General features: G+C 40.6%; 1 protein-coding gene across 4 annotated transcripts; it reads left to right on the top strand.

Moving 5' to 3' along the window:
• The first annotated feature begins 28,171 nt into the window (after nt 1-28,171).
• QRFPR (pyroglutamylated RFamide peptide receptor) lies at nt 28,172-69,437 on the top strand. Of its 4 annotated transcripts, XM_069012070.1 has the most exons (10): nt 28,172-28,232; nt 41,402-41,510; nt 41,604-41,757; nt 54,167-54,288; nt 63,093-63,251; nt 63,842-63,903; nt 64,671-64,906; nt 65,245-65,342; nt 66,289-68,706; nt 69,409-69,437. In XM_069012070.1, exons 3-9 carry the CDS (start codon nt 41,750-41,752, stop codon nt 66,690-66,692), a joined length of 1,089 nt encoding a protein of 362 aa, XP_068868171.1. In that variant the 5' UTR covers nt 28,172-28,232; nt 41,402-41,510; nt 41,604-41,749; the 3' UTR covers nt 66,693-68,706; nt 69,409-69,437. The 4 variants fall into 4 exon arrangements, with proteins under 4 accessions (XP_068868171.1, XP_068868170.1, XP_068868168.1 ...); XM_069012069.1 differs by lacking the exons at nt 28,172-28,232; nt 41,402-41,510; nt 41,604-41,757 and having other exon boundaries at nt 53,782-54,288; nt 66,289-66,743; nt 66,964-68,706; XM_069012067.1 differs by lacking the exons at nt 28,172-28,232; nt 41,402-41,510; nt 41,604-41,757 and having other exon boundaries at nt 53,782-54,288.
• The last annotated feature ends 2,174 nt before the right edge of the window (nt 69,438-71,611 follow it).

Genomic DNA, 71,611 nt, shown 5'->3' with positions numbered 1-71,611 from the left:
CGTGTGCTCTGGTTGCCTCCAGCTGTGTGACTGCTCAGTGTGTGTCAATGTTTATATTTATTTTGAAACACTTAGAAATATGATTAGGTCTGAGCCCTCTATCAAATCTGTCATGTTGGCTCAGTTGTTTCCAAAGTTATTGCAGGTTTGGGAGAAGGTGGCAAGGAACAATGGTCGAACAAAGAGCATGGAATTGCATGGCTTATGCCTCGTTTCCACCAGGCTGGCAATAACAAATTGATTTGGGGTATAAATCTACAAAGATTTGTAGGCACACAAGCTGATAATAAATACCTGGTCTTTGATCTGGCATTAAATTTACATTGAAAGGGAGCTTTGGAGGTCATACAGTCTAACCCAAGACTAGCTTTAAAGTTAGGTCTGGTTGTTCAGGGGCTTGTCCAGCTGAGTTTTGAATATCTCCAGGAATATCCTCCAGCTTTGCTGGGCAGTCTGTCCCAGTGCTTAGTTGCTGTTGCTGTAAATATTTGTTTTCTTACTGCTGGTCAGAGTTTTCCTTGCTGCAGCTTGTGCCAATTAGTATTAATCTCTTTTACTCCCAAATCAATGACTGCATTACAAGCATGCAGAGATAGCTGAGGAGCAGGAGAGCAAACTCTTAACTTTGGATTCTTTATTATGCTTTTACAAATGAAAAGATATTTCATTTGGCTGGGAGCAAATGTCATGGAAAAATGGGCTTGTTTCTGGTGACAAGAGAAACAATCCAAGTGTTTTGCTTAGAAAATGCGTAAGCAGATAAGTTTGATTAAGGAAAAAGAAATCCATGCAGCACAAGGAGGGAGTGGAGCTGTAAAACTGGGATAAAGTCCATGAGATATCATCCTGTGCTCGTACTTGCACACTTTGTTTCCCTTGCCCTCATCTTTGGCCCTTTGGGTTGGGTTATGACACAGAGATTTTATATGATTTACATTGAAAGGCACTTTAAATGATACCTTTGTGTTATCTTTAAGGCTTTTTTAACTCTAAGATATCTGAAAGGGAATGGATTCTAGCAAAAGTTTAGAATAGTCAGATTAGGTAATTCTGTATCTTGAAACAGGGAAAACAAAGCATTACAGAAAAGGGAATCTATCCCACTTCTCTTACGTCCTTGCTGCTGATGTGAGGATTTTGTATATGGGTTTGCAACTTTTTATGGGATAAATTACCCCTGGACTTCCTGTCTGTCTCAAGATGTCTTGGCTGTGTTATGGATGCCGTATAAAGGACTGAGTAATACTGTGGTGATAGCAGAGTAAGAGAAAGTGGGGAGAAGTATGGTGGTCGCAATTTCGTGTGCATTCTGAAAAGCTCTCAATGTAAGAAGGGAAAAAGCTGCTTTTTTCCCCTCCACATCAGTGGAGAGATCAGTGTCTGAGATCTTCAAAAGGATCTGGCTGCGTATTTTTCTTTTGTGTGAACAGAGATGTCAAATTGAAAAATGTCAATAAGTTGTTTCTGTTGCCTCATATTGACTGAGTAGTTACAAGCCAAGTGTCAGTGAGCATTATTAATTGAGAGAGACGACTTCCTGCTTGGTGTGTATCCAAAGCAAACTGCAAATAATGGTGAACATTTGATTTTATTTTATTTCCCCTCCCTTGAATTCTGTTAAATAACTTGTCATAGATTTGTGCAGATTCCTATAATGAAACTGAACACAAATGATGCAAGCTCTCAGTGATCTCAGTGCAGGCTGCTAATTTGGAGGGTGTAAAGAGAAGTAACCAACATATGGCTCTAAATTACAGACCCTGTACCCTAAAAATAAATTGCAAAATACCTTTTGACCATCTGGACTTTTTTTTTCCAGTTCCAGTATATTTCTTGAGCTGTCCTTTTAAACCTGACTGTATCAAGCAAATTCCTAGGATATCTGCCAAGGAGTTACTGGTTTTCCTTTCTGTAGGTGCCCCCCTAACTCCGTGTCATGCCCTGCTCAGTTCTCTTTTTGTTGCCATGCTGCTGACAGTTCCTATCCAGGTTGTAATGGATAATCCAAAATTAAATTCCAGGCAAATAAATCAGTTTCTTTTGGACTGTATGTAAAGGCAGCTGTTTTGGTGTTTCAGGGAGACACTGTAGGGAATTAATTTTGGAATTTGCTGGTTGGCATAGAACACGCTTAAAAGGATGAGAACAGAAGTGTCTTGGGGAATCTGCAGGAGTTAATGCCATTGATCTGAAAGGATGTCACACAATCCCAGTATTTCACAGAGCATTGACCAGCCTGCCCAATTATCTGTTTGCCTGCATCTGCTGTGAAAAGTGCAGATTTCCTTCTTGCTTCTCTCCCTTGCCACAGGCTTTGTGTAGAAACTGTTTCAGCTCTGCTCAAAGACGACATTGACTGAAGTCCTGTGCTCTGACTGGATGTGTTTCTCTAGTTCTTAGTCAGCAAAACCCTAAATGCATGGGGTTTTGTTTTCCCTGGAATTTAGGGTCTGGTGCATGATTTTAAAGAAAGCTGATCTGAAAAATGGTTATTTAAGTGAAGCAATTTTTTGGGGAGCACATTCTGTTAGGCTTGCTGGCTTACTGGAAATGTTATCCCAGCTGGTGTGAGACCAGTGTGGAGTCAACAGCCTCTTGCTAATTTAGATGCTTTCTGTATCCTAGTCTTGCTTTCTAATATGGAGAGACTCTTGAATCTCTGGCAGGTGTCTGTTTGTATATGGCTCAAAATAAGACTGCAATAAATTATTTAGTGGCCACATTATAAAGGAAATGTATTTCCTGAGCCTTGAGAAAGCTGTGATCAAACATTATGAGGCAACAGGTTTGTCAGCACTACAGAAGAGAAGGAGAGTTGGCTCTACACTTTAAAATTGCCCCTTGGAGTTTGCATCAGAACACTCCCGAGCTCCTTCTGTAATTCAGTAAATGACTTACACAGCTCAGTTACCTCCAGTGGTATTCAGAGTAAATCCGTCTCTAAAGAAGAGCAAAGGAAAGCAGGCAGACATCTATCGGTGGGGACTGCTGGTTTATGAAGGGATAAACACTGCCAGCATGCTGTGCTCTGTGATGTGGGCTTCAGGAGACTGAGCTTCCCTACATGGAAATACCTGGGGTCTGGCAAAACACCTTTTGCTCCAAGTCTGCCCTTGGGGACACTGGATGTAATGATATCACAGTGTTAGCCTGCATGGGCTCTGTTTAATCTTGCAGGGATTGAGGGACCTGAGGAAATCAATTGTGGTAGAGAAATGGGGTATTTGAAGGTATTAGGAACAAGCAAAAGTTTGAACAAAAACAGTCAAACTGAAGGAATTATTTGCACCAGAAATTGTTTTGTGCTGAAGAGGTCTAGAACCAGCAGTTCTCAGCTAGTGTGTGCCTTAGAGAAAGCCTTGTATAAAGTCCTTCAGACCAGGAGTGAAGAAAAAAATGTAATTATACATATTTTGGGTGATCATATCCTGGCTGAGGTCTCTTGGAGATTCATGGTCTAATGAGGAAAAAGTCACAAGGTCGCTTAGGAGATTTCTTGTTTGAGAGCACTCCAAGCATAAAACTCAGCAAAATAAGATGAACTCAGGCTCATGAGATATCAACCTAATGGAAAACCTGGAGTATTTTGTGAGTTTATTACTCTTTACAGGCACTGGCAGTGAAGCATGGAATTAGAGGCCAAACTTCAGTCTCATGGATATAACTCTTTATGCCTTCAAGAAACAGCTACAAGGTGGAAAAAATGAGGCATCAACTTCATTGCTTAAACATCTTTCCAGGATTTTTCAAACTATTGTCTCCAAAACATCTGTCACAGTAACATTCAAAATCTTCATGATTGTGTGAATCACTCATCCCCTGGGTGTCATTTAAGCTGCAGACATTTTGCATAGTAAACAAAGATTTTTTTTTTTCCTTGCCCTGTGGCTCTAACTATCCGCTGTGCTGTATAAAGGAGCAAAATTCCTTTGGTGTAAAGCAATGTTGCCATTTTATACTGGCTTGATTAAAAACCCCAAAACCTTCAAACCCTAAACAAACAAAAAATAACCCCCAAACTCAGTTCCTGTCTATTTTAGAGCAGAGATTTCTGAATGCAAATGTGTCACTAAAGCCACATCCAGTCACATCCTATTAAAGTGTGCCTACAAAGCAGGAGACAAGCACGTCACAGATTTTCATGCACAGAGGCAATCAGAATATGGATGCAGATCCCTTTTCAGGTTTATGATGTTCATCACTCTCTTTTGTGCAGGTTTAAAGTATCTTGTCATTATTCTGGCCTTGGAAACCTGTTGCCATGCCATCCTTAACAGCTGTCAGCACTGGAATTACTTTGGCCAAAGTGGTGTTTATTAGTTTGTCGTGATGTACAAATCCTTTAATCTGCTCCTTTGCCATTCCTCAGCCAGCCTGCTCAGGGATCAGGGCTGCTGGTGGCTGGGGATTAGGTGACCCTTGGCACCCTGGTTGGTGTAACACAGCAGCATTTGAGATGTAATGTGGGAGCTTTAGAAAAGCTCTGCACGGATAAAACATGAGAGCTGGCTGGGCTGCAAGATGTTATCCTGTGTAACTTTCTGAAGTGGGGTTTTGATTTTCATTCATGCTCTTGAGCTCTGGGCTGCCATCTGTGTGGAGAACAACAGGAAAAATGCAGCAAGTACTTTCTCCAGCCTTTGGAGAGTGAAGTGCAGCACAGTGAGGATGTGGGTGGAAAGGCTCTGTGGCGAGAGCTGAGAGAGGTCGCTGCTGCTGAAGTGGAAGTGCAGCCCTTGAGTTCCAGGTTGCTGCAGAACAAACAGCTTTTCTCCCTGGCTGTGTTCTGCCATACTGGAATAACTCTTGGAGCTGGCTCTCGTGCTGGGTGTGGCACACCAGGGTATGCTCTAGGGCTGCATTTCTGCATGTGGGGTGAGACGTGAGCCTTCGAGACAGACTTAGAGGATCTTTTCCGTGAGGGCAAACTGAGAAGGGATTTTATAGATTTAAAAGTCAGAGAGAATCACTGGCATATTTTTTTTCTTCTTAAAAGAGTTCAATGATAGACAGAGGAGAGGAGGAATTGTAATGCTGTCTTCCGTATGTAAAACCACAGTGGTGGTTCTGCATTTGTTCTGAGAATGGCTTCCTGGCAAACCTCACTGAGGCCCTTCAGACCCTTGATTCTGCATGTGCCTTTCTGTTTCCCAGGTTCCACTTGTGCTGCTGGCTGGATTTCAGTCTCTTTCCCAGCCTGTATTGTTCTGCTCTTGAAAACTTCTTCCTCTGGTACTTGCAGAAATGCTGCAAAAACCGATCTGAGTAATCCCTTCCTTTTGGAGGGGAGTTCCTTCCACAGCTTTAGCCAGAACCTGGGCAAAGCATGACTTATTTTGCTGCTTAGTGATGGTGTTTAAAAGAAACGTCGTTCTGTGACTTACACCAAACAAATTGATTGCAATTAAATGACTGATCGATCCATGCATAGCAACCCGTGTGTCCCAAGAACAATAAATTGTGTAACACATAGAAGAAAGGTAGAAGTATAAAGAACCTTATTTTCCCTACTGTTATCATGCTGCAGGAGGTTGGTGCTTTTTCTCTTGTTTTTGTATGTCCAAAGTAATTTCATCATCTTTAGCAATTACTTCAGGCTCCCAGCTGTTGTAGGGGTTGGAGGGAGAATTAAGTGTTCTCCTTAGCTGTTCTGCTCTTCCAAAAAGGGATTGCTGGTTTTTCAGAGTGGATAAATACAGGATCCTCAGGACCTCCAAGGTTTTCTGAATTCAGGTGGGGGGATTTTGTTTAGTGAAGGGAATTAATGAAGTATTTGTTGATCAGTGAGTGGCTTGCTGCCATGCCACAGGGTCACAGTGTGCTCTTGGTTTTGAGGAACAATTTGGGGAGCAGGTAAGGAATCTTCTAGTAGCCATTCACATGTGCTGAAGTTGCAGAGGGATGTACAATAGTCAGCATTTCCTTATATGTTGGGGCTCTCTCATTTAATGTGTTAGAGAAACATGAGCAACTTTGAAATGAAAGACCTTGTCTTAGCCAGAAGGACTTTTTTAATGATGAGGAAGAATCATGTCTATTTGGTTGACTCGTTGAAATATAGAAAGTTTTACTTCTAATATTGAAAATATGAAACTTTTGGCCATTTAATTTACTGCTTACTGATAAGAAGTGTGTATATGCTTCTGGCTATGGGGGGACTGCCAGTTTGCAAAGCTAATTTATGTGTAAGAAGATCACTTCCAGATAGGAGTGATAGTTCAGGGCCAGAGATCTCGCTGCGTGGTCAGAAAACTTTACAGATAACTTGGAAAAGTGCAAACTAGCACATGAAAAGAAAAAAAGTAATCCAAGTGAGGAGATGATAGATCTGAGGCAGAAACTTGGAAAATAAAGTAATGCAAAGACAAACTAAAAGATAGGTGGGTAGATGGCAGCTGCAGTGTGGTGTAACAGCAACAGGAGCCATTCTGGCTGGTCTGGGAGCCTGGTTAGAAAGCAGGGAGCAAACCCTTATTCTAGTAATACATCTTTGCAATTTAGAAGACTGGATTGTAGATATTATCTAGACAAGGATTTTTGGCAAACAGATGGAGTCTTAATACAAACTGGAAGATAATGAAAGAACTGATGTGTTACAAACATTAAGCAGCAAATAGATGAAGAATAGATTTATTTGGCTACAGCCAAAAAAATGGGGTGAAATCAAGCCAGGTACAACATTTAGGATGAAATTTTCTCATGGTGAGAACTTAATGGCTTTGTAAATGGATTCCTGGGAAGCACTGAACCCTCCCTGTGGGGACTGTTTTAGAACATGTAGGGATGAAAAGCTGGTAAAGGTGTAATAAAACCAATCTTTGTTAAGAGAAAGGGATGCTATAGCTCTGTGATGAGGACTTTTCCCTGCTTAGGACAGTGAAGTAGCTTTCCAGTAGCCTAAATGAGGAACGCTTTATTGGTTCAGTCTTATTCCTTCATTGCTCCATGACTTCATTTTTAGAGAAGTCTGGAGCAGAAAGGCCACATGCAGTGATTGCTCTGAGGCTGCCAGAGTGCCTGAGAAACAGCCCCAGGAGGTGCCAAGGCCATCCTACAGGGAGTGCTGGACACCATAGTGGGGGAAGATTCTTTATGCAGCTCTAACCAGGACCATCATTAAAATTTGAACCTTGGATATCTGTTACTGGATTTCATTGCAAAATTGAGATTGTGCTCATTGGACTGGCTCATGAAAGCCCTGATGCTGAAAGCCTGTTTTTAACACACAGTGAATGGGTCTGTTGGGAAAGACTGCCACTTGCAAGCTCTGCTGGTAGTGATGATGAGTGGCTGTTCTACCCATTAAATTGATCAAGTGCTGAGTTATGTGTAATTTCAAAAGCTGACTTGAACCTCAACAATGTTGCTCTGGAGTGAACTGACAGCCCTTCCAAACAAGTATTTTATTATCAGCATATTGAAGGATTATTTAGTGATATGACATTTACAACTCTCTAATGGTAGTCTTAGGGCAGTGACCTCATTATAGCATTCAGGATATCTTCCTTTATGGGCCATATTTATGGGAAGCTCATTGATGGCATATTAAGAATGCACCAAAAATTAACCTTTTTCAGTTCATCTGTTCTAGAATTTTCCTTCTACTTGAATTTCCAGTACTTTCCTCTCAAACACTATTTCACAGAAGTTATATTTTCCTTTGTTGGAACTGTAAGCACAAAGCCTGTACCTGGTGCAGGAATATAAACAGCCCCACTGTTTCAGTTCTGGAAGTTGGAATGCTTCCCCAGTGCTGCAGTAATGTGATTTGAGTAGTCATTAGAATGTTATGTACTTGTCCTTTTCCTTTCTAGCCCCTCTTGGGAAGATCCCAGCAATCTGTGAACCAACCTCCCTTTGTATCTTACAGCAGTTTGTTGATTATGTTATACTTGTTTTGTTTTGCAGAAAACTGTTTATATAATTTCACGTGGCCTGGGATATTCTATCCTTGAGGGGGAACACTTGGACTTGAATTATTTGCTGGATGAATCTCAAGGTGTGTTTTTAATTCAAGTCCTGTGTTTAATTTAATACTGAGTGTACTAGCTTGAAAAAATAAAAGGAAAACTTGGGTTTCGTTTTCAAAGAGCTGTTCTAGGCATACATTTGGTGTTCCTGCCCCCCAAAGCCCATTCCTCTCCCTTGTTTCTTCTGGTTTTTCTTTTATATCACCTTTGATACATTTAAATCATAGAATCACAGAATGGCCTGGAAGGGACCTTATAGATCACTCAGTTCCAACCCCCTGCCATGGGCAGGGACACCTTCCACTAGACCAGGTCGCTCAGAGCCCTGTCCAACCTGGCCTTCAACACTGCCAGGGATGGGGCATCCACAACATCTCTGGGCAACCTGTGCCAGGCCCTCACCAACCTCACAGGGAACAAGTTCTTCCCAATATCTAATCTAAACCTACTCTCTGTCAGTTTGAAGCCATTCCCCCTTGTCCTGTCACTACAGGCCCTTGTAAAAAGTCCCCCTCCATCTTCTTGTAGGCTCCCTTCAGGTACTGGAAGGCCACCATTAGGTCACCCCAAAGCCTTCTTATCTCCAAGAACAATCCCAATTCTCTTTCCCTATCCTGATAGGAGAGCTGTTCTATCCCTCTAATCATCTTGCTGACTGGCTCCAACAGGTCAAAGCCCTTCCTGTGCTGGGGACCCTAGAGTTGGATGCAGTACTGCAGGTGAGTCTCACCAGAGCAGATTAGAAGGATTTGGTTGCAGCAAAGGAAAGAGCTCATTAGTTTGTAATAGTTAAGCTTGGTTTGTGATTTGTATGAGCCACAGAAGGAAGGGGTAGATCTGACTGGAGAAAAATTGTGCCTTGGGCATCTCATTCTGCTGAAGGCAGTGTAGACGGTGAAGCCCTGTGGCGTAGAGCCCACACCAGGCAGTGATTTCTGCTTATCAGGCTCACATAGAACAGCTCCCTTGGCTTTGACTTGCATTTGGTTTCAATGTGCATTTCCCAGAGCAATTGTCCTCTTTGCCACCGCTGGCTGTAAATACTGGGAGAGGAAGAGCAGAGGAGGAACGCAGGTGGTCACGGACTGCTGGCTCTCACTGGCTTGGGGTTGTTGTAACAGCACTCGCTGTGATTTGGCACATGGACCTAATCTGAAGTGGGCTGCAATCTTATAGTAATTGCCTAAAATGAATTAAAAGGTACAAGCCCAAGATAATTAAAATGTTCCTCTGGAAACCATAGAAACCCCTTCTTTAGGATTGCTGTAATATTCTGATAATGGATTAACCAGGGTTGTTTGTGTGAAGAGTTTTCCCAGCCCCCAAAGGATGCCCCGGGAGCCTTGTTTGCAAATGAGGCGATGAGGTGCTTTCTGCATATATTTCCTTCCAGGCTGGAGGCTGACCTGGAGCTCTGCCACACAGCTTTGCCTTTAGAGAGAATCTCTTGCTGAGGGTGAGTTTGGGTGAGTCCCAGCACTTTTTCTGTCCCCTTCAGGCAGGTGATAGAGTGTTCTGAAAGCGAGATGAACTGTGTTTCCCTCAGTCAGTGCCAGTGTTACAGTGAGACTGGCAACAGACCTGGCCTTAAATGTTATGGACAGCTGCTAAAGCCAAACCTGGGATGGGAAAGGGAAGTGGGACACCTGCTGCATTCAGTTCAGACTTCAGGGGAATCTCCTGTGTACAGAAAGCCTGAATATGGAATGCAAAACATCTCTGTGACACCCAGTCATCTCTGCAGGTGCTCATCTGCTGATGTGCCCAATACAACATGGGGAGGAGAGGGGCTTCCTGATGAGCCTTTCCCAAATGATTCGGTCTGCCCCACAGGATTTTATTAGTCACAGTGAGTTAGAAAATGGTTACATCCTTCCAAAAAGCCAAAGGATCCTGGTGTTGTGTATTAGGCTGTGTACAAAACCCAAATGTCACAGGGCTTCTTCTGGCTTGGGATGTTGTCATGGGGCATTAACAATTCTGCTTGTAGGGGAAGCAAGACATGGTACTTGCTGAGAATAGGGAGAGAATTTAAGGAAAACGTAAACACCAGTTTTTGGAGTTAGAATTGTGAGCTCTGGAAGAAGTGGGGGGGAGTTTTAGGAGTGTGGGTAGTTGAAATATTTACGTAAGTAATGCATCATTTATGTGAAAAATAACAAATTGGATGTTTTCTTTCAGTAGCTAAAATCCCTCAAAGACGTATCAGGTTGTGTTCACTGCTGCCTGCTGAGTTAGGATGACAGCGTAAGTGGCAGAGGATATTTGGGGTTTGCGGGGAAAACACAAAGTATTTCAGAGCAGCCTGGTTTTACAGCAAGACAGGGACAGATCTGCTTTCCCTGCGAGTGAGAGGTGGGTCCCTCTCCTGAGCTTTCAAACAAGAGGCAGGGGAGGAAAGCAAGCCTACATATATTGTCTGACTAAAGAAAGGCAGCTAGTGAGCATTCATGGAGGGGAGGCATGGGGTTAGATTTACCTTGTTTCCAAAACAGCTGTTAAGGTTTTGTTTTCTTCTTCTACATAAACTTGTGGGTTGCTGGATTAATCCCAAGGCTTTTTGCTCTGCTCAGTGCCCTAATAAACATATAAATTAGCTCATTTCCTAAATGTTCCTTCATTAGCAATGAGCTCAGTTAAATAAAAAGTATCACACACATGTTCACTTAAAGCCTCTGTTATTCACACTAGGACTGCTCAAGTTCCAGGGTGGGAATTGCTCACCATCTGCTGTGGTGGCGATTGATACACAGTGGGATCTGCTCCAGACTCCGCAGTTTATGAATTTTCTTAGCTTTTTTGAATCATTGAAGACTTGGATGTGCCACATCTCTTAAGGGAACAAGAGTTAAGCTTTCCAGGTGGCAGAAGCAGGGTTGGTGAGGGCACACCCCGAGTGCCCTGCTGAGAGCTGGGGAACCATGAAGCCCAAATGCTGCACAGCTCAGAGCTGAAATTACCAAAAAACACAGGTCTCATGTTTTGTACCTTGCCAATCACTTACTCAGTGCCCAGTTAGTCATCCCTCTGTACTTCATGTACTGATTTACACTTGTGCAGTGTGGCTGTAAGATATTTCAGTTCTTTATGGTTTGTAGTCATACACTTACAGATAATTACACAGGGTACAGAGAAGTAGAGAACTGGGACAAAATGTGTGCTGATGTAAACAACTTGCCAATTAAATTTTAAGCAGGAAAATTTATTCATCAAAGTAACTATGGACAATTAGAGACCAAAAGTGGCGATCTGCCGAACTACAAGGCAAAGGAGCAACGCTGGGTCTTACGCACAGGTCAGGCACGGCCAGAGGCACGCCACAAAATCGCGGAGATACACTTGATACCCCGGAGCTGAGTACAGCTCCTCCCTTGACTCCACCCTCTTAGGCTATTCTGGTTGGCTCATCTGTATCCAGGGTTCTTTCGCTTGGCCCGTAATGGTCCAATGGGGTTTTCCCGCTGTCTCCCCTTATGCTACCTGTGATTGACACCCATACTCCTCCCTGTTAGCTAAATCCAGAAACTGCCGTGATCAGCCCTTAGTACGTAAGTCCCATCCCTAAATAGCAACGACCATCATTCAACATCAACTTACGTTATAGTAAACTCGATAACCTTCCAGCCTAATCAAAACCCTCATTAACATATAAATGAATCCATTAGCTTCATAATTCTGTTAACAAACTCATTAGACAAAAGCCAACTCTCTGTTCACGTTGATAACAAGTACTGTGTTGGTGCTGCGAGGTTAGGTAGATAAACCACAAATAAAAGTTTTTATTGAAGGTGAGTGCAAGAACAAGACGTTTTAACTCTGTGATTGAGACTTTGATGCTTGTACTACTCTTTCCTCTGAATTTAATTGCCATACTTCTGTCTCATCTTCAGTTGGTTTTGTCCTGCACTTGTAGTGAAATATGGAAAAATAAATCGGTGGAACAGATTGTATGCTAACTCTTTCTGTTGTAAAATATTTTGTGGGATCTGTCACTCTTCAAAGTAGTTTAATATAACCTGGTTCCATCTAAATTAAAATAGCCCTTTTCTGTTTTGTTCCTCTTCTATGTAATCTTAAATAATTTTCATTGACTTTGTACCCATTTCTATACAGCAATTTTCCTCACTAGTAAAATGAAATCCACTTACAGTTCTGAATTGAAATAATAGTTCAGTACTTCTGAAAAAAGGTTGAGGCATTTCTTTTGAGATGGGGTTTTTGTTTGTTTGTTTGGCTGTTGTTGACATTTTCATTCAGAACAAAAAAAAATCACTATTAGAATTTCCCATATGGCAGGAGATCCATCTTTTTGAACAGCTCAAGTATTTATTTAGCCTTTCAATTAAGACTCTTGGAATACTGTAGTTACCAATTGTAAAGCTTAGTGTTGCTAGCGTATCTTTTTAAAGGGGATAATATGGATCTTCTCGATTACATTTTAATTGAAATTAATTTGGAAACTTCTACATGAAGGGCATGGAAAAATACCCTTCCCAAGGCTGCCATTTGCTCATAGCCAAATACAGGTTAGCAGGTGCTCTGGCAAGGAACAGCAGTGAAAGCCATTATTGGGTGAATAATGCTGAGGGATGGCAAAGTTCCCTTCTGGCAGAACAGGGCCTCCTCTTCCATTGTCACTTTTTCTCTGTATGCACAAGTCTTTATTTCTTGCTCTTTCAAATCTTGATTATTTTATTTATAGAGGTTTTTTTTCCCCCCCTCATTGTTCTATTCTGAATAGAATATCTTATTCCAAGTAGAACATTTTATTTGGAAAAGCTGTAGCCAAACAGACGGGCTGGAGAATCTGACCTACTAATTCTCCATCATTTCGCATTGTGCAATTGTTTATATTTTCAAAAAGAGGCAGCAGAATGATGCCCAATACATATGTAGTGGGCTGTATAATTTTTGCATAAATAGGTGACGTGCAAGGAATATAAAAATCCATCTTATGTTTACCACCTAAATGCTTTCAGGTATGTGGTTCTTTTTCTTTATAGCATGTTTAACCTTTGTCTTCAGTGCTATGGAAGTATTACAGCAGAATTTAACAGGGGTGGGCTGGAATGCCTTTTATAACCAGAGCTCCAATACTGATTATTAATTAATTAACAATTATCTAATAATTAATTATTAATAATCAATTAAAAGTTACTTATTAGTATTTAACTGGATATTTAATGACTGAGGTCAATATGACCATTTTCAGAACTAGTTTTTCTGGTAATCTATAAGATTTCTAGAATCTGTCCCTTCTGTATGTGTGATCTGTTAGTCTGTGTTCCTGGTACCTCTGCCTGCTCTTCCTAACTGCACCTCAGGAGCAGCTGCTTGGAAATGCTGCTGGTCCCACTCATGAATTGGCATGGCAGTTTTTCATTTGCTAATTACACTTTTTCAGTCCCCAGCTCTCTCTTTCTCCTCTCTGGCATAGTTCTGTCACTAATACGTTCAGGAACCTGATTTTAATATCTTTATTTCCCAGTTATGCCCTGTGGGCGGCTGGTTTAGTCTCAATTTACATTTTGTGTAATTAACTCTGAGCTGTAAGGGCACTGAGCAATTCACTCATGTGGCAGATGCCACTTTTCAGAAGATGTGCACTTGGCTGGCACAGAGCTCATGTTTTGTTTATCTGGGGGTTCAGCAGCCCCAGTCCCAGTGCTGCCAAAAGTGGGAGTTAGTGTGTGAGGGATGAAGGCTGGAGATTTGGAAGCATTGGAGCCTGAGGAGGGAGGCTGCTGCTGGTAGGGAAGAGGGGTCAGTGGCTGGTGCCTGACCAGAGAGGAGTCAGGCAGCAGACAAGGCACAGGGGTACAGTTTGGTGCTACAGGAGCTACAGGATGTGGGAGCTAACAGGATCACAGCTGTGTGTTTAAAGACTTGCTGGCTCTGAGGAGGCCGGATTCTGGAAAGCAAAATGACCACAGTATAAGTGGGCTGCAGGGTTATGGCTAAACCTAGAGATAAATGTGGGAGTGTTGTCAGAGGCTGTGAAACAGGGACTATTTGGTTCCCAAGATTTTATTCCATATCATTATTTGTCTCCTGGTGGTTCAAATAAAAATGATACCTCTCCTTAAAAATCATTTTTGTTAGCGTAGGCTGGTCTTTCCAGCAGAAGCAGTGAAATAACAGAAAAACCTCGTTGCTCAGTGCAGCCGGGTAACTTGTGGGCGAGTCATCCCTCATGTCACAACAAAGAGGAACTGGTCATTATTTTCTGTGGGCTTGCATTCACAGGGCTTTGAGGGTGTGTAGATGGAGGAGAGAGCAACACCAGAACTTCTGAGCTGTTCCTTCCTGCCCAGTTCAGTACAATGCCTTGCTTCCTTGAGGTGGCCCAGTGCACCCCCACCAGACATGAGCCACAAGCCTCCCTCCAATGTAAGGCACGGGCTTGTGATCTCAGTAATGGCATTCTCCATGTCCATCTGACTAAGTGGGTCCTGTGAGGGCTGCAGAGGAGGGAATTGGCTCTTCTGGCTTAATCCAGTGCCTCTGACATGGGTGCATAAAGATTTTCAATGTGCAGATTAATGCCAGCCTACTGCTCTTTCTAAGCTTTGGGATCAAGTGGCAGGAATATATGAAAAGAGAGAAATGAATTTGCAGGCTTCAGAGAGACAAGTGCTATTGTTTGTATGTTGTTTGCAATTGTTTGGGCTAAAATCAGTTCCTAAGGACTCAACACAAACTTTGCCTACTTTGCTGTGAGCATTCAAAAAGTTTTTGTCTAGCTTCCAGTAAGAACGTTCATGTGTAATTCCGATTAGAAATTGTTCTAGGGTGCTGCTATTAATTTAGTAACCTGTGGTAACTGTGAGCATCTCCCAGCTACTGTTTACTGGCAAGCCTTGTATTTATTAGCTAATGGCAACTGTGAAAATAACAGGCTTTGTCATTTCACTTCTGAGTTTGTAAGGAATAAGAGATTCATCTTTCCAAAGAACTAAGGAGTGGATGCTGAAACATGCTTTATATATGTAATTTCATCTGATCTCTCAGGATGAAGCGATGCATCTGTTAAATTAGCTCTAGTCAGGTCTGGTCACCTGGTTCTTGCTTTCTAAAATTTAATGTTGAATGATGGAAGCATTATATAAGGAGTGAATGCAAACAAGGTTTTCAGAATCACGAAAAGCCAGTGTTGCTTCAGAGAGAGAGAGTGAAGAGCAAGGCAAAATGACAGCGTGAAGACATAAAGTGAGATGAACTACAAATTGCAATGCAATCAAATCTTGTTCTCCTGACACTCCTGACAAGAAGATAAAACAAAATCTCAATTTCAAGTTATGCAAGAGATTCAGAAGTAATAGCTCAGATGCAGCACATTTCAAGGAATTGATTTCCAGCCGAACTGTCTGTTACTATAAAACATCGGCAGATACAGGACAGATTTCTGCTATTTTTCATGGCTTTTGTATAGTTTTGTTTTTTTTTTTAATAGTAAACCACAGGCACTTTTATGAGATCACAGTGTTGTGTTGTGCAGAGTTTGAAGTCAATATCCAGCAATTGATCTTGTCAAAGCTCAAAAAAGCCTTGAATTCTGTAGGAGTTCTGATATTCCAGGACCCTGTTTAAAGAAGAGACTAGAAATAAACTAGCCTTATGACAGGAGTATGGTGTTACTGCCTCTGTGTGAGACAACAAGTGTGCTTAAGTAGTTGCCATGGATATGCTCTGGCTCAGCTTGTGGCTGGGGAAAGGGTTGGATGTAAACAGGGGCTGGCATTCCCTCAGAGGAGTGTAAGTACGTAAAAACTGCAGGTTTTGTCTGCACTTTAAAACTGAAAGTAGCTTCCAGTACTCTTCAAGTAAAGTTAGCCTCGTCTTACTTCAACTTTCTGTTGAAAAATTCATTACATATGGAAATATATATCTTCAAGCAAAGAGAATTAAACTAGAAATATAGCATTAAGAGTTGCTTTTTGTCCAGGAAGGCTAATAAATACGTCCATTGTCTTCTCCTGTGCATAGCTGATAGAAATTCCACACATTTGAATGCCACCAATGAGATTTTCTTGTGCTGTAACACTGGGAATTTGCTATCCTGCTCCCAGACTTTCACTGTGGGAGCAGTGGAACTGGCTGCTGTCAGGGCTGGCATCTGCAATTCCAGTCAAGGGAGCTAAAATTGTCTCTCATTATGATAGTATGGCTTTGTAGTTTCCTGCCTGACACTTAAAAAGCTAATTATTGCTAAAACACAGCACAGCAGAAGAGGCAGAGGAACTCATGAAACATGAATTGAGACTGAGTGTCACATAGATATCAATGGGAATAAATTGCTTGTTGTTCTGATACAGCTAATTGGTATTTCTGTGAGGTATTTCTTCACTCATTGAAATATTGAAAGTGAAATATTATTATTAAGATGGTTTTGTCTTTTTTTGCCAAATCACTCATTGCTTTGTAGCCTGCTACAGAAATGCAGCTCTCCCACACCTGGAGTTTGCACTATGGAAGCACCTATTGTGTACTTTTTAAATTTGTATTTTATCTAAACAGGAGGGAAAACCATTTTTTCCTTGGTTTATGTCTATATTCAAGATAATGGGATTAAAAAGGGTGTCCTGGATGATCAAGTCCTAGTCCTTGCTGTCATAGCCACCACATCCTACAATCCTCTTTGTAAATGTATTTATTCCATCTTAGAAGTGGCTTACTGTCTCTATATCCTTTTCTCCTGACTGTCCCAGAATACTATTGCTCTACTGATCCTCCTAATTTTCAGTTTAAAATCAGCTACTGTATTCCCATTTCTTGGGAACTGTCTTTCATCTTGAGGAGCACTTACTCCTCACAGGGTTTCATGTATTTGTGGGAAGTAGTCACGTCCTGCCTTCCACTCCCTAATTTACCAGGCTGACTGCACAAGGGCAGTCTTTAACTCTCCTTTTGGTGAGGTGGCTGCTCTGCTTTCCACCCCTGTTCACCATTTTAGCTTGGATTCATTTTTTTCAGTATGGATGACCCGGACTGCAGAGTGCCAGCTCTAAAAGAACACTGAAAATCAAATTGCCTTTCATTTCTAAGAGTTTTGGAATGCACTGTCTTCCAGCATTTGCTAATCTTGCCAGAGATTTGTAAGATGCTGAAGAAAAATAGGTATGTCATGGAAAATAGGTGCATGGCTTGTTGCTGAGATGGGAGATAGTATTTCCTTTATGCATTAAGGGGGGAACAGAAAATGCTGTCCCTGGTAAATGTGAAATATATCTGTATTATCAGTAAGCTTTTAAATTACAATTTTAGCCATTGAAGCAGATAACAGTTTTTCTTAAGCTGAAATTGAATGCATGGTTTTATCTCTTGCTCACCAGATAGAGCTGAGTACCTGATTCCCTGGAATTCCTGTTTTCAGAAATATTATCTGGCTTCTCAGCCACATTCTTTGCAGAAAGGGTGGTGTTGCAGGAGCGCCAGTCTGGTTGCATCACAATACTCAAGGGGCAACTGGAGCTCACTCATCAGCTAAATCATGTCAAAGAAATACTTCTTCCCTCTCTTCACAAACTTCAGTTTCTTGGGTTTCTGAGATTCAAGATAAGCTTATCTTATTTCTACAGCAGTGTTTTCTTCTACACTTACAAATTAAAAAAAAAAAAATCATTTAGCCCTGCTAGGCCTTGAAAAAAAAGGTTTGTTTTTTAAAGAGAAGTGTCTCTGGTTTCTTGACAGTACACAGCTCTTCTCGGAGCCCAAAGTAGGCCCCGATTACAGTAAGAAATTATTTGTGAATAAGCAAATATTGAAGCTGTCTCTGAAAGTAATCCCAACAGTAAAAAAACCCTCCACCAAACCCCGAATGTGGCTCTCTTGGCAAGGAGAACCAAGAAAATTGCCCCCAAGCCCCCTTAATAGGATGAATGCATAACTAGAAAAATGGTAACTAGGACGTTTCTCTAAGCAGATCGTTTAGGTGAAGTTCATAAAGAAAGTTTTCAGTAACTTCGTGCATTTTACTCAGACTTCCTACCTGGCTTACTGGAAAAGCATTACTGAGATTAACCTGGGGTTGATCTCCTAATTCTCTCAGAGGGGCTGTGACTGAGCAAACTCTCGCTCCTCAGGCTCCGTTAATTTCATATTCCCGTGTGGTTTTTCTGTATGGCAACATCAGGATGAGTCACAAGAAGTACAAAAGATAAACCTGAATTGAACCCAGTCAGAGAGACAAATTCAGCTCCTTTTATAGCAATAGATTAGAATCTCTCTGTGATATAAAGAATTAAGATAGTTTAAATACAGTACTAGCACTTTTTGGCTAGTAATTAATTTCTGTAATTCCCTAACATTTCAAACATATGATTGTTCAGCATATGAAGGAAAAATAGATGAAAATGTGGTAAGTGGTGATTATCTGCACTTCGTTTTCTCTGTGAAAAAATGTCTGAAATGGTTGTTAAAAAGGACAAAGCTGTATCAGCTGCCAATCACATGCTAGTAAAGGACTATAACAATTGTTCTGACAATGATATTCAGAAATAAGACATACATTTTGTGGTGGATTATGTTAGGGGGGTTTGGGGTTGCTTTTTCTTGGTATATTACATTTTTTTAAAAAACTGAACCTCGAGGAATGAATTCTCAAAATCCTCATGTAGTTCTTTGCTCCCTTAGTGGTTATGGGCCAATTTTCCATGACTGTAACGAGGGCTGAAATAACCTAGAATAATGGAATGGAGTGTGCCATTTATTCCTTGAAAACTGCTTTTGGTGGCTGCATTTCTGTGAGCAGCCAGTCATTCTGTTTGCAGGGTTCATTTTGATGTTGCCCCACACAGTTACATACAGCATCAGTAGTTGCACTTTTTCTTACAAACTTACAGAATCTGATCATCCTTATGCCAATTTTGGATAAATTTCAGTGAAATTAATTCTAGTTTATACATTGCTCTGTAATCTATTTGATGCTATTCTCAAATGGCATTGAAGAATTTAAAGCACTTTAAATCTGAGCTGGGTAATCTCTGCGTCATGACTGATTTATTTTTCATTATTTTTATCACCATCAGGTCAGCTACAGAACATACATTAACGTCATAAACTTTTAAAAAATGGTTTTCTGCCTTATTCATGAAAGTTTGTTATGAATAATTGATGCATTTTCGGATGTTCTTAGAATGATTTCTACAAGCAGTAATATAGATTGTATGTCCCTGAGAACAGAGGAGTCTAAAAGTAGTCATCAGTAAGATTGTCTGCTGCGTAAAGCTCTATTCTGGGTCAGATTTTGAAATATAGATAAGGAACCATCTTTCAGAAGTTACTTTTAATTTGTTTTTTGTTTGAACTTCAGACTCTCAAGAGCCCTGCTTCTGGCAACTTGTAAGTTTTCAAAAAGATTGTTTTCAGAATATTTCTCAACAGAATAAATTTCATTAAATTTTTAAAATAAAGCTGCTGATGCAGTGTTAGCTCATGGGGGCCTCAGCTCTACCAGCAGACTGCATTTGACAGTGGGGGCTGTGGAACAGCAGCTGTAGATTGTTCCCATTGGTAAAACCCAAGCACCAAGGGAACACTTAGTCGCTCTTAGTTACTCTTTAAAACCTTTCTTGCTTTCCTTTTTGCTAGAAAATGTAATAAGAATTGCTGTCATTGAAAGGTTTCTACATGTCTTGCACAAAGATCAAGGCCAGTTTATCTGCTTCATTCTTACTCTATAATGAATTTTAATTAACTTGAGTTGCAGTATGTAAAATACAGGTAAGATGAAAAATGTTTTCTAATTCACTTTCTATGCTTTACATTGGATTTGTTTTCTTCAGTTATTGGATGAATGGAAAATGACTTATATCTGTAAAATTTAATCACATGTTGCATATTAAAGTAGGAAAAAAACTGCTCAGAGAAACACAAAAATTGAGTGGATAAATATTGACAAATCACTGAAAAACAATTGTTCATTTAATTGCATGCAAAAATTCACTTTAAATTTAGTAGATAGCCAGTCTACCACTGTTCTGCTATAGTGTTTTCAATTACAAGAACTTGTCATTCACAACATTTTACAATTAAAACTTGCATAACATCCCAAAATCACAGAATTTGCTTCCTTTACTGAGGAATATAATACAAAGCTGCATGGCCATTAACCTGTGAGGTTCTGTGCATACTACCCCTTACGACATGGAATTTGGGAGACTAATGTGCTTTTAAGCAGAGAGACCATTTTGGGAGCCTATTTTTATTAATACAGTGAAATGCTATTGTGAGCACATGAAGGGAAAAGTCTACTAAGTCCATGGAGAATTTTGTTCCTGGAATTTCAGAGTGTGTGCAATAAAATGTGCATCTCTAACAAGAAAAATATCTGGGGAAATAAAATCAATGACTGAAAAGAGTGCTGAGGCTTTCAAGTACAGGAAAGTACTACATGCTACAAGGCTGTTAAGTTTTCTTTCAGATTAATTTGATAATAAATTAGGTCTTGGTTTGCTATGGTCAGAAGAAGATAAATCAATGATGGCTGAAGCAAGTTACAGGGTAAGATTTGCCATGATACAAATACGTGTATCTCCCTTTCCTGGGGTTAGTTTAGTTGGTACAGTCTTAATGTTTCCTGTTGTGCCATGTGGGCCTGCTATTTCCCACTGATTCCTTAATTTCTACCCTGGAGATTGTACCTGCCCCGCCCAGCACCGACAGCAGGCACAGACTGTTTCCTGTACGTCCCAGTGTCATGTGCAGCATCTCAGTGCTGGTGTGAAACAGCTTTAATTACTCTGACAACTGAACATGCTGAAACTCAGGGCACTGTTGGATATCACACTTTGCCTGCCCTGCACATCACTTTCTGGAGCTGATATGGCTCAGGGCAACAGCAGAACTAAAGCTGATAAGCTTTGGCATCTGTCCTGAAGGGATGTGCAGTTAAGGCAACGATTTTGTAGAGGATGCTGAGGTAGTAAATACCTGGTGCAGTTCACATTCCTCCAGAGGTCCACACTCTGCACCAGCAAGAGACAAATTGGATCCCAAGAAATTTCTTCCTCTTATACTTTAGCTAAAGAAAAATAGCTTTTTATATGGCTACTGACAGCGTTAGCAGCTTTGGTGAATGGGGTGGAGAGGGGTAGGAGCAGCAAGTAAAGCCCCAGGGTAAATGTGGGCTCCTGGCTTAGTTTGACCCGCAAATTGGCATTTGTCTTTATAGATAACAAGTCAGATAACCAGAAGGACTGTGGGCAGGTAGCATAACTAGGAGAAGCAGGATTATGGAGGAAGTGACTACAGGAATGACAGAAGGTATTCCAAGTGGAGACAGGTAAGACTTTTATGGCTTGGAGTTATCACCCAATATGGAATCTAGGTTGGCAGAATAAATGGCTGAAAAAAACAGTGCACATAAGAAATCGTGAAATTCAATTAGCAATGAGCAACGTCAGTGGGGTTTGTGAAGGTTTCAAACGTCTGTGGTCTGAAAAGTCAGACTGGAACATTGAGGGAAACAAATTTTCAGACAAACGTAATAACTAGGTTTTTTTCCTTCGGAAATACTGTAATCAGCCTTTCTCATTCCATACAGTTTTCTGGTTGTGGGAGAAAGAAGTAACTCCAGAAAAACAGTGTGCTGAGTGTGAAAGGAGTGAAGCTCCATTTTACCACTTAAAAGGTAAGGTATCGTGAGCTGATAACACTGTTGAGTGATTACACTGAGGACTGTCATTACATGGAGGGAGAAAAAGGGAAAGGAGGAAGAATAATGCAAAATAAGATGCTTCAGAGGAAACATTTCAGATGATGGATACCTAGGTTATTCTTCAAGCATCAACTGTCTTCTGTTATGATCAGTGTTAGATGAATCAACCCTGAAACAAATTAAAACTGCCCCTATCCCAAGTTCAAGTGTGTGCATAAGAATTTTGAAATTATAATTAAAATAGATGGTCTTCCTTTCATAATGAGCCAGAAAACCAGACAAAAATTTGGGTAGCTACTGTAGCAGCTTGCTGGCACCTCAGCAGGTGCTGAAGCCCCTTCACATGAGCAGGTAGTGTGGCTCTGCCAGCACAGAGCTCAATGCAGGTTAATCTGTTTGGCTGTATTATTGCTGCAGTCAATCTGCTTCTGGTTACCAGGCTGAAGCCAGCTCAGGGACCTTTCTACCCTAACACAGACTGCAATATTGCTGTTGCTTTCCAAGAACTCTTTATGAACCTGTTCTAGTTAGTAGAACTGTGACGTTGGCCTGGGATCTGTTTCCTAAGATACAGCATCAGCCAAATTCTGCACTTTGTTTTTTTGTAAGTCGTGTGAAAGTTCACAAGGAAGGAAAAAAATCAAGTATTTTTATTCTTTAGCTTCACTTTTACTGTCTCTTGGAAAAGTGTCTCTTGTAATTAAACCAGAGCATCTAAAGTGAAGGTGGTTGGATCGAGTTGTTTGGGAATCAAACTGCATTTTTGGTGTGAGATGTGGCATGTCACTTCAAAACTTCATTCTAATGATAAGTGGGTCAACTGGTCCAAAAAAGACAGAGTAGGGTGTTTGACTGTGAGGAGCAAAGATTTGCACTGAGCTTTGCTAAAGAATTGTCCATATTCAAACTGGCCAGCTGATGGGTTCTGTCAGGTCATAGAGGAAGCTGTAAGCACCCCTTTGCAAGAACATCACTTCTGGGACTCTGCTTGCTAACCCATGACAGTTTCTTTCAAAATGTCAGAGACTCAGAACAGTACAAAGGAACCCTGGGTATGGAGAAGGTGTTGAGACAACAGGAGGAATGTGTTTAATGGTGGCACATGGCTGAGAACAGGGTCAGTCTGGCTACTGCTTCCAGCTGACCAGCATGTGCTTGGGTTTTGTCACTGTTTCCTTAATTAAGGGGGCCTCTACAGCTCTGGTCACAGCCCCAGGAAAGCAACTGCCAGTTTGCTCGTGACTTGCCAAATCTGCTGTCCCTCCAGATGGAGAAAAACCAAAATCTGTATGATTAATAAATGCAGGTTATGCAAATGAGAGATGGTTGAATGAAACTGTAAGTGATCAGTGTTCTGTGCTCAGTGTGCCCAAAGGAGCAAGAGAAATCCACTTAGATGTAGTACAGCCTGGAAAATATAAAAAGCAGTTATAAAGCTGAGCTTGGACTTCTGGGGGTTCCTGACTTGTCACCCATCAAAAACTTGGCTTCTGTATTGACTCAAAGACTTTTACATTTGCTTGCCCTGGAGTTGTACAGTCTTGTTTCTGATCATGACATATGGTTTAGGGGGTTAAACATGGGGCAGAAAAAGTTATTAGGAGAGAAGTAACAGCAGGCAAATGTGCTGACAGTTATGAAAAAATGGGCCCTGATTTAGATCCTTTAGTTGTTATTAGCAGTCTGTCAATGACTGCACAGCTCAAATGAAAGTAAGCCAGGATTACAGAACTGGTTTTACAAACAATTTGCTTTTTTTTTTTACTTGTTTTGGCCACATCCCGAGGAAGTTTTCCTGTTGCAGTGGCTGTGAAAGTTGATTTTGGAGGGCAGAGAAACAAATATACTTTGTTGTGTAGCCTTGTTAAATGAATGACAGGTGTTCAGTAGCCAAAACAAATCAGAGGCAACCTATTTGTGTATTTTAATGGTTTGAAAATGTCTATTTGAAACAGCTTCTGAATAGTTGGAGATTCTTATCTTGATATAAAGGAAAGGCATTTGAATAACAGTTAGCATTATTTGTAAGATTATATTTAGTTTGGGAAAAGGTGACAAATAAAAGGTGAGATTTTACTAAATGTTCTCTTCAAACAGAAACTGCTTGGGACTGACTGATCCCTGTGAGTCAGCCTCTATAACATTTACTGACACTGACTCAATTGTACAGACCAGCAGCCAAATCATATTTAGAGGAAAAAAATATCCAAGGCATGATGGTTGAATTTAGTTGCTTTTCTTCACCTGTGTGCACTCAAATCTAGGGACAAAAAGTCTTTTGAACTGAAGAAGTTTTTAGTCTGCAGTCTATGAGACGAAAGGAAGGAAACCCAGCAGTACATAGTGAGCTGGAGGTTGTAATTCCTTCCCTTCATCATTACTGGGTTTTTCTGTGTATACAGGTAATTTTTTAGTCAGGTAGTATCCTTCCTGATTACACCATGCCCTGGTCAGCACAACTTTGTGCTTCACAGTCCCTCCAGCTGTTTTGGGCACTTTCAGGGACTTTTCTCCTTGTCCTTGTGTCTCACATGTCTGGCACTACACTACTTTGCAAGTTTGAGTGGGATCTAGGCAAATAAGAGCCTCTGACCTCCAATTATTTTTCTGTCTGCATACATTTGCATACATCTATGTCTGTGTCTCTCTGTTCCTTTAAATGACCATATTTCTTCCCTTTGAGAAAAAAGAAATTGGTGCTATGTTTAATTGTTTAATGTTAGCTCCCTTATTGTGTTTTAAGCTGACTGTTACAAACCTCATCATGGGCTGACAGCCCCTTTGGTAGCCTTTGCAAAGTTCACTTTGATGGAGTGTGTTGAGAGCTTTGTTTAACACAGTGTATAACCTGCATTAGGGTACAATTCTCAGAGCATCTAGCAGACTTAAGACTCTAAGTCTGACTCACCTTTATTTGGGCTTCACAGTTCCTCAGACATCTTGCAGTGAGATCAGAACTTTGGTACTTAGCTTTCAGATGTTTTCTCTCTTTAACCTTATAGGTTGTTACAGTACACATTTGGCATCTGTGGTAGAAATGTGATTTTTCCCACTGTGATTTTCCCATGCACCCCACCTTTTCCTCTCCCAATAAAATGTCTTAACCATACAGTCTTGCTTTGGTTTTCCTCCTGAGAAACTTGTGGAATGGGCTCCCTTCTTGCACAGCTGACAGCTGGACTCGTACTTCATTTGGCCCTAGGGTTGCCTGAGGTGTTTCTGCAGCAGCAGCTCGTTGGCCTGATTTGCGATTCCCTGTTTGGCCACAAAGGGCTGGCAGCAGGCTTCTGTCTGGTTGGTTGATTTGTGTGTTACAGCTGACTTTTTGTTCCCAGTCAGATGGGAAATTGTGCTGCCTGTCCACTGCTGGACAGTGCTGCCAAATGGGGCTTTAGACAGCTGCTGCTCCTCACCACGGAAGCAGACGGGTGATAGATAAAACTGTGGACGTATCTGATCTGATTTTGAGGTTTCTGAAGGACCTTTATCATTGCCTTGGTGATATCAATGCCCTAAATGCGCCTAGAAGTGGTGCTCTGAGACCCCACCTTCTGTGGGTGGGTTTCCCACGTGGTGTGGGCCTCACACAGCCGGATCAGCCCTTTTGCCCAGTGCCACTGGCAGGAGAGCAGCTAGGCTGTAACATCCAGGAAATGCTCTCCTCTGCCTCAGGCTCCTGAGAGAAGCCTGCTATTCCTTCATTTATTTTGCAGGATTCTCAAGGGTGGATACAACTCAGTCTCTGTGAGTACTGCGAGTGCTTAAATTATTCTGGGCCATGCCTGTACCTGCTTCTGGCTGTGCACAGAGATTATGAGAGTTAACTGCCACTTAAAAATCACTTCGAGAAGCAAAAGCTTTCTCTACTTTGTCACTGTTAGTTTCAATTAATTTCTGAACATCTGTGAGATAACCTTGAGAGAGGATTAGAGGAATATAAAGATTCTTGACTAACTGTTCTTAGGTGAAATAAAAACTAAATTTTCTCTGAGAAGCATCTTCGTGAGTTGCTTTTCTTACTCTTAAACAACGGCCTTTATTGTCAGTGAGAAGCTAGTTTCTCAAACTATCTTTATATTTCAACAATTATTATTGTAACTGCATTGTATCAGTGATGCCCTTTTTGAGGTAGGGTGTTATACAATAAGGCAGGGGCTCAGTAAATGGAATAGAAAAGAGCACAAAAGTTGAAATTATAAAACATTAGAGAAATGCTCATAATTCAATGTTGGCTTCGTTTTAGAGGAGCTAAAATCTCAGTGCTGTTGAGTAATAATGTACAAAACAAAGCCTTAATTTACATTCCAAATTTGCTATCTGATTATGCATGAGGGAGTGGATTTGAATCCATATGTTCCTTGGTATCGCACATCCGACTTTTATTAATGATTAGGACAAGGAACTGGAAATGGTATTATTCAAATCCTCCGAGCACACTAGTTGCCACAAGTGTATGGGAGAATAAAAAGCTCAGGATTTGTTTGAAATGATCTTTTCAAACAAGGTGGAGTTTGAAAAGAATAAAAATTCATCAACAGTACGAATTCCAAGCACAGTGCTTAGGAATGGCATGGGGAGAGCTGGCTGTGGAGAGTTTGTACAGAAATGGATTACAGTTTCCAGGGAACACTGTAAAAAGAAAAATGCTATTGGGGCATGTGCTTGAGATTCTTAGCCTGGGTGGGAGATGAGTGAGTTGTTCTGCTTAATTAGGGCTTGTCCTAGAGGATCAGGTACCAAATCCTAGAGCATTTGGGTACCAAAATCCAAGCTGTGCACCAGTTGAGGACTATGTAGAGAGAGGAAAAGAGAGTTGTTGAAAGTGTGAAAACATGACCTGTGACAAAGATTAATCAAATTGATGTTCTTCAGCTTGAAGAAGAGAGGATTTAGAGGATCCATCCTTTGCACATGATTACAGACTGTTGCAGTGTGGAAGAGAATGGCTTGTTCTGCCTGGCTACTCTTGGTAAAGCAAGAATGAACAGGCTTAAAATGAAGGAAATTAGAGGGTGCTTTCTTGGACTTTTAACAGGTAAATACTCAGACATGTTAGCAAGGATTGGAAAGACTGAAATCTGTCAGGCTCTGAAACCGTTAAGAATAGGGTGCAGAAATACATGTCAAGAATACTATGTACAGCTAGTCATGCCCCAGGGCACAGAAGAGGACTCCTTCCCAAGCTCACGGTTTGGCCATGAGCTCTGGGGATCTTCTTAACTGCCTGTGCAACTTCCATGTGTTAGGCAATGGTGGTGAAGAGGAGCGTGAGGAGACTGGGTGATGCTGCATGTACGTGGCAGAATTTATCAGCTCTTGATAGCAAATGATCTTCCTGTAGTCACACATACGCATTCTTTCCCCCAGCCCCCCCCCAAAAAATCTGCTGCTTTCTCCACCTCCTAGCATTTGGCAGTTTGATCTCCTTACAAATGAAGAATCTACAATTGCTGAGTTGCTTGTGATGCAACCATGCATCTCAAATGGCCTTTCTCATTCATCTCATAAATCGAAATGAAATGAAGTCAGTGAGTTATTAAAAACTTATTTGAGAAGTAAAATCTAACCAGGCTGTGGTGGAGTTTGCATCCTGCTGCTCTGTGCTGGTGTGTGCTTGCAAGTCTGCTTCAGGCATGAAGGCTGTGTGTTCCCAGAGAGCTGAAGCTCTCTTAAATCAAGTGTAATGGCTACTGCTGGTTTTCAATTTTTATGACTTCCGAAAATGCTGGCTATTTCCTCTGTACCTACCTAACTATTTGGCAAGCTGCATTTACTCTTTTGTTAGGTGAGTACCTTTTGAAAGGTTCTTTCTGGCAGTAAGATAAACTTAACATGACAATTTCCTGGAATAAATGAATCTGTTACGCTGTGCTTTCAATTTAATTGATAAAGTGTCTGCTTCTTCAGGCTTTTGGTATTAGAGATTTTCTTTTGTTACCTTTTTATATGAACTGAACAATATTTCTAATTTTTCAGTAAAAACTCTGACCTCTTTAAAGTCTCTGTAAGAACTGTCAATCAGATTTTATATTGAGAATTTATAGGTGGCTATAAAATGCATAAAAATCATTGTTGGATGAGCTGTTCACTGAGATACTCAAATGAGTTGCTAATGTTTTGCTCTTTTGATCTACTTTATGTGGTAAAGAAGAAAATATTTTTCATATTTTGATAGCTACCTGCATTCTAAATTCATAAAAGTACAAAGAAACAGGATTTTAAAAGCAGAGCCACAGGAATATGGGTTTCAGAGCTCAGTGGGAGGGATATGGGAAATTCAGGCTGCCTTTCACTCTGCAGTTGGCCCAAAGGTAAGGAGTATTTCTGCATTGCTTATGTGGAGTACACTACATCACACTGGCTTGTTTTTTAATCCTAAATTGGTTTGGCCCAGGAGTCCTCCATAATTAAATATAAATGGTTTGGAGTAGGTGAGCAGGTCAGCTATCCAGGGACAGGAATAAGCTGATGACTAAAAGATTCACTTTGTCTTTCTTCTGCAGGTCAGTGGTAAAGTTGCTCAAAGTTCTTGATGCCAAAACCACCCTCAGTTGCCCTGAAGTAAAACCTTAATCTTTAAATATCTGATGAAATCACGTCAGAAGGTGAGTTGAATCTCCTCATGTGAGGACACCTTCCATGTTCACTCTCATGCTTTTGAGTTACCTTGTCTAGTTGTGTTTCCTTAGACTTGTGTGAAGTTCATTCATTCTCCTGGCAATGCCATGGCTCTAAGCACTACATGAGATGTCCTTCTTCCCCAGTGCTCTGTAGAATGCTTTCAGGTTTTCTTTCATGGTTCCTCACAGAGACTGACTAACATCCCCCTTTTTGGTACTCAAGAGAAGCTCATTTAAAATCTGTTTCTTAAAAAGGTGAGGCTTTTACAAAGGAAATGGTTCAGGAAGAGTGTGAGACTCTAGCTTGAGAACCAAGCTAGCTGCCTTTATAAATGAGTCTCTCACTCCAGGCACAACTTGAATTTTCTACTCACTTTTAGAGTGAAATTTTGTTTAAATTTCTTCTGAAGTTCTATAACGTGCAGAAAATTGCTTTCTCTGTCTACCAATCTGCTGTTATCAGAGCTGGACAAAGTGGATAGAGTGAAGTGTCATGAAAGACTATTCTTCCAGATACTCTTAGATCAGAAGTGAAAGGCTCCGAAATCATGAATGTGAAGCTGTCAAGAAGCCTCTACTCAAACATTACAAACTGAGGCAATTGAGTAATTTCAAATAAGCACCTGGGCTTGTCAGCAGTCATTTTTCTGGGTGCATTGTTTTTTTTTTTTGAGATGGGACATTGAACTGATTTCCAGTTTCCCCCAGAAGATTTAGAACAAGTTTGATTATACCTTCTTTAAACATTCAAAAAACCCAAATGACCATTACCTCCTGCCCCGGCTAGAATCACAAATTTGTTGACTTTGCACATTTTTCTGGGAAAAAATTGTGATCTTCTCAGTGGGTTTGTACTGCCAGTTATGCTTTCATAATAATTACTGTATTTTCTCCAAGTATTTTCCATTTGATGTTGAAACTCAATATTATGCACACAAATCTGAGGAAGAAAGTAAGATGATTTTCTATGCTGAAACACAGTTTTCTCTCTAGTTGAACTATAGTTTTAGCCCACCACATTTTTCTAGCCACAGTAATGAAACAGAAATACCTATGGTTCAATAACAGTACAAATGTGACTGACACTACTGAAAGAATTATGATAAACGTAGCAATTTTCTAACGGTATTAGAATATCCTACTTGATAATTAATCAACAAGAGCTAAAATAAGGCATTTCTGTAGCTTTAATCATCATGGAAAACATACTGTCTCTTATAACTGCTATTCTAATCTGTACTCTTATTCCTTACTCATTGTTTTGTTGATTCATTATTAAAAAAAAACCAGCTAAATCAATTGCAGCCATCCCTAAAAATAGACAGCTTAAGCGCCAGTGGTATTTACAGGACGTTCTCAGTATCTTGTTTCTCTATTTTTCTCTTTCTAAAATGGATATTTCAATTTTTTTTTTACATTCTGAGTGTATTGAGAATCCAAACAAAGTCATGACATGGTACAGTTAAAGTTCCTCCCCCGCCCCTCCCTGATTTTTGATTTTAAATATTGTTCTAGAACAAAAATACCTAAAGGATTTGGGTTGGTACTTATTTCAGGAGAAACTCATTTCATGAAAGAAGGAATTGACACCTTATTTTCTTGATAATAAATTCATCTACAGACTGAAGTATATGTCTCTCCTGGCTGTTCACTGGTTAAAAAATGAAATTGCCACCTTTGTGAATTATTGGTCAAGTTTATTTTATTTAAGGGAAAGACTAAAGAACTGTTTCATGATGGAAAAAAGCCTGTAAACCTTAGATTTTGGTTGAATGAATGTGATTTAATCAGTCAAAAACCTGTGGAAGATGGCTGATCACTGGCCAAATTGTTTGAAATTTGCTTTTCTTCCTTGTTAGACTGAAAAAGTGGCAAAACCTCTTATGGGCATTTCTTTTCATTACCTTGTAGAAGGCAGCAACAGGAGGCTCTTTGGAGGGTTATTCCTGTTCCTCTGGCAAAGCAATCAGGAATGGGGCTAGAAGGGGAGTATCACTGTCTGATTGAAAGTATGTAAAAGACAGCCAGGACTCCGAAGAAGCTAAAATTTAAGCAAAAAACCTCATTAAAGTCCGCAAAAGAAACTGTTACATATTTTTATTCTTCTCCTGTCTTCTGCATTCGTATTTCCCTGAAATAGCAAAAGCTTGAAAATTAAAAAACTCTCTGAGCATAACTTTCTGATCAGGTAATATAAATTACTGTGAAAGCTAGAGAAGCACAGCTGTTAATAAATGAGCTAATCATTCCTTTAAGACCCCTCTAACCTATACAGAGATTTAATATCAAATCTTGAAGCGCGGGATGAAGAACAGTGAGTGTTAACACCTTCTAGAGTATATTTTTATTGGTCACAGCTGTGCTCTTTGCATCACAATTTTGGAGTCAAGCTCTGAAGACTCCAGCACTACTTCTTATTTGTTTGTTTCAAGACTACAAGACTTTTATGCTAGTGGTGTTACGTAGAAACACTACACTATTTTTAAAAGGGCAATTTCTGTTGTATTTGTGTATTTATGTACTTTTAGCAAAAAAGGTGTGCCTCATAGAGTAGCAAACACATTTTAAATTGCTTTTTAAGCATTTTGGCTTATTTTCAATTCCTTCTCAGGCTTTTTGAATGGAATTATTTATTATTCTTGACAGTTACATCTGTGGGACTATATAGATGTTACTGAGAACACGGCTTGAGGAAAATGAGCAAAGCTGTCCCATTGAGATAAAGCTTCACAAATCAACTGGGTTTTTGTTGTCAGCAATGCTAGAGAGGGAAAGCCCCACTTGAGCACTCTTGCTTGGCAACTCTGAAAACTGTTACCTGGAAATGGTGTGAAGATGATTGCTGATTTGCACAGTGCTACTGCCTGAAGAATTAAATAACAAGGGACTGGAGGGGAGAGGGGGCTGAAAGCTGTGCCTTTTCTCCTTGAGAGCATTCATGTCACAAATTGTTATGAACAGGTCCCTGCTAGAGAGTTTTTTATTTAGATTTAATATTAAGCAAAACACCTGTGCATAAGCCCCAAGAGCCACTTTAGCAATAATTAGATTTGCAATTGCTGCCCAGCAGTGCAAAGACAAATGTACCAATAAATAAATTCTGCCAGCCAGAGCCAGTGAAAACACTGATCTAGCCCAGCAGATGAAAAGAGAAGAATTTCACCCAAGCCTTTAATTTCCAAAGTTGCCCAGGAACAGGAGTTGAGCCTGTCTGGTTGACTCTGGCCAGAGGCTGGTGTGATGTGCGTGGTGTTGTCTTTGCTGAAGCCAAGCAACTCATGGGCATTGTGTGTTGTTATGGTTCTCATCCATCAGCCTGTGGAAAGGGATGCTGCTCTTGAGGCCTGGGAACTGGTTATGTTTTACAAACAGGATGTTCTTTTAAAAAGAGTAGAGGTTGAGTTTCTTTATGTAGATTCCAAAGGCAGAGAAGTTTCAGAAATTGTAGGTGTGTGAATATTTAATGTTTTATTGCTATAAAGAAAAATAAAGATGATCAGCAGAAAAGAAACATCATTTGTGTTCCTCAAAGTAACGATATGAGGAAATTCATCCTAGCAAAAACCAGAAGAAAGCGCTTTCAAGTTAAATGTAATGTAAATTTGAATAATTGCTTTTCTGTTAGTTTCCCTGAGAATTCAGTGGAATTCCTAGTTTATGTGCAAGCAGGATATGCATGGGTTTACATGAACTGGAGTATGGATGGAGGTCTGTTTTAAAGTATGGAAAGCTTAAAAATGTATAAACCTTTTTTAGAATGCAAGACATCTCTGAGATGTCTTCTTAGAAGTAGAGACCTTGTACTATGGATGTAAATTGAGGGAGCAGAGGGTGTGTGTTACACACTGCATGTGTTCATGGCTGAAGGTGAACCCGAGGTAACTGAATTACCTCAGCCCCCAGTAAAGGAAAAGAAGATAATCTGGGTGACCTTGTAGCTGCTGAAGTCTGGGAGTGAGTGTGCACTAAGCCTGTGCTCATTTAGAAGCAAGAGCATGGAAGGAAATGTAAAGAAGAGGTTGCCAGGAATCGTGTAAGCAGCCCCCTGTATAGGGCACACCTGCGCCTGCCCAGGAAAAGGCAGGTTCTGAGCGTGACAAGGAAAATAGAAAATGGTACCTTGAGGGACTTGTGCGTGCTTGTGATGCTCCTAAGGAACTCTGCAGAACAGTCATAAAGTAGTGCTGGTTTAATTAGTAAATATTAAATGCTATGGTAGTATGATTTCAATGGGAATTGGAACATAACCTGCACTTTTTAAACAACATGTCACCTGACAATGCAATAAATATGTGTTGAGCTCCATGGCTGCTATTTTAACATGTGCATATGTAAAGCTGCCCTCTTGTTTTGAGAACAGTAGCACTGGTTTCAATAGTGTCTGTGCTCCTGTTTTACTTGCAAATTCCAGTGGTTTCTGAGAAAATTGGAAACAACAAACTGCTAAAAAACGCAGATGCAAGCTAAAACTGGAATTCATTATTTGAGTCAAGCTCTTATGTTCAGCAATTTCAAATTGTGATTACATGAGGTAATTGGAGTTGCTTCCCTTGCTTTCCATTTAGTCACTGTGGGTCTGTATTAAGACAAATTCTTGTGGTGGCTCTCCTGTCATGGCCAGGAACAATTCATTCCTCAGCCGTGAGTGGTACAGAATCCATTTTCCTGCCTTCCTCTGACACACTGGGGCTGAATTTAGCTGGAGGTGAGGCACAAGACTCCAGGGGGACAGACCTTTGAGGTGGCACAAAGGGTTCTTTTTCTGACATTTTTGCCTCCATGTATATGCTTTGAGCATCTTCTTTGAGATGAGCTGGAAGTGAATTTTCCCCACAGGGATCTGTCAGATTTTCACCTTTCTCTGAAGCCTGGGAAGTGGGTCTCCTGCTGGAACTGTCAGGGCTTATGTCACTCAATCACTTCTCCGCTACTATTGCCACCTCAGGAGTAATTGTCTTGTCCCTGTCTGGGAAACAGGAGCCTCCTGATAGCCGCAGCACTTCAGATTAAATTCTCTGGGCTTTGTGTCGGTGAGTCCGAGGGAAACTAGAGGGGAGTTGATTTTTTTCCCTTAGATTTTGTGAGAGGATACGACTAGAAAAGTGGGACAGGAAAAAAAATGAAAAGAACACCGCCTTTTTCCAAAGGCAGTTTATGCCCTTATCTTTCTCCAGGGTCTCTTCTCCATAGCCTGGAGCCCACCTATGGAGCCTCCAGCCCCCTGTGGCCTCTGCAGAGGGTGCTGTTGCTGCTGCACTGCCTGGGAGCCGTCCCTCCCACGGTGTGGTGGTTGAGCGCTCAAAGCCAATTGCCTTGGATAATCCCTGTGAAGGGCTCAATCCACACCTCGGCTGGAGCTGCCGCAGCTTTGAGGAGCCGGCGCTGTGCTGCTCACACGATGGCGCCCCATGAGGTGACAGAAATGCCACTGGCTAATAATGAGTGCGAACTGTACAATGCACGCGGCCACTTGTGGAGGAAAGCAATTTAGAATCAGCAAGCTTTTCTGAAGCTGCATTTGATGGTGGATCTAATTATTTCTAGTGGCTGGTAATTCTTTTGTATATCTTGATAGTTCTGTACCTCTCCTTTATGGTAACATGAATAACTGCAGTTGAATTTTAAGAAGAACCAAGGGAGTAGGTGGGCTGTATTGAGCACCCATCAGCAAGATGTAATTCTAAGCTGTAAGAATAATGGCTTCCAAGAGCAGAGCTAACATTCCCTCGTAAAGAACTTTTAAATGAAATAAAATTCTTAACTAATCTTTCAATTTAAGGAACAAGTGATTCCCCCCCCCCCCCCCCCCCCCCCGTTTAATTTAATGGAAACTTTGATTTTTTTGTGACAGAGATGAATGACTCAGAGTAACTCTTTCCCATTTCCTTTTCTGTTGGTCCTTTTCTCTGCATCCAAAGGAGAGCAATGGAGCTAGTGAAGGGTCTGAAGAGCAGCTGAAGAAACTGGGGGTGTTTAATCTGGAGAAGAGGAGGCTTGGGGGGACCTTATCGCTCTCCACAACTGCCTGAAAGGAGCTTGTAGCCAGGTGGGGGTCGGTCCCTTCTCCCAGGTAACAAGTGACACAGGACAAGAGGAAATGGCCTCAAGTTGCATGTGGGGAGGTTCAGGTTGGATATGAGAAGAAATTTCTTCACCCAAAGGGTTGCCAAGCCCTGGCCCCGGCTGTCCAGGGAAGTGATGGAGTCACCATCCCTGGAGATATTTAATAGATGTGTGGATGTGCCACGTAGGGACATGGTTTTGTGGTAGCCTGGGTTAGGGGTTGGACTTGATCTTACGGGTCCTTTCTGGGGATGAAAATGCTGTTCAAGACCTTGAAACTAATTGCAGAGCAGTATCTGACCAGCTGGAAATCTTGGACTGTCTCCAGTATTTTTTTTTCTGTGATTGCTGTCAAGAGACAAAGCAGGGGTGTTATGATCTGCAGCATGTGTTGAAACATGTGTTGAAGTCCTGTGTTTTTTGGAAACTTGCAGCTGGAAGTAAACGTATTGGTGAACCCTGCCTTACTAATTAGACAAGATGGCCTCTAAATCACGTCTATAAAAGCCCCTGTGGTGCTTATTAAAAAAAATGTCCAAGAGAAGGTGAGATGTGGGTATTGCAGGCTCTCTGAGCTGGAAAGGGAGTGTCCTCCCCAGCCAGCATTACTGTCTGGATCCTGGTGCTGCTATGAAGTCCCTAAGCCAAGGAAGTGTTCAGTTGTACCAAATAGGGCAAAGCAAGTGTTGATGCATTTCTATCTAAGAACTGAGAGTGCAGAATGTTTTCATAGTTTATTGCCACTCAACTTCTCTAAATCCTTCCTGGAAGAAAATAATGCCTGCCCTTGCAGATGAAGGGGCTGTTGAATGCCAACATAATCTCCTAGTGTGCCTGTTGGGGAGGGGTCACTCCTTTTTATAGGTTGGTTTGAGTTGTGGGTGACAGCACAAAGTTACCATCAAAGCTGCTGCTGTCACCAGAGCGTTGTTTTGATACAGACTTTTGTAGAAGTGCTGAGTAACAAGAAAATTTGAAAAAAAAAAATATTTCCAGCAATTTAAGTATTTCCTAATGCTTTATTGATGATTGACTTCAAATATGCAGAGGTGGCTATAAATGTAAAGCAGGATAACCTTATTACTGGTTTGATTTTGGTTTTTTTTAAAGAAAAAGAGATGCTAGGTTGTCATGGCAATATATGCTTTTAACAAATCAGAAATGATTATGCCTTCTTATGACTGAAATTTCAAGAAATATCTCATGAAGAGTCTCTCAGCAGCTACAAATCTCAGGCAGAAATAAAAGCAGTGATTCTTCAACTCGGCAGTGGGGAGGATGGTACCTAGTTCAAAATTAATGGAGCCCAGTGTTAAAATAAAAGCTTCTTTCAGGGAAAAGGAGCCTTTCCTGAAACCAGCGAGCTTATGGAAGGAAGTGAGCATCACCACAGGAGTCAGCAGTTCCCCAGTTTGTCACAGCTCTGTGACAGCAAACAGTACTTACTCTGCTGTCCTTCACCCCGTGTTCACTGACCTAGAGCATTAGAATATGAGCAGTGCCCTCTTAATGGACAGGATCAGAAATAAATGCTGTCACAAGTATGGGTGGTCACATTTCCATTTGGGAACAGTTTTCACCCGCTGGTGTGCCAGAGGGCAGGTGTCTGAGCTCAGCAACCTTTCTGTACCATCGCAGCCACTGGGTGAGTTAGATCACTGTGATCTCACCAACAGCTTTAAGAGGGCTTTATAACCTGCCACGGTGTAGACTTAAATGAGGAAATGAATCAGAGAGGGAATCACTTCAAGAGAAGCCCTTCTTCTGAGAAGTGAGCCTGACTTTGTAAAAAAGTCCTGGGACATTTCAGGTCTAGGAAAAACCCTGTTTGTTAATGCAAGTATTAGCACATTGTAAGAGAGGTGATTCCCTGAGGGAGAAGTATGAAAAATAAACTACTTAAGTCCAGCCTAATAGTTCAAAACTTATTTGACTCAGTAAACTAGGAGAAAGCTGGAAACTTTGATTACAGTTTTGCAAACATAATGCTGTAAGGGTTATTCTTGCTCCTCTGTGACTGACTGTGTTGACAAGTGAAATTATGTGGAGTTAATGCTTCCAAAATGGATGGTAATGGTAAGCATGGTACTGTTCTCTCTCCCTACTCTGTTCTCAGACTTCAACTCTCTTGGTGGTGCTAATTCGTCTCACTGTCTCCAAAGCATTGAGGATACCTTATTTTCCACGTGCTTTTCTCTCTGCCTGACAATGTGTGTTTATATCAATTTTTATATGCAGACTCTTCAGGTCCCACTCAGGTTCCAGCATGGGAGGACACTGCTCTCAGAGGGAATGCAGCAAAGTTATTTAAGCAGCTCAAAAACAGGGACTGCCTTTCACTGGGCTGAGAGATTAAAGATTTAAACGTGGTCAGTCATTTCCCCTTGTCTCTTTTCTGTTGCCAAACATAACCAGTTTTAAGGGGAAGAAGTTTAGATAAGGTCCACCTGTAAAAATATCAGGGCACTGTGGAAAAGACACCTTCCAGTGAAGGACAGGATAGTAATTAGAAGTGGTTCCAGCAGCTAGCTGCCATTGGAATCATACAAATAAGTGCTGTTTCCTGGGGAAATAATTTCAGCTGAAAACAAACCTAGGAATGCCTGCAGAAATCACTCTTACTGACTTTTTGTTGTTGTTGTTAGCTGTTTTCAAAAGTTTGAAAAGTTAGAGAAGGAAGGAATATTGCCTCAAGGATTTGACTCTTACTGTGATTCTCAGGATTGGTGACATCTCCTGGGCCAGGCTTAAGTGAAGCCTGTAAGACATTGCCAAACACCTGCTGTGTTCATTAAGTTGCTGCTGGTGGCAAAGTGAGAGTGATTATCTCTTGAAATGAATTCTCTGTAGATACCTTCTCTATAATTTATTCTAAGCTGCCTTTTCTTAGTAAAAATAATAATTTGAAGTTTGGGAGGAAAGTTATCATGGAAATAAAAAGGTTTCATGACCAAAACCAAGTTTTCCCAGTTTCCTGGCAGAAATAGTATCTGCATATATACAAATGTTGAGGTTAGAAGCAGTTGGCAAATTCAAATTCTTGGCCATTTTTCTCATTTGCCAGTGTGACTGAAGCATTGCTGATTGTAATTGGAAGACTCCTGGCATTCCTGTTGAATTTATTGCTAGCCACAGGTGTTCAAAAAGCCTGATCCTTCTGTTTTGTAAAAGTCCCCATTGTTTGGACCTAGCAGTGGTCATGCATATACTGGTCACCTTCAGTTTTATCACTGAATGTCTATAGGAAGATGGTGTCTGTTGTCCACATGAACCAAAGAAAATGACCTGACTCTTTCAAAAACTCATTTTCCAAAAATATACTGCTGCTACCTTCACAGTCCTGCAGGATGTCCTGGCCAGCTTCCAAAGCGAGTTTAAGATCTTGGTCCCAACCTTTAAAAAAAATTATTTCATAATTTCATAAGGTAATGGCATCAGCCACATATTCCTGAAAAATTTTAAATCCTAATTTAAATCTCTGTGCTTTGGCTGCTGTCTCAGTGGTAGGGTTGAAATCTATGAATCCACAAGCGAACTGTGCAGCAGGGCACAGGAGGCAAAATCAAGAGCTTGTTAGGCCAGGTTTGCCACCAAAGCAATTGCTTCCTCAATTGCATCCTGAAAGTTGAAAACAAAGCTACTTTGAATTGCATGTCAACAATTGTTGCCAAATCTTTCTGAGACATGAAATGGAAATGCTGTGGGTTATTTTTAAGCTGGAGTGCCTGTCAACACTTCTTGTCTCTCCAAATCCCCCAATTAAAGGATGGTAACTTAGACTTTTGGGAAGCATTGGAAACTTGTGCATGCATTTGTTCCTGATGTTTTTACTGGAAAAGGTCTTGAAAGGTAAGCCAGTGCTGCAATAGTTACATGGCACTTGAAAGTAGGGTACCTGGAACACACCCACTTGAGTTGTATCTTGTAGTTTCACTGCAAATTCCATTCAAAACTGGATTCCAAGTGCTAATTTTTTTTCATTTAAAAAAATCCAGCATAAACCTATAAAAGAAATTGGATGACATTTCCAGCTCTAGGTAGAAAATATTGTCAAAATTAATTAGGCCTATCACTATGTGTCACCTAGAGCCATATGTAAAAACCTGAAGAGAGAATGCAATCAGTCTTGTGTTAGAAATTAGTCACGAACTGTAAGAGAAAGAAAGCATGTACTGAAGTTTTCAGTCTTGGGAAGAATATTTCTTGTTAGGTAGCTGTAGCTGTCAAACTATTTACTGAAAATATGCCAGCCATAAGTACAGATTGTGTACCGTGGGCAATGGTACCAGATCCTAATCATTTTTCTGGGATAACAAACATGATAACTGAAATAACTTCACTAATTTAGGGAAAAGCTGCTACCACAGCTCCTTGAAACAAACCATATTCTTTGAGCTGCAATTTTTGGCATGTAGAAATCAGTGAAAAGACCCAGTTAAGTAATCTAGGTTGACCAAATAAAATCCCATTTTGGCACACAGTTACATGGGTTTGCTGAAAGGAAACCGGAGAATTATTTTCCAAAGACAGGCATTGTGTACAAGGTTAACACCCACACACACACAAAAGCTGATTTGGTCCTCCAACCAATTATTTTAAATTTTTTTTTTAATCAGAGTAATGTATAAACTTGAGTCAAAGTTAATAAGTATCCATTTGTTAGCTATAATGAAAACTTTATTGCCCCAGAACTCAGTTTCATTAGTAAATGATGGTGCTTGTGTTTACCCCATGATAGACTTCAAAATGGAGAGATATTTACTGTGGTCCTGATGTGCCAATCTAAGTAGTTTAATAAGGGCTAGCAGATGCATGGTGGGAAGGAATTTCCTTTACCCAGCTGTACAACATGGGCCTATTTTCAAAGGTGTATTATCTTGTTTCACAACAGAGAGAAGAACCCAATGGCTCTTACTGCAACTTTGAATTCAGGCTCAGCCAAAAGAAGTATTCATTGAAAATGTTTTAAGCATAGTAAATCTAATACCTGGAAAAGGCATGTGTGGAATGGATCTACCTAAAATAAAAAAGTACAAAGTAATTCCCACATGCCAGCTAACTAGAGCAAGTTTTTGACACTACTACGCTCAGCCTGTGACAACATTAAGGAATCTCTTTGTTCAGGGGTATTTGCCTTGTCTGTCATCACAATATTACAGTTTTAATTACCTGGCAGTGTTTCTTAGGAGCTCATTCATGTTTCAGGTATCCTTTCTGGTGGTGCCACTGTGCCAGCCCTCACTTGGGGCAGCCTCTGTGACAGGGAAGGCTCAGCCTGGCTACCATGGGCTACCTGTGAGAAGTCTGAGACAGGGCAGTGAAATAATAATAATAATAGCTACTTATTTATACCAGATTCCCAAAGGACTGTGGTTCTGGAAAATGGTTAGGGCTTTCTCTTCTCATTCCCAGAGGGTTGAGAGCTGCATGGTGGTCAGAAGAAAGCAAAATTTTTTGGGATTTAAGTGACAGGAACAGAGGACAAAAAGGGATACCAGGCCAACCTAGCACTTGCTGTCTGACATGCTGTTTATTTATGCTGTATACCTCAGCTCAATGAGTCATGCCTTTAAATAAGAACCGAACAGAACTGACAAATGACACATGTGAGGTTCCCTCCAGAGCTATTTTTTCCAATAAATAGTCAACAAAACAGTGTCTGAGAGAGAAGCTGACAGCTCTTTCCAAGCACACCAAGAATACTTAAGAAGATGAGCAGCTACTTAAAGCTGGGAAAAACTGATGTGGCTCAGGAGCAGGTGAAACCCTTTCTCCTGAAACATTTCTTAGGCATCTGGTTGCCTGTAGTGTTTCAGGCTTTTAGCTTGTGTCTGTAACAATATTTTCAGCGAACCATATTAAAATGGAAAAGAGTTCCAGTCTAGGGTTCTGTGACATCTTGAGAGATGGCAAGAAAAAATGTGTTATAAGTTTTCTGCAGTGCTCTTCTGTAGAAGCTCATGTGAGGGGACAGGGTAATCTCTGGAGTTAGCAGAGTTTTATAAAGCTAAGAAAAGATGGATCTGCCCTTCTCAAATGAAATCTTGAAATCTGGCAGATGGTTCTCTGAAGGTCTCTAATTTTATCAAATATTAAATGCCAAGTGTTTGATTGCCGTGGTACTTATTTTGCCTCTAAATTTAAAAAAAAAAAATCCATAATAGCATCTTCTGGAAAATGCACTCTTTGTTTTTACATGGAAATTATAAGAAAAGGTCCTCAATGATACTTTCTGTCAAAGGCAAAAAGATAAGAATAAATAATGAGGACTGATATAAAGCAATGTGATTTAAAGCAACAGGAAGCAATCATGTTTTCATACCCAAATTTCCTTTCTTGTAGCATTCATACTTAATTAGTTTGCAAAGAGCAGTTGAGCTCCACTGAATGATAACATTTGTGGTGAGCTGATTTGCAGGGAATCCAAATCTACAGGATCAATTCATAACAGTTCACTTGGACAGCTATCAAAAAACTCCATTACCAATTCTTCAGTCAGTGACTTCCTCATCGGGTGGTTTTCATTCTTTACAATGTTGGTGCTTAATTAAAAATTCTAAAAATTCTAGGTTATGTTTAAAAAATGTAATTATTTCAAATGTCATTTTTAGGTAGAAAATGTATTTAGGCAAAACTCTCTAAGCTGCAGGCTTTTTATTCAAAAGCACTAACTTAAAAAATCTTTTTCAGTTTTGCACTGAAATAGCTTGACTGTCATAACTTGAGGATGTGCAAGACGGAGAAATTGGAAAAGAATACTTTTTTCCTGAACACAGGTGAAGTTCAGCTGTGTCATTTAAAATCAGTGGTAACTGAAAACACCATTTCCATGTCCAGTAACCACTTCCTGCTCCCTCTCTCCTTTATCCCATGTTTTTTCATCCCCCCATGTCCCACCAGCACGAGATGAAGCAGGTTCCTGCCATTTGTGAACGTAACTCATAAATGGGCCTTCAGGCAGAGGATTGGGTTTCCAGATAGGAAGTCAGCTAGGGAAAAGATTCCTGCAGGCATGCTGCTTTTCCTTCAGTCTTCCTCAAGCCGCAGTTTGTCTGGTTACTGTGTCTTCCTGGTCTGTTTTTCCCTCGCAGATCAGAAGCCATTTCACAGCAGTGGCCTCAGCACAGCTGTCACCCATCACACAGCTCTCGCTCCATTTCTCGTGCCGGGGGCTCAGACTGAAGCAGCAGCTGATGTCAGGTAGGCTGGGCAGTGACACAGAAGGGACACTTCACAGTTGGACTTAGTTGTGTCTTAAAAGCTTTTCTCTTTCACATTCAATGACTCTTGTAGGTTTTAGATGATTTTTACTTTTCTGTGGATAACAACCAAGGAAGAGAAATTTCCAAAGCTTGTCAAGTGTTGTCATCCTAGAACCTAAAGTCAGCAATGAACAAAAACCTGAGTCATCGAGATTTGGCAGCTTGCTGGAGCTGGGAATGACAAGGTATGATGTTTACTAATTACCATCTCTATTTTTTTTTGTCTGGGTCAAGTTATTATTTTTTTCCTTCATGGCTTTTAATATTTCAACATAATGGACTGAATAATAACCTAGAAAACAAAACACTATTTGGCTTCTCAGAATTGTGGGTTTAATATTTTATGCTGTAGTCAGCTTGAAAACAGAAAACATAACCAGGGAAATTAATTTGGTTTTGGGGTTGGTTGGTTTGTTTGTTTTAAGAAACAGCCATGCTCATTCACCAGCTTCTGTCACTCAGTGTTATTCTCTTAGTCTCCTATTCTCTCTCCCCTTTAGTCGTGCATTTCCAAGCTGAAGAGTTTTGGACATGGGAAATCTTGGTCCTGTTAATCATCCTTCTCCACACCTTTTCCACCTTGGCTTGATTGTCTTTAAACTGAGAGTAATCAGAACTGCATCTCATATTCAACATATTGGTATTGCATAGGTTGATGCATTGGTAAGGCTTTGTAAAAATGTTGACTTCTGATTCTTAAACTAAAATTATTCCACACAGATGAGTTTTCCAGCTTGCCAGGATGGGATATGGGCCATGGTGTTAGGAAAAGGAGAAATTCTTTAGATGAGAATTCTCTTCCCCATGCAGAGGTGCATGTTTTCTAGTAGCACACACTTTCTCTTAGGCAAGAGCTGATGGAAAGAAGAGCAAACCTATGCAATGAATTTCTCATGATGGGGGAGTTGCAGTCTAGTGGATAAAGCACTGGTCTAATGCCTACATGCCAAGCCTGGTTTTGTTTATGGAATAACCTTTAGGAAATAATCTCTCTCTGTACCTCAGCTTTCCCCTTAACAGCATTTACTGCTCTCTATTGTCAAGCATTTGAATGTCAATTGATGACAGAGTCTGTGGGCCACGCCAGGTTGCATTCTAGAGGCATCACAAGCACTTGCCATTAACTGTTGTCCTTATTCTGTCCTTTCCAACATAAGGAAGAGTTCCTTGTTAAAACCAGTGTTACATCTGGGACTGTGGCCAGTACTTTGTTCTGGATATGGGGTAAACAGGAAAGCTCACACCTTAGGAAAACTCTTCTAGGAATTTACTGAAGAGGAGTTGTGCACTTGCCTCATCTGTGGCCCTGCTACCTGTGGCCCCCTCAAACACAAAAGCTTGTCCAAGGCATATTTGTCTGAACAAATCAGCTGTTTTGGAAAACTCCTTGCGCTACTAGGGAAACATGGATGAGGTGCTTAATGAACAAGTGGTTTAACTTTTGAGGATTTGGGAAACCTCTAACTTGTGTTCAGGTATAAGACTTTCTGATTTACTGGATTTTTTAGCCAAATGTCTTTGCCTATTTCAACTAAATAAATTGTTTACCCTGTATAGGACCGGAACTATCCATGGAGTCACAGTCAAAACACTCCTTGAAAAAATGCAGAGTTCTCTGCCATTGGTTTCTTAATAGGCTGAATATTTCCTGAACCTTTTTTTCCATATAAAATAATCTAGAAGTCCATGGTGAGAAGTGTACAATATAAAATAACTATGCAATATTAAATGGCAAAGATTTGATTCATAGCTCTATTTTTCTTGTCTCTGTTACGTTCAGGAGAAAACTCCTCAGATTTATTTCCTGGTGTTCACTTTGTAAGCCACTCACATTCATACAAAACAAAGACCACAGTGGCCCTGAATACATTTCTGTAATGTGAAAAATAAATGGTGCCAAAAAATGCTTATTGATACTGACATTGTTTAAAGATCAGATTGTTCCATTGCACTTCAGTTAATTTAAGATTCCCAGGATTTTTTACACAATTAAATCCTTAATGCTTTTTCTTACTTACTTGACTTTTTTTATCCTTGGAGTGCTCTGAAGAAGTTGCTACCTCTACAAATAACTCTTCTCTTATGGACAGTTTAGGTACCTATAAATGCTTCCTGTTGTTTAATACTGCCCCAGTGCATAAAATTTTCCAAAATTCTGGTCCTTGGTGGTTGCAGCTACCTAGGAGAGGTTTTTCTTGTTTCAGCCTTAGACTGAAATTCTATAATGGACAATGAAAATTCAACATGTCTTTTTCTAGTTGATTATGACATTTGGTTATTCAATAATTGAATATTTTTAATTCTTTTGTAGCTAGATTCACTTTTAACCTGTTATTTAAAAGCAAGGTATAACCTAGTGGTGATTGAAGGGGAAGATAAACTCTTTTTGCCCACAGGGACTGCGAGAGTGAGATTCCATCTCTTCCTACTCGTGTTCTCTCCCCTCAGTCTTCTCCTTGCCAATGCTTTTGCCAGCCCAGTGGCTACCTTGTCAATCTGCTGTGACTGTGTGACAAATTGTACCTATTCCTACTGTTAACCTTATGTGATGTTAAGTGACACTTGATTCATGGAGATGCATTAACTGAAAATAAATTACCCAGTCTGTCCCAGAAGTCATCACCATCACCCAAACCCTTAAAAGCACAAAATTCACTTGTTTCTGTATGCTGTTGATCCTGGCATTTTTAATATGCTTTCAGTTAAATGTCCAAAACCAGTTTATTTTTAAGAATTACCCTCTGGAATCTGCCTGTACCTTGAAATCTGTGTGTTTGCACATACATCCCCTTCTTAAAATTTTATTTTTGGGGACAGCAGGTGGTAAGAGCCATAGAAGCAGCAGAAATACACTAGCACAAGCCTCTTGCTGTGTAGCATGATGCCACCCTGTCTAGCTGACGTTATGCAAAACATTAGAAAGGAAGAAGAATGATTTAATATTCTAATTGAAAGAAAGAAATTGCTCATTCGGAGCAAGCTGATCTAATTTAGAATAATAAGGATTATGTGAAATTAATCACATCTAACTAAACCATGGTGCAATAGCATCGTAGCAAGGTCACCACTCACAACAGTATTAATGCTTAAATGACACCTAGCTTGCAGCCAAAGAGCCTCATTAGTACTCACATGAGCCCCACATTGCCCATGGCCTGGGATTTATCCTTGAATACTGTGTGGATTGTTTGCAGTAGAGTGGCACACAGGGTATTTCATGAACTGATTTTTTTTTAATCCTTTCTGAAATACTGTGGTTATCTTTTAATTAGGAAAATGCTGCCAATCAGGCCAAACATGCAGGGGGATCGAATGTTTTCGGATGTAATAAAACCCTCTGGAGTTTAGAGGGATAAATTCAGCTGCTGCTCAAATCATGGCAAAGCAGCAAACTCCCAGGTCAGAAAGGGTAGGAGTATCCATTTCCCGAGAGTTTCCTACATGGTGGTGCCTTTCACTGGGACTAGTACTTGTTAAGTCATCAGATTTTTTCTGAAAATCTTCTGTAAAAGTGTGATGGTTTTAATTACCTTCTCAGAGAAAGTGCATATTAATCACAGTAGGAAGACTCTTACATGAGAACAAGTCTGAGAGTTTAATTCTGATTTCATCAAAATGGATAAGAAATATTTTATCTCCTGGTGGGCAGCCTTGATCTCACTCTATTTACTCTGAAAGCTCTTTTGTGGAAGGGAATTATGACACCAAGCAATACTACCAAATTTTTCTAATACTTTTATGTTGACCTTCCCTAGTTATTTCTGTTGCAGTCGATATTTCCAAGGTTTCTTACTCTATTCATCAGCTTTTCCCCCAAGTAATTTCTCAGCAACACTCTCTTGCATTCGAAGTGGTTATTTTTCCTGTATAAGTCCATTGTAACTTGTAAAAGGATTTTTAAAGGGTTGCAGACACTAATCTAATGTAGAAAAAAATCATTACATGGAAGTGAATGTGGCATCTTCTGTTTACCTACTACTGTTGGCATTTGGTCCAACAGGAGTTGTGATTTTTCAGTGTTTACGTAAGACAAGGTAAAAAGGGAGTCAGTCAATTGCTTTGCTCCAGGGTGTGGAATATGCAGCCTTTAAAGCTTGTAAAATGCCAGAACATACATGAACTACTTTCAGTATCTTTTCAGAAAGCAAAAGCCATTCTTGGAGATGCAGCAGCTATAAAGCGTGAAATCCACTAAAGCAAAATACGGGTCGTTGCCATGAAATTGCCAGCAGTGAACTGTCCTGAACTCTGCTACAGATCTCAAGCTCTTTTGGTGAGCTTTTCAAAAGATTATTGGTGAATCAGTATTTTCACTTGGCCAGAAGGTAGGATTCTGGTATCTTGCTTACAGGAGTTTAATGAGCTCATTTCACCTTTTAAAGTACATTTTCTAACAGGGATTTCTCTTTCAGAAATAATTTAGGGTAATTTATATCACTCAACACCTGACATATAGAACTGCAGCATTATATTCTTTAGAAAAGAACCTTCTCCAAGGTATATTTGATATGTGACAATGAGAGACTGAAATTTTGTCACTGGCCAAAACAGCTTAAATCTCTACTTGACAACATTAAATTAATGATTATTAATAGAAACTAAAATTATTGAGAACATTACAGTATGATAATCTTCATATCACAGTATTTTAATAATAATACACCAAATCACAACAGTAACTTAGATTTAAAATGCTAGTAACAGTTCTCATAAGCGCTTTTTCCAAAATGGTGCAGCTTCCCTTTTCAATCCCTCTAACACCATATTCTGCATGTCCCTGTGGAGGCTTAGATCCAAAGATTCCCTCAATTTCAAGCTGACATTTAGAACTTAATCAGTTGTTTTGTGATAAGTAGGTCTTTACTTGAGAACCAAAAGAGGCAGGTCACTGCGGTACAGACATTTAACACCATATTTTGCAAATGACAAAGCTGGGTACTAGCATCAATAGAAAGGAAGGAAATGAGAATTGGACAAGCAGAAAATGATATTACTGTTATATTTTATTTCTTGAATGAAAATGTGGAAATGACTGTGTCTGCTCTTAGATGGGGAATGAATTCAATTCTGGTGCAAGATAAATAGAATGCTAACAGCTAAAAGCTGTGCCAGGTAATTGGCCTTTTACAATTAGATAAGGTGTTGTGTGATAGTCAACCAAAGTCTTTGAAATTGCTACAAAAATGGTTACTTAAAGTGACAGAACAAGCAAGAGATATTCAGACTTTCTAATATATTTGGAGCTGAATGATTTTAGCTGAAAGAAAGTGCTTGCTCTTGCAAACCTTTCTCTGTAGGTGCAAATGAGTCTTACAGGAGATTTACAACTGATTTTTGGGTACAAGTCATGTGGAAAGCATTGAAAGAAATGAAAATGACATGAGGGCTACAAGGAGTGGGGATATTTGCATCATGGTGCTGTTGCCACTGTCTCCTGATGCTCTGGGAACAGAAATAGATTTGTGGCTGGCCAGGGAGAACACTGCTTGTTGTGGGATTTGTGACTATTCCTAACAAATGGGACTGGGCCAGGGTTTAGACTTGATATTAAATCAGAAGATGAGGAAATTTAATTTCATATCTAGGCAAACTGTGGCAGTTGGTAACTGGTGGCAAAAAATAGCTGGTTTTCTGTGTATGTGGATAAAAGAGAATAGCAACTGGAATTGTCAATGGAAATGGAAATGGAAAAGATTTAGTGAATTGAGGATGGATGAACTGCTGCTCAGCACAAGCACAAGGAAGGAATTTAAAATCCTGAACAATATATGGCTTAGTATTTTGGCATGTATATCAAATGCTACTTGCACATCATTACTATTTAATTTTTTAAATTAAATCCACTCCTCAAAATAACCCCAGATCCCCACAAGTTAGCTATTACGTATAGCATATGTAACGTTTTTGAAGTTGTGGAACTGTTGACTGTGGGGTATGCCCAGCCCCTGCCCTGGAGGGATGTCTGCTGAGATAAGGAGATTGCTTAAATCTCCCAGCAGAACTCCCCTGGAAAGGCAACCACTTTTTCAGTTGCGGCGAGAAGACGACAAACCCAGAGTCCTCTAGGAGACCCTATGCAGATCCTTTGTAATCCATTGGCCTTCACCCTCTGGCACCTACCCCCTGTATCCCTATAAAGCTAGCCCCCTGCCCCTGTGAGGGTAGAGAGCTCGTCCCTGGCTCCCCTTCCCCTTCTACCTTGCGCAGAACAGCTACACGAGCCTCTCGTCTCCCTCCCTGGTCTGGCCTGGAGGCTGCCCTGCAGAGCTGAGCTGGAATGACGAGCTGACAATCACTAAAGAGCTGACAGCTTCTGCACAGGCCCTCCTGCCAGCAGCTGAGGGAAGACACCGGGCTTCGGGAAGACGATCTCTTTTGGGACCATCTCTCCGGACCGGTCACAGCTTCCTCAGTCAGAGCTACTGACCCCACACCAGCTGCCATAGTTGACCATGTTCTTCTCTTACTTCATTTGCATGAGGAAAGGGAATAGGGGAGAAAAGAAAGGAAAATAGATAAAGCAAGTACATTAAATTATTTCCTTTGAGCACTGTGCTTGCTGCAACTTATTTTTGATTCCGCAAGTTCACTAAACATTCTTGGATGACAAATGGCAGGAGGAGTCAAAGTATCTAAAAGAATAAGTCCTAGTCTAGCACAGACTTAGTTAAAAAAAGTATTCATTTGCAGTAGGAAGAAAACCCAGGAAGGAGCCGAAGGGAAGGTTGTCAGAAGGTGGGGTAAAAGTAAGTGGAGGTAAGTGTCACATGCACCAGGAACTATGAGAAATGTGGTTCTTTTGAGGGAAGGGAACAGTTTCTCGAGATGATTTTAAAAGGCTCTTGCTCAATGAACCAGTTTTCGTGTCAGCTGTACAATTTGAGGGGCTGAGAGCCAGTGCAGAGGATAGAAACTGTAAACCAAATAATGTCAGAACAGCCTGAGGAACAAAATCTTTGTTTGGGTGAGCCAGAGCCTGCGCTGGGATGGGTGGCTACTTTTTCTCTAAGACATCAAGTTAGTCTCTGTTCATTCTTCACAAGTGGCAGTGGCAGAGTCCCATGGGGAATTGTTGGAGTACCTGCAGCCTGGTGAGGCTGGGCTTCCCAAGCTTAGACAAAGACCAGTCCATGCAAGCAGTTCTTTCTCATTCAATTGCTGTATTAAATATGACCAGCAAGCTCTATGAGGCTGTAAGGTTTGTGTCCCCCACACCACCATGCACACACTGTGCAATATCACTGATAGATGGGACTGGGTTATAAAGCTCAGTGGGGATCACTAAATCTAAAAGTGTAGAGACACAAGGCTTCACAAGAATAAAGATTACCAGCCAGCAGTGTTTATCAGCAGAGCCACACAGCGGGAGACAAAACATTTGGAGTTAAGCCGATGCGCTAAGTTAACATAATTAATTTTCTGTTCAGCCACTCCAACATAGTTTGCAACTGTGTGCTACTCTGTTTTAGGGATTGATGCTTCTCTTCATAAATATTATTTTGTGGAAGCTGCCTGTCTTCACAAGTGATGGAATGTAAAGCATGCATAAAAATGAGATAATAGCCAAAATTAACTATACACTGATAAGACAACTTTGAGCTGTATCCTTAGATACCAAGCAAGATTCTAGTCCAGTCAGTGTCGAGTTTTCCCTTTTGCAAGATAATTTATGGTTTGTTTGTCTAAGTGTACAAAAGCATTTAAATCTAAAGCTGAAGTTTTAGCCTCAGTGCTCCCTCCAAACACATGTTCTCAACAACAGCAAATGCTCTAAATTTAAGTTTCAGAGGCTACTTTGACAATGTTAAAAGCCACTTTATTTCTGACTTAACCTAAAATTACCTAGTGATGATGGTAAGCTGTTCTATTGCTTTAAGGAATCATCCTAAAAGTTGTGGTACTGATCTGGATTAGAGGGGAGTTCATCCCCAGCATATCTACCAAATGATCCAAGGCTAGTAAGGTTTACTAGTCATTAGTTGCAGTGGCTGTTTAAAAGTTGGTAACATAGATCTGAATTGTCTCTTCCAAAGTATTTTGACATGTCAAGGGAATGGAAGAGGAAAGGAAGTATTTTGTTAGTAGTTTTACCATTCATTTCTTTTGCCTGAACTAGACAGTATGAATAGAGATTTGAAAGGGAAAAAAATTATTTTAAAATTTCTGGTTTAGGATTACACAGTAAGTATGTGCTTTGTCAGTGTTCCAAATGTGTGCTCCTCACAGTTTTTACAAACTTCATGCTCAGTTGTCAAAACTTATGCAAAACTACGAATGCACATTCTTTGTTGTCACCCCTTTTTTCACGGCTGCCAGACGTGGATCTTTTTGCGTGCTATTAGAAGGGAAACAGAGTGCAAGTACAGCTTCTTTCCTCTTTGTGAGAGACAAGGTTACAAACTGACTATCAGGATTTCTCAGTCTGCAGAAAATTCACTGTCTCTTTTCAATGGGAAGGAAGTGTCATGCAGATAAATTACGTAGGCAAAACAGAAATTAGCATATGGTGGCATGAAGCAATGAGTGGTTTTGACAGAGTGCACTCTGTCAGCTTGTGACCAAAGAATACACAGTCCTTCTGAAAGCAAAGGAGAGTTACCCAAGACTTGATCTGTGTTCAAGTTGCAAGTTTTTTCCACTGAGATTCTAGATACAGAAGTAAAATATTTCTAGCCACTTTATTAGTAGGAGACTTAATTTTTTTTTCAATTAAGAATAATGAGAAATTTGTTGTTTCCATATAATCAGTTATTTACTAGAATATTTTGGGCTTTTTCAAACCCTGCTTTATATTCATAAATGCATCAGTTTAATAAATAATTGTCAAGGGAACAGAACAGTGCCTTGTAATTTATTATTATTATGTACAGGCTACTAATAGTCCTTTTTTTTTTTCTTTTTACACAGCACACTACAACTTCTTAAAATTTAGAGCAGAGATTAATTTGTTATTGCAAAGATTATGTAAGGGCATGACCCATGTCCCATTGATGCAAATATTAGAACTCCATAGACTTCAATGAAACCAGAAGTGGATTTGGAGGTTGCTGATAAGAATTAGGAAAAATCATCGTTAAAATCTGAAAACAGTCATGCAGGACAAAGCAAGGTATGTGTGTATGTATATATTTTGGTGAGCAAGGCAGCAGGGACGTTGCTCAAATTTTTGAATTAGTAACATCAATTAAAGAAAAAAGGCCCCTTTTCTTTGACAAAGTAGTTTCATACCTTTTTGGTTAAGCACACTTGCACTTTCCAGTTTTAGACAAAACATGTTTACATGGCTGGTGATTTCACTGATGAGCTGAATGACAGTGGGGAGAGCCAGGGCAGTCCCACATGGCTTTGCTTTGTGGCTGCAGGAAGCAGGAGGAGCTGGAGCAGCTGGGCATTGCAGGATAAGCCAGAACACAAGATGCTGCCCTGAAAAGTAAACTTTTCACTACCTGCCAATTATTTGTAGCCCAGGGAAGCAGAGAAGTCATTTCAGTAATTTCAGCAGGTTTGAGATGAGGTCACATTTTGTAACTCAACCCTTTTAACTCCAAATACAATTTCATTTGAGTCAAGGAGCTGGGAAATCCAGTTACTAGTGATTTGCCCTACAACCTGTATGATGTCCCTGCTCTTGTTTGAGCTAAGAGGATGGGTAATGCTCAAAGAAAACGGAAGTTTCTGTATATCCTACATTTATCTTCTCCATGTAGATAAGTATTAACAAGAAAAGTTATCTGTAAAATTACCTACATTGTGCCTTTGCATGCAAAAAACCTGTCTAAATCTGCAGTAGATGCAATGGCACCCTTCCATAGCCTACAGCTTCAAGATTTGTTTATATTCGATGGAATAACCATTCAGATGTTGTTCATTTTTAATGCTGCTTTATAAACTGTAATGAGCAATCATAGCAATAAAATAAGGATATATGAAAAAACAAATGTCCATGCTAACCATAAACCCAGACTATATCTGCAGTATTTAGGTGAGAGCTTATTCCCATTTATTTGTTCCTGATACACTTGAATGCTTTTTACAATGAACAACACAACACTGCAGTCCATGATGACAGACTGGCCTCCAGGTTTGGCCCTTTATCTAGGATAGAAATGAAATCTGCTGAAATGCATCTGGCTTGTTTGTTAACAGAAGAGCTCCTAAATGAGGTTTCTGTTACCAGCACAACGTGGAGGGGTAAGAGGGAAAAGGAAAAGAGGTACAGGAAAGGATGTGTGAACAGAGTACATGAAGGTGGCTTCAGGCTGTACCTGGTGTAGTTAATGGATAGTACAAGGAAAGGTGCTGGGAAAATTGACCTCAGAAGAAGTCGGTCTCTGTGATATGGAGTGTAAGCTCAGCAGGATCATTATGGGCCTAAAAGACCAAGCTTTTCTAGCCAAAAAGGCAAGCCTAAGAGCATGTGAAAGGGGCTGTCAGCATCTAAGTCAGTCTAACAAGCAGTTGCCTTCCAGAACAAGGCTTAGAAAGTCTGTCAGAGAGGGAGCCTGATGAGATTGGTCTCAAGTGGAAAACACATGGCAATACTACACCAAAGAAAAGTGACATCTCCTTCCACCACGGGATAATAAAGACAGTCTTTGCCATGGACCTACACCTTAAGAGAGGGTTGTCAGCACTTGGAGGACTGAACCAGAACAGGGTAGTGCAGGCATTGGAACTTTTCTCCATTGATTTCCACTTAATGGAATTTATTTTTTTCAGGAGGACTGAACCAGAACAGGGTAGTGCAGGCATTGGAACTTTTCTCCATTGATTTCCACTTAATGGAATTTATTTTTTTCAAAGATGACACAAAATGTCTTTGGTCTTGCTGAGCATATTTATTTTGCTGAGAATGGATTGGTGGTGAACTCTTCCTTCGCCACTTTTCCTTGGCAAGCCAGAAACTCTATAAATAAACAGCCTTTCCTTCATTCTTTTCTATACTTCCCTTGTACAGGTAAAGTTATGTAACCAGGGCATGGAGCATGTTCTATACAAAATCTAATTTTGCAGCATTGTCCCTGTTGATGTGATTTCCCTATGAAACATCTACCTCCGTGAGGGTGGGAAGTGTTGCCAGAACAGGTTTTCGTATTCTTATTGCCTTCCTGGATACTTTTTGGTAATTTCTTATGTGACTGATTAAAGCAAGTTGCTATTCAATGTCTCATTGTACAGTACAAAGGGGATATTACCTGTACTAGTGAGAAAGCCGTACTGGGAAATTGAAATCAGGCTGGAAGAGAAATCAATGCATATTTTCAACTTGGTCCCTCTGTCAGACCTTACCTGCCATTATTATTCATATTTAAACTGCAGAGGCATTTTTTTGCAGCCACTTAGCTGAATGCACCTTAGTAGCCTCCATGGCCTTACCTGAGTAGCCTCGCCAGCCAGGTTGTGTGGGATGGGATTCTGTCACGTCTCCTCTGGCAAGAGCAGCTGTCCTGCTGGGAAAGGGGTCCTCAGGAGCTTCCTGTCCTATCAAATGAGTTCAACGGCCAAAGTTTGGAAAATTACTTTTCTGTTTGAGCTTTGGGAAGGGCCTGTAGTGGCGTTGACACAAAGCGGGGCGGAAGAGCAGAGAAAATCCCTGCGCTGTCTCACTTGAGCTGGGCAGGAGGCCATGTACCCACAGCATCATCTCTTTCCTTTTGCTCAGTCTGATCCAAACGTGAGGAGAGGTTGGCTTGGGAGTTTCAGCGCCCACCTTGGGCATTTTGAGCCTGAGCTGGGAAGACACGGGTGAGTGGGGTGCAATGCTGTGAGGGGGTCCCATTGCTGTGAGGGGCAGCTATGAGGGGGTCCCAGTGCTGTGAGATGTTGGGGGGGCTGGGGCAACAAGGTGAGGGGCAGGTGTGTGAGGGTCTGTGAGGGGGTCCCAGTGCCGTGAGGGCCAGCTGTGAGGGAGTCCCAGCGTTTTGAGGGGGTCCCAGCGTTTTGAGGGGGTCCCAGCGCCGTGAGGGGCAGTTGTGAGGGAGTCCCAGCGTTGTGAGGGAGTCCCAGCGCCGTGAGGGGCAGCGATTCAGGAAGGTTCCCGCGCGCTCTTTCGGCGGCAAAGCCGCCTCGCGCCCGTCTCGCTCCACACGGCGGGGCCGGGGCGGGCGCGCGCCCGGCGCTGATTGGCTGCCGCCCTGCCCCCCCCTCCCCCCCGCCTGCCGAGCCCGCGGGCGGCGCCGCCGCTCACTCCAAGTTTGGGTCCGGGCGGAGCCGCTGCCCGCGGGTCGCTCCGGGCTGTGCGCGCTCTCTCCTCCGCCGTACCGCGGGGTCCGGCCCGGCCGAGCGCCGGAGGAGCAGTGGTCCAGCCATGGCGGGGCGCGGGCAGCGGCGCTGCTGAGGAGACTGAGGTGGGGGTGTCGGTCCCCGAGTGGGCGCCATGCGGTCCCTGAACATCACCCCGGAGCAGTTCGCGCAGCTCCTGCGGGACAACAACGTGACGCGGGAGCAGTTCATCGCTCTCTACGGGCTGCAGCCGCTGGTGTACATCCCGGAGCTGCCGGGGCGCACCAAGGTAGCCTTCGTTCTCATCTGCGTTCTCATCTTCGCCCTGGCGCTCTTCGGTAACTGCCTGGTGCTCTATGTGGTGACCCGCAGCAAAGCCATGAGGACCGTCACCAACATCTTCATCTGCTCCCTGGCGCTCAGCGACCTCCTTATCGCCTTCTTCTGCGTGCCCTTCACCATGCTACAGAACATCTCTTCCAACTGGCTCGGCGGTGAGTGCTGGGGCCGAGCCGGGCCGGGCTGGGCTGGGCTGGGCTGCAGGGAGGGGGCAGCGGGGGGGACGATGAGGGGCAGCGCCGCCGCCGAGAGCTCCGTTCCCCCGTCTCTGAGGGACCCTTTCCCTTCCCGCCCCCTGCGAGGGATCCCCTCTCCATCCCTCCCTCAGGTTATGTTAAAATAAGCCAGTGCGCTTTCCTGCTTGTATTCCTTAAAAGTTGAGATGTGCGTGTGGGACGCGGTTCGCTGTGTGGAGCTGCCGAGGAAGCCTTGCTGTACTGCTTTCTCTTTTTTTTTTTTTTCTCGCTAAGTAATGAAATCTGTCTGGCAAGTGAGATATCAGTCTCTATACAGCTTAAGTTCCTCTGACAGCTGTCAGCTCGGAAACAGACCTCCTTAACCTTTTGTGAGGAAAAAGAATGTCCTTGGGGGAACAGGTGACTGAGAGAACATGTACAATTTATGCTGAAATAATGCATCCTTTTAATTTTTTCTTTTTTTTTTATTGCGAACTGTGTTGTATTCCTGTTGATGTGAAGGACCTTTTGGCAAAGCTTCCCTAATGCCTAGAAAGAAGGATTTTCTTTTTTCCTTTTCTATGTATCTCAGTTCCAAAGTAGTGAGGAACAAGCAGAGATAGGTGCAGTAAGACTGCATATGGAATTTATCTTCCTTCTTTTTTTGTTCTTAAAACGGTGTTTGACAACTATAAGTGGAAAAATAAAAGGAATGGTTTTGCAGCAAGTAGCAGACAACATCTTGTACAACCACAAATTGAAATATTTTTCAGAATATTTCAGAATGAACAGTAAAGATGTTGATAAAGTGACACATTTATGTTCCAATTTCCAAGGCTTCCTGTGTTTGTGTTGTTGGGAAACAGTGAGGGTTGTTGTCAGAACATGGAGATTTGATTCCAGTACATCCCACAGACTAGAATGCTGGATGGGAATTGACAGGTCAGAGAAGACTTGGAGAACATGTGAGAAATGGGCTTTATTACAGAAACTTTAGTAAGAAGCGATGAATCCAAAACTCCTGGGACTACTGATACTAAGAACAACTGTGCTATTTTCTTATGAGCTGTTTTGGGGAAGATAACCTTTGTGATTCTTCCCTTTCCTAAGAGAGGCTCTGACCTGTCAGCTTGACCAAACATCTGATCAGAATCAGCTGAAGCCTCCATGAGGGGTGAATAAGGAGATAGGGCACGGGCATGTAGAACAGTACGGGGAAAATATGTATGTTTTATTTACACTCTGGTACTGAGGATGCCTGACAAAAATCTAGAAGTAGTGAGTGTAAATGGTATAGCATAATGAAAAAAAAACTCTTCAGATATTCAGAATTTGGGTAGCTGAAGTACACTGTTCTGTGGGGATTACTGTATTTTTTTTGTCTGCCGTCTTTGCTGTGCTAGAGCCCTTTCAGTACCAGTGAATCCATCAGTCTTTTGATCTGGTGACATCTTTAGCTTTAACTAACACAGTTAGTTAAAGCTAAAGGACATAATAAGTAATATCATTGATGTGTGTTAACCCTTTGCTCTCAGGGGTGGAGGGTGTGAAGTAAAATTGAGGAAAACAAATACGTGAACTGATGGTATCTGAAGGGTATCTGGTTCCTGATGCTTACACTGAGAAGCATGAGTGGTGATTACAGTTGTACTGCAAATCAGAGCCTGCCAGTCCTGGAGGAGTCTTCTCCTTGCTAGCTTAACTGGTTTAATTTGCCTTTTGCCTTTCACTTTGGAGTCTGAAAAAATCTTGTTCTCATCCACTGTAATGCAACATTACTGAGTAGTGCAAGATCCAGCTCTGTTACAAAAAAGGTGATTTGACTTGTGATAAATCCTTGGTGGACAAAGTGGTGCATCCTGGGGCACTTGATGCTAGAAATTTATTGGGGATTCTGAGACTTCAGTCACTTTATCTCTTGATTTATTTACATCACGAAAACAAGCATCTGTACTAGGTGGTGTGAACTGAGATGTGTATTTTTTGTCCTTGTCTTTAATTTAGATCTGGTTCTTTATTTCCATGCTTGTATATGCGTATTTGTGTTTCTTTCTCTTCCCCTTCAGAAGCCCACAGCAGAGTGGGAGAGGGGAGGAGAGAACTGCAAACACTGTAATACAAGCAAAAGAACAGCCACAGTTTCAGAGTAGCTGAAGCTGTGACTTTTTCCATAGTATTTTCACTAATACACTCTAACTTCACCTGCAGTTAAAAATCTCAGTGTGCCTCACTTTGCCTGGTGATTAAGCAGCATTAACACAGGACCCTTTAGCTCTATATGGGTAGCAACTGGAATCAGCACCATATTGACTAAAAATAGGTGAATTGGTCCTGCTTTTGATTCTCTGATCTCTTTTAAGAATCTGTGTAGCTGTGTGAGTGTAATAGTGATAGTATATGATTTAATTTACAAACTTAAACTATGCAGCTGAAATGGCTGTAATTTCTGGGGGAGCTTTTAATGAAAATTCAGCATGCTCATCTCTCTGTAATGCAGAAGAAAATGAAGATTGTGGCTTTGTCATAAATCGTCCCTGTGATCATGTTTATTGGTAAGAAGGATAAAATGGGAACTCAAGTGGGAGTAAATTGGTGCATACAGCAAGAGTGTGTCTTGGTGCAAGCTGGAGCAGTTGAGGACTTGCTCTCATATGGTCATAGGTGGGAGGCAGCAGTACTGGTCTTGTCATACTGATGACGGCACTATTAAAGATAAATTTGGGCTTTTGTCTCTCGGTCAGATATTACAACAGATGCTTTGTTTCCTGACACTGCTTAGTTAGCTGAGTGATAGTGTTGTCTTTACAGAACTGTCCGGGGTGACTGGAGAATTAATTTAATGTTGTGTAATGTAACAGCTCTGGCAAAAGATGAGGGCACAACTTGAGCTTAAAGTACAGCCAGCACTGTGCTACAGTCTTGTGCATTTTGCATCTTATCAGCTGGAATGTGTGTTCTCAAGGCAGGTGTGAGAGGGTGACTTTCCTTGTCAGTTTGAGAGTAGTGAGTCATCTGAAGCACTCCTGAACACGAATCAGCATTTGAGGTTTCCTCCTGTATCTTGTCTGGTCTTCAGCTGCCACTCAGGAGAGGGGTGGGTCTTCTGTATGTTGCTGTCATATCTGGTGCTTCTTGATATGACAGTTTTCTCTAAAGGCTGGGTGAAAAACGAAGTGGCACCTTCTACCCAGCTGAGTCTTTAAGGTGCTTTCTGTCACTTACCAAATGTCTTGTGTCAAGCTGTATGTTACCTTACTGAGAACTTCCCTGTGTGAGAATGCATAAAGCTTCCTTGCTGAGGGATGAAAACTAAATCTTGCATATATACCCAAGAACTGATGTAAAACAATGCAGCACCCTTAGGGATATAATCTGTGTTATGATGACTGACGTGTTCTGCCCCAAGTTACAAAATGTGAGAAAAATCAACTTGATTGCTTCAAGTGAGGTGGAGAGAGCTCATTACAAGCTGCAATAGAAATTCTAATGCAAGGGCTTGATCAACAGCATTTTACCAGAGGAAGGAGCAATTTGACTTTTATCAGAGAATGGTTTCAGGCTTTTACTTATGCTACCCTAATAAGAAGAAAACTGATATTTGAAATGACTAAATCACAGTTCCAGGCACAATGTCCAATAATGAAGGCATAAAGCATTGTTCAAGGGAATGCCATTTATATTTGCAGTCTCTCAATGTGTTATCATTGGGAAAACTATTCACTGCTTGAATAATCTATGCAGTTTTTAGCAAGCAGTGCATAAGGAATACTTTTAGCCTCTTGAAAAAGGGAAGCAGTTAGTTATTTTCATTCCCAGTGTTCCACTGCAAATGTTTTTCTTTCCCAACTGGAAGTGGTCAGTATTAGATGCTGCAGTGCTGTCTTGGCTGACAATCTATTGGAAGTGTTTTCTCAAAGCCTGACATTGTGGAAACTTAAACGCTTCGATACATACTTAACATATTAGTTAAAGTGTTATCATTATTTAAATGATTCAGAAAAGTCAACACTTCTCTGTACTAGCTCCAGTGCAGAAATTAACACAGTTCCAGTGATTTTGAGGTGATCCCAGCACTTTAGCCTTTAACCCAGCACTGGGAAAACTTACAGAGTGAGATTTCAGTAATCTTGACTGAATCTCACTGAACTGGACTTTTGTTGTTTGTGTTTGTTAGTCTGTGACAAAAAAAGTCCTCTTTAGGTATGATCTGAAATTATGTTTTGAAGAATATATTGCTCAAAGAGAAATAAATAGTGAAGTAATTAAAGAGCTTTTATCATAAAGACAAAAAGCAAATCCACCTTTATTTTCAGATTGCTTGGGAGATAAAGAATTTTGCTCTATTCTTAATCCAATGTTGATTTATTATAGGTGAGCGTATCAAGGCAAGGGCATAGCACCTGATACAAATAACTGAAATATATACCAGTTGTGTTAGTGAGTAGAAATAAGACTTAAATAATACTAGCTACTAAACCATATAATTTCCAAACCATGTTCCAAACAGCCACACTTTTACCAGCTGGATTAGAGCAAAGATTTAAGATAGTATATTCCTTTAAAATCTTCTGTTACTCTGTGTTAAGTCTGAACACAAATATGTGAAAATTAGCTTGAAATGGTTTTAATGTATGACACAGCTGGCTTTTGCCTGTCTCAGTCTTATTTTAATTTCACTGTATGTACTGTGATGTAGTAGAATAATTAATTTTTTTTTTCTCAAAACTTACCATGTCTTCCTTACAGTAAAATTTGGCACTTTTTTCTCAGTTTTTCTATAAGGAACTTTCAGCTAACAGACACTTGGGAATGGGGTTGTAGCAATTTCTCCTTGCTGCAGGTGAAACTTGTTTTACACAAATGGATTAAATATTAAGTGAAATGTGCATGCAGTATTGGATGGGAGACTAGACCTCAGTACCTGTTTCCCTAATAGTCAGTATGGAAATTTGGAAGTGTTGAGGGCTTTTTTCCTGGCTGTGAAAATCTGTAGTTGTTCTTTTGAGATGGTCCGTTTCAGGGGGAGGTCCTGAATGTGAAGCCCTACTTGGTAAGGCTTTCTCCTCGAGGCTGGAGGGACAGGATTTGAGGCCCCTTTTCCCACACTCCCCATGTTCAGTGATTACAACATTCAATTAGTTTAAAGGGAAGAAGGAGAAATGCATCATCTATGTTTTGGAAAGACTTAGAACTAGTAAAACCTACCTCACCTTAAGTCTCACAAGCAAGGTTGTATTTTGTGACCAGTATGATCTCCATACAGAAGTTCTGTTTCAGGCTATCCCTGGAATAACCAGTGTGATCATTCTGAATTTCTTAGTATTCTGAAATCATAGTTTCAGGTTGCCTTTTTCCTTTTTCTTTGCACTGCCCCAACCCAACTGCCACCATTCTGAAATAATTACCTTATTTAACAGTAAATTTCATTTTCCATGTGTAAAGATCTGTAAATGTTTGTAATTTGAAAACATAGGTTATATAATTTAAAGTATTGAAAGACCTAGAGAAAGTCTCTAGTAATTATCTAAGCAGCTGGGAATGGCTGCTATATATTTATAAATAAAAAAATAGTTTTGAAAACTTAAAAGAGGCTTTATGTGAAAAAACATTCACTATTCTGCCAAGTATGGTGACTCCTGGTATCTCAGGATTGAATCCCATTCAAACATAGTAAGGATGGTGCTGGATCTCAGCTGTGTTGATGTCAAATTTCCATTGAAGTTGATGGATCTTCACTTGGCCCTGACATTCTAAGCAGTGTATTTCTTTCCCTTTTTTCCCCAAGCAATCTGTTTTAAATACTTCAGTGAAGAGAGTCGACTTCCTTGCTCAACAGTCTCTTAACCTTGGTGGGCGCTTGAATTTCAAGCACTTGAGCGTCTCAGGATTTCAGAAAATGGGAAGCATTTGTATAGTGAATGACAATTCAGAGCAAGCACAAGAGTCCTGAAGGGGTATGGTACTGTTAATAAAAGTTATACCCAGAGACCCTGTGCATGGTGACATCAGAAGCTTCAGGGAGGCTGAAATATTGTTTTGTTCTTACTTTTGATACCTAGAGGCTTTTTGAGTAGCTTTTACCTACTATTCATTTGAAAATGTTATGGTGTTTCTTGGTTATAAAAAAACCTTGTGGCTGTTTTGCTATGGCCTCCAAGTCCCCAAAGTGTGTGCCATGCCACGTGTCTCAGAGCAGGTGTTTCCATTCCAGCCAACTCTGTCTAATGCAAACCATCCTTTTGCTTTCCATTTCTGGAAGTGCTACTCACTCCTTGTCCAGCTCAGTAGGCTCAACCTGCAGGCATTATGTAGACTTTTGCTTTTATTACCTTTTTAACAGCTACTTTTATATAGCTTAAGTGATCCCTTTTTGTGTGTTTGTCTTCCAAGAGGTGAAATAGCGTTTTTTTGCAGCCTTTTCTCCTGGGAGTTCAGCTAAAGGCATAGTGAGTGGTAGTCTGTGTTCTTTGACAGTGTGGTTACTGGGAAGAAAATGAGAAGACATCTGTAAAAAAACAGTGGGCATCTGGGAATTTGGGATTTCCTGAGCTGAGCTCAGGTCTTCTCTTTGTTCTTTGAACAGTTGTGCACCAGCTAGAAATTCCACCAGACTGACGGAACTTCAGTGAAAGTCTCTGTCTTATTTTGTTACTTGAGTAATAGTGATACTTCTCTGCTTCCTAAGAATACCCTGGAATGCTGGGACTTCAGTGGAGGAGTACTGCATTACTGGGAAATCTCTGTAAGGCAGTATAGTTCAAGTGGACTTAATATTTAAGTCTGGCCTTTTTCAAACTGTAAGAAAAAGTCTATGGTGAAAGTTTGGATTGGTTTTTTCAGTTTGTTTTGTGTTTGCTGGTTTTTGTTTTCGCCCCAGCTTCAGCACTCAGACTTGAACTGATTTCCTTAGTGAAACAGGAAATCAAACATTTCATTAACAAGTTTTGTTTTTCTGTTTGCCATTTGTAGCAGGAGTCCCTTCTAACTTAGTGAAGCAAACACTTGAAACCAACTCTTTGGTTGCATTCACCATTTGCCATGTGCAGAGTAGGTAGGATTTGAGCTTTTTGTTTTATCTCACAACAGAAGTTTAAGCCCATTGTGAGAAGGACTTTAAATTTGACAGAATGGGTCTGGTACCTGTATGTGCAGCACATTCTCTAATGGGTGTAGTGAGAAACTGATGAGATGCTGAGTTAGTAAGATATTGACTGTGTTTACTTTTTTTAAGGGGTTTAAGGGGCTTACTTAGAAAGAAGGAAGAAGAAGCAGGGAGAATTTTATTGTATAAATTGCAGTTGATACAAGATGTGAGGATGTCTCTTCTTGCTCTTCCTGATGCTCTGGAGAAATACATACCAGCTGAAAAACAAACATGCAGCCCAGTGCATCTCATCTATGCAGTTCCTACTGCCCATGCTAAGATTTCATTCAAGTAACTTGAAACTGGCCTGCATGGTATATTTTTTTTCTGGTTTAAGCCAGATCTGTGTGCACTTCCATTGTGTTGCTGGTGTTAAGTATGTGCTTGAAAGGTGCTTGATTTCTACCCTTTGCTGCTTGTCCTCTCCTGTTTCTGGAGTCACAGAAAAAGGGATTTTTGGGCAACTAGAATTGGTAATACCAGTAGCAAACCAGTTCCTTCTTGTAAGCTAGAGTGGCTTTTAGCCTGGCCTAGCAAGCAGTAGTCTCCCTGTTCCTTGTTCCCTTCATGGAGGGTAGGATTAAGTTTTCAATTTTCTGTTTGTTTCCTGTCTGTTTTCTATGCTGTTCTGCATAAGGTGTCCGTAGCATCTTAAAGCTTGGCTGAAAATTGGATCAGATACTTCTTAGGCTGTTTTGAGTTTATGGATTGTAGTTGAGTAAGGTATAAATAACGGTCAAGTAAGGAAAATAACCCTGACTGTTGCTGAAATGAATAGCTGAGACTGAACTGTAGGAGTGTGAGGGAACTGTGGAAATATGGACAGAGAAAATGATCTCAGGGTCATAAAATGAGTAAATGAGAAGTCGATTGGGAAGAGCATTAGGATAAAATTTTTTACAGAATAATTTATACCACTTTCTAAGATGGTTAGGACTTGAGAAGGAGTAATGGAGAATGACTAATATCTTAAAAATTGAATATGGAATTCTTGGGAAGCTGTGGCAGCAATAAATCCTGATGTTGCATAAATACAGTAGAAATCTGTACAACTTAGAAAATGCAGGAGGAAGTTGCATGTGGTTTGGACAGTGGCTCTAACATAATTTGTTAATCAGCAGAAAGGAGACTTGGAGAACAGAAGGATGATGAAGAGGTTGAATTTTTCCTCTTATGTTACGCCTCTTTGAGGACTTCTCTATACATCTTGCTTGACAGGATGATGCACAAATAGAGTGATATTTAAATGAGCTTAAGGAGTGAATTTGCAACAGTGGAAAAGGTAAGCTTAAACAGGTAACACTCAGACCTGCATAAAACTGGAGAGTAATCTGTCAAAATGAAAAAAAAGTCTCTAACTTGGAATGTTTGAAAACAGATGATGGAAGACTTGGTCAAAAGTGAAATAGGAGTAAGTGTCAGACTGATAACAGAGCAAGTGAATGTGTCCTTAGAAATCTTGGTTCTGCAGGTGTAGACAACAAAGAATGGCTCTGGAAAGCTGCATTTGACAAATGGCTTAAATAGGTGACTTAGCAGTTTAAATGTTACAATAAATCTAAGAATCTTAGTCTGTTATTTTTAGTAATGGAGTCTAGTATTAATAGCTGTTGCATGCCTTGCTTTCTGACTATTGCAGGTGCCTTCGCTTGCAAGATGGTGCCATTTGTTCAGTCCACTGCTATTGTAACAGAGATTCTTACAATGACCTGCATTGCTGTGGAAAGACACCAGGGAATTGTGCATCCACTAAAAATGAAGTGGCAGTACACCAATAAAAGAGCTTTCACGATGCTTGGTAAGATTTTAAGCCTCTCCAGTAATTTCTGTATGTAGAGAAATAATCTTCAGTGTGGATGGCATGGCAGAACAGAGGGCACTGATATGACCAATGATTCAGTAGCAGAGTTAATTGACCTTTATAAAATAGCTCAAGGAGAGTGCCTATCAGTAGGGTATATTTATTAGCCAAAACTCTCACAAGGGACTTAGCATCTGAAGTCAAAAATGTACTTAAAGATAAACCATTAGCAGCCATTTCTTCTTTTTTTTTTAATTTTAAGAAAGGTTCAAAATGTACAAGCACTGTTTAAGCAATGTCACAGTGAAATGGTCCTTCCGTTGTTACACAGAGATACTTACTTAATGCTCCTTATGCAGATTAAGTGGCTTTTCCTGTTGAATATCCATAAATGGAGGTAGTTTGGGAGACAGAAAGCTGATGTCAAAATAGCATGCTGTTATTGATGTATTGACTGATGTATGCCCTATAGAAAACTTTGTTCTTTATTACAATTTTCCACCTTGCCTGACTTTTCAGAGCTGTTAAACTGTTCATACCAGATCCTGCTTGTTGGACAAAGTATTAAAAAATGTGTTTGTTTACAGGCATAGTCTGGTTGCTGGCTCTTATTGTTGGGTCACCCATGTGGTATGTGCAACGGCTTGAGGTAAGTTAGGTAAGAGGTAAAAAATGGGAATTTGCATCTTAAACTCAGTCCTTGCTGGATCTTTCTGCATCTTTAGGTGAAATTGAATCAACTCCTGTGAAATTAGTGGGGGATAAGGGAGATTGGTTCTGTGTGCCAGCCTGGGAAAGGCTAAGGTTTAGAACTTGCATGCAGTGGAAGAAGGAGTACCAACAGGGACTAGTCATGCCTACTCTCCCTAATTACGTCAAAGAGCAGTAATTACAACTGTGACTTCCACTGTGGCTTTCTTTTGGTTTATATGTGCACTGGCACACAGCAATAGAGGACTTAGATTGCTGTTTCAGCATGACATAGTGCTCCCCAAGATCTGGAAGAACTGTGCTTAGTTTAAAATTAATTAGCTGTTCATTATAGTTGATGAGTTACCACACAACATTTGGAGGTTAAGCAGGCAGCTTGGCAGACTCTGCTGCTTGTGAGTCTGAATGTTAATAATTTTCTGGTTTTTTTAAGCAGCTATCATGAGGTTTCTATATATCCATCTTTACTTGCAAAATGTGTAGCCAAGGTCTCCTTTGAAGTGCAAATCAGAGGATCTTCTGGCCTCTTTGTCAATTTGGATTGAACCCAACACTTGATGTGGAAAAGTGCTTGAAGGAATTTTGTCACTTTGAAAATCTGTTGATTTTGGTTGTTCCATTAAGAGCAAGGAATATCTAAATGTGCTTGGGTCTTACACTTGGGATAAACACCTTAGTGACTCATCTTCTTTGCATTTGTTACAGGTTAAATATGACTTTCTGTATGAAAAGGTGTATGTTTGTTGCTTGGAAGAATGGGCCAGTCCAATTTATCAGAAGATCTATACAACCTTTATCCTTGTTATACTCTTCCTTCTTCCACTGATGCTGATGCTTTTTTTGTACACTAAAATTGGCTATGAACTCTGGATTAAGAAACGGGTGGGAGACGCTTCAGTTCTTCAAACCATTCATGGGAGCGAAATGTCTAAAATATCAAGGTTTGTAAGCAAAATACACTTGGAACTTTGACTTCTAGAGGGCTTTTTTCCTGACTTTTTTATTCCTCTTGAATAGAGTTTAAAATGCCTTGCAAGACAATGCTAATGTCATGCTGCAAAGTGCACTGCTGTCACAAAAAAGAGAAATAAAGTGCTAGATGTATATGATGATGCATTCTTTTGTTTCCAAGGGAATTGTGTACTTTTGAGCATTCCTTGAGAGTTTTATTTGCATCTGCAGCCATCAGAACACAGTCACAGATCTAACTTGAAGAGAGACATGAAACTGCCAGTCAGTTCCCAGTGATTCAGTGTGGAATGTCTTGGTGCAATTTCAGGAAGAAGAAGCGAGCAATTGTTATGATGGTGACAGTGGTGTTTCTCTTTGCAGTCTGTTGGGCCCCTTTCCACATGATTCACATGATGATGGAATACAGTGAGTACCTGCTATATCTCATAGAATAAAGTCTCGTTTTTGGGGTTTTTTTGATAATGGAACTACAGGTTGTGATAAGCTAGTGCTGCTGCCAGCATTCAGCTCTAGAATACCTTCTGCTAGCAAAGGTTAATGTTCTGCTTATAAGAAAGACTTCAGGAAAAACAGGACTATTAGGGGGGTGAGTGTCTCTCTCCTTTTCTTACCGTGTCTGTTACACTACCCTCATTTACTGAAAGGTCAAAAGTGCCTGGCTGGAAGGTAAAAAAAAAAACCTCTTGAGCATAAAACCTCTTGAAGTTTTTAATTATATTTCATTTAACTTAACTGTTTTGAGTTAAACTTACTATGAAACATTTATCCCTTTTATTGTGGTAGGCATATTGGAAATATAAATACTGGACATCACAGTGATGATACCCAGTGAATCCAGCTGGAGTTTTTCAGCGCTCTTTACTGAAAACTGGCTTGGAAATGCCCTTAATACTTGTTGTGTTGGCTTTTTGCTATTTGCCTTTTTCTCTGAAGTCTTCCACTGTTCATCTCCCACCTCCTCCATGGATACTGGAGCAGCCTATGTGTAGGAACAAGAGGAAATTTTCCGCAGTTGTTTTACTCTACTTGCTAAAGGCAGGAGCTGTTTCTTTGTCTTATATCACAAATAAGATTGTAGCAGCTAAATCAGTAGTTCAGCCAGTCAGCTTTTTTGACTCATAAATTCTCTTTCATTTGATTCTGTTATTACCCACATACAAAGCATGATTATATGATAGATCTTGATTTTATCTTGTTGATGAAACTCGACTGCTACTGTTAAGAACTTCCAGCATGTGTTTTTGTTGATTTTAAACAAAAGCTTTCTAATGCCAAACTGGATATAAATAGGCTAAGTGGTAAGCATGTATGGCATTCTGTGCTTACAGCATATTTTTCATCTCCTCTCCAGGTAATTTTGAGAAGGAGTATGATGATGTGACAATCAAAATGATCTTTGCAATTGTCCAGATCGTAGGATTCTTCAATTCTATTTGCAACCCTATAGTGTATGCTTTCATGAATGAAAACTTCAAGAAGAATTTTCTGTCTGCCCTCTGCTTCTGCATTTTGAAAGACAACACATCCCCAAGCAGGCAGCTTGGGAACTCGGGGATTACCATGAGGAGGCAAAAACCAAGTGCTTCTCAGAGAGATCCCATGGATTCGGACGAAGGCAGAAGGGAGGCATTCAGCGATGGCAACATTGAGGTCAAGTTCTGTGATCAGCCAGCTTCCAAAAGGAATTTGAAAAGGCACCTGGTCTTGTTCAGCTCTGAGCTTACTGTGCACTCTGCAGTAGGAAATGGACAGTAGCATCACAAGGGGTTTGGGAATGGAGAAATCATTCTCTTTAGGATAATTTCAGTAAGCCATTTAAAAGAGTTTGCTACTTTGCATGCTGAAATGAGGGGGCAAAATGTTCTGTGGGCTATAAGAGTGTTGAGATAATGGTTGAGAAAATGTAGTATTTATTTTATAATGATGAGGAGTTAAACTTTGGAAAACAACATTACTGGATGATTTCCAGGAGAAAAAAAAAATTTCTTCTTAAGCTAATTTAGGGCTTGTTTGCCCTCTGCTTTAGGTAAGCCAGACAACTGCTGCTTGCTCCATTTGTTCTGTGTCTGGACTGTACTCAGCTGAATGCCAGAAGACAGGAACTATGGAAAGAATGTGCACCTTTTTTGGACAACTTGGAAATCTGACATGAGCCAACATTGTAAGATCTGCTCTCTGCAGCTTTGAGGACACAGAGGCTTCAGATCTGAGTTCAGGAAAGATGGAGACTGAGATGCAATTCTACTTCAGAAAAAAGAAAGGGAGTATGAAAGAGTTATCCAGAATATGACTGAAGAGATTTAAGATTTAAACATTGTGTGCATGTTTGGATTTTGTTAACAGGAGGCATATTACTAATTACCAATGCATGCATAATTACTGTGCTGTTTTTACAGGTTAATTCTTGGGTACAAATTTAAATGCCATTGTATGCCCTGCAAACTGCATTGTTCTGCTGAAAAACAGAGGAGTTGAAAAAGTGCTGTACACCAAAGTGCAGATGCTGGAGGTGTGGTCTGTAGAGTAAACACTGAGTTGAACTTCCAGTCATGCTTGGCCATGAGGTTTACAGGTTGAAAGGGTGGCATTGCCATTTTCTGGAGGGTTATAAGGGCCTGATCTAGAGCCTGTTGGAACTTTACAGAAGACTTTCAATGGAGTATCACGGTCTTTTGGCTGGACACTTCTCTGAAGACATGCTCATATTTTTCTGTCTGTCCATCATCTTCAAAGGGGATTAATTGCTGTCTGAGAACTGGGACAGTGTTTTGTTATTTTGGGCTTCACAGTAAATTGTGGGGTTGATACCTGTATAAGTTCTAAATGTTTTTGCTCTCAGTGGGCCAAACTGCAAAACTGGAAAGGTATGCTTGTAAGTGTGGGACTGGGGGAGAAATGTGATCCAGACTGATACACTGGGACCCGATCCCATAAATCAGGCCTTGAAATACAGAATTTCCCACTTCAGCTGAGGTTAGGTTTACAGCCTGTAAAATGTCAGTGCTTTCTTTTGTCACCCCTTGCCTCACCCTATGGGACCTTGGTGCCTTGGCAGTCAATTCAAGATTATTTTACTTTGCTACTATATGCTTCACTGTAAATTAAAATTTAGGATAAAATAGGATAAAATTTAGGATAAAATATACTTGTATAAATTGGGAGTAATCTGATCCTTCTCTAATGTCTACAGATTGGCATTGGATTGTGACACACTTTATTTACATATAAATTTTTTTATATTCTATATGATACACTCCTGTGCAATGACAGAACATTTCTGACTTGTCCTGAGGGCCAGGCATTAAGAGCTTAATTATTATCATAGTTCTCCTCAGCAGATGTCCAGTTTAACTGCCTGATGGTGTGTTTGGATAGAATCTGTGACTGAAAACTAATTTATTTTAAGCTATTATTTATTTGCACTGCTAATTTCAGTGACAGATTTTGACAAGCATTTAACCAAAACTCCCAAGTATCTTATGTTTTTTTTTTTGTCTTACCTGCTTTGTCTGTTGTCTCATAAAATGTTGTGTCAATGAATAACTGTTGTAGTATTGATCTTGTTTTCATTAAAGTTCCTTTTTGGCTTTGTTGGTGCCGTTTTGCACTAGGGGGTATTTGCTGTAAACTTCACTTTGACTCTCTCTTTGTTTAAAGATTCATGTGAGGTTATTTGTGCCTCCTTAGCGATTAAACTCCAGTCCTGTTACAGGTGCCAGCTGCTACTGTAATCCTGAGAGCTGTGATTTAAAGGACTTTCCAGAGTAAGGTGAGAAAGGGGAAAAAAAGTCCAATCTCTTGGTAGAAGAGAAGTGACAAAAGTGTCAGCATAGATAGGTATGGCTATGGTTAGATTAAATATAAACCAAAATACAAAAGACAGTTCTCATACTGTTTTTAATGGTAATTATATTATTGGTGCATTTTTGACAGAGTAGTTTTCTTGAAGCCTGGTAATCTTGTCCTCACTGCAGGGAATAAAAGATCCATTATTGACTTAAGCACAATCAGGATTTTGCCCATGTTTTTTTAAATCTGTCAGAGCTTCAGCTTTGATTTAGCCAACAAAACCAGTTGTTCTGTTGAAGTGGGGTCGTTTTGAGTCCAGGCTAGTAGCCTGTTCCTTGCAGTGGCTTGTACCCTGTGTGTGGCTGCATCTGACTGCCTCAAACCAGGGGAAGCTGGCACTGCTGTGGGAGGGACAGCCCTGCTGTCCCCCAGGCTGCCTGTGCTTACTTCCATCTCCCAGTAACAGAATTGCATGGTTCATCTGATCACAAAAATACTCCTGGCTAATGAATTTATCAGAGAACAGAAAAAATAACCATGCTCATTTCCCTAAACTGAGAATATTTATCAAAGCTGTTGTCTCCTTTGAGGAAAAATGTTTCTTTGAGTTTTTTATTATCTTAGTTATGAATTACTTCTAATTTCTTTGATGAAATTAAAGAGAAACTTCTTTTATTCTCAGCTGTAAGGGGCTAAGCCTTTAAGTTGCAGTGAGATGATGCCAGGAACTGACAGGCTGATGAAGACAGGAGCCTGAAAGGACACATTCACCTGAACAGAGACTCTGGAAATTGAGTGGATGAGGAAAAAGTGTCAGATGTGAGCTTGTCCAACTGATACCCGGAGGGTATTAACAAGGAAAACAGTGAGTAGAAGGGAGTGAACCCTCTCAGTAGCTATAACAGTAGCAATTAAAAAATATCCAATATCAGCCTGTTCCAAGGAATAACCAGTTGCTGGTGATTGCCAAAGCAGCAGAGATGTGTGATGTGCCTGCATCAAGGAAATATGTACATAAATTCTCAGCCTGGCGATGTGCGTTAGCCCTGTCTGTGTGCTGATTACAGGATTAGCTAATGTGCAGTGGTTGTATGTGCTGCTGACAGAGTCTGAGTATGGCAGAAGCTGTTGAAACAAGTGATTCAGCAGAGTGAAGGGGACACCTGAGACATAAGAGAAATACACAAAGAGCATTGAAGAGGAGAGCTAGATTATTACTGCCCAGGAAAAAAAAAAGGCATAACTAGAGGAAAGGGTTTGGTAGAGCTGTTAACTTGGAGAGATGGGAGAGGAGGATAATCGTGGTGAGGTATGTTTTTATATAGATTAGAGTTGATGTGAGTGTTAGAAAAGCTGGGAAGGTTTAGGAACTGTATTCAGAGGGCAGTTTTGTGAGCAGAACAGCATCTCAGAGCAGGGCAAAAGGCTGGGAAGAGCAACAGCTGCCGTTCTGGTGCCTCTCCAGGTGGGAGCAGTGGAACGGAGCAAGAGCTTTGCCAGGCTGAGGAGGAAACAAGTAAATATGAATTTAATGTACATTAAAGACAACAGGTTAGATTATGTGTATTCCTTTAGAAACATACCAATCTCTTTATTTCTGTCTAGATTCAAAGTCCTGCTTTGACACCTCAAAACTGGCTTCCAGGAATACTGCTGGACATTCAAGCCATCATTAGCTTCCCCTATTGAAGCTCTAGTGAAGCTGATGGGTTATGAAGTTATTTTAAAAGCTCTGGTGAGATTTGAGATGAAGGGTCACATGGTGCTTTATTACGAGAGTTTAATCTCCCCCCAGCTCTTCATCCATATCAGTACAACAAAACGTGGTCAGTCAGAAGCAGTAAAACCTGGTTCCTTTCATTCCAGAAAATACAGACCCTCAGTCTTCAAAGTGAGGCTCACACAAGGTTTGTTTTGCTATGAAAGTGCTGTCCTACTAGCCAGGGTTGTTTTTGAGAAGGTTTAAGGGTACTTGCATGTACCTTATGCATTCATAAAAGAAGAAATTTAATAGAGATACAAACAAACTAATAGAAATTGCATCTGTGCCCTGTAGGGTGCTTAAATCCCAACCAAGACTTGAAAAGATGTCTTGCTGCCTGAGAAATGTTTTTTGTTTATCAGCCTCCTGTGAAGTAATACAAAGCTTTCTATGAAAAGCTCTTATTTCCTTCCATTTTCCATTTTTTTCACAAAGCAGAAACTTCTGCTTATTTCCTATTCTTGGGAGAAATGATCATAAAACCTTTGCCCCAAACATATTGTGGAATATAGTCAGTTTTTGAAAGGGATTCTGTCCTAAAATGACATAATGTGCTTACATTGAAAAACTTTCCTGCTTTAGCACTTCTTTCCTAGAGGAAAATGTTTTTGGGTTGTTGTTTTTTTTTTTTTTTTTAAGTTTCTGCTTGAAATCCCTTTATAGCCTTCTAGTTTTTATTTGCTGTTTCCAGTGCCATCACTCAGTTTTTCCAAATTAATTGCACCAGGGTTTCTCAGAACTCACTCTCATTGGGTGAATTTCCTATTCCCTTGGACATGGTCCTTTTTTCCTCTGTCTCTAATATTTGCCATGTTTTATTGAATTGTATGGTCTTACACCATCTTTCCCCATGCCCTTGAGCAAAGCCATAATTAAATGATGTAAAATTTAAGGCAAGGTCTCCATAAATCTCTTGTTATGTCTTGGAAGTACATGAGAAAGCTTTCAGGCTTTTTTCAGTGCTCTTGTATCTGACTTGTTAATCCATTTCACTTCCCCATCTGAAATAGGCACCCTTGCTATTTGCATTTATGCCACCTCGATAAATATTCTAATGTATGGACATACAATTGTTGCAGGATCAGACAGTTTTCCTGTGGTATCACAGGTGCAATATTTTAGT

Source organism: Aphelocoma coerulescens, chromosome 4 (assembly GCF_041296385.1).
Source record: "Aphelocoma coerulescens isolate FSJ_1873_10779 chromosome 4, UR_Acoe_1.0, whole genome shotgun sequence".
Lineage (NCBI taxonomy): Eukaryota > Metazoa > Chordata > Aves > Passeriformes > Corvidae > Aphelocoma > Aphelocoma coerulescens.
Note: the sequence above shows the minus strand (reverse complement) of the source record. Positions and strands in the feature narration are given on the sequence as shown.

Coding starts and splice junctions, on each gene's coding strand:
- QRFPR (XM_069012069.1), top strand. CDS start 53,949: ATGCGGTCCCTGAACATCACCCCGGAGCAGTTCGCGCAGCTCCTGCGG. Junction 54,289..63,092: donor CTCTTCCAACTGGCTCGGCG/GTGAGTGCTGGG, acceptor TGACTATTGCAG/GTGCCTTCGCTTGCAAGATG. Junction 63,904..64,670: donor GGTATGTGCAACGGCTTGAG/GTAAGTTAGGTA, acceptor CATTTGTTACAG/GTTAAATATGACTTTCTGTA.